Here is a 72089-nt window from a genome sequence, read left to right on the forward strand (position 1 = left end):
ACGGCTAAGGGTGAAAAGTAGCATAAACCTCTGCATTCCTCGTCTCGCGAGTTGATGTTGGTTGGTGGACTTGTGTTTAAATGTGACTAGAATGGTGATATTAGTGTTTTTAACAACTCAACAAGATGCAACTCAATGCCCAAGGCTTGACTTTAGGTGCCTATGTAAAATTTCCTCACACCACTATTCTTTGATGGATCCACATTGGTGCTTATACACTGAGCATTATTGACGAGCACTATATCAATTTTTGGACTTGGGTAATATAGAACAAAGTCCACTAGTAAAAGCACGGCTATAATTGCATCCCATTGCAATGCTAAGAGTATAAATACCATCAAAATTGTTGCTTGACCATGTCATCTAATTATTATGAGTGGGGGGGGGCAACAGTAAAAAGCAATCACACTCTAATCATCCTAAAACTAACAAATTCACACTAATCACACTCTAATCATCCTCAAACTGACAAATTCACTACTACCTAGAAGTAATCTCAAAAGCACCAGTCTCTCCTCCAACATACTTCCTTTTATTAGAATGACCAAAAAGACTCCTTCAACATCATGGGTTGATTTACATGTTAACTTTACTCTGTCTCTCTCTCTCTCTCTCTCTCTCTTCTATGCCTTATTTCTTCTATGCCTTCATCTAGTGATCCCTCATGGTAAACCTTTAAAAAAAATTCCAAGTGCTATACCATGAGTCTGCAGAGAGAACCCTTGTATGGTGAATTACACAAGGTCCATAAATGGTAGAAGAGGGCAACAACCCAAAGCCTCCTTACACGCTTAGCACAGGTCTAGCAAATCATGGTTAGCACAGGCTAAAAAACGCAATGGAAAAGCAGCATTCTACATTCAAAAGAAGAAGAAGAAGAAGAAGAAGAAGAAGGAGGAGGAGGAGGAGGAGAAAGAAAACAAATTTTGCTCACTCACCATTGCAGGATCTGAGAACTGAGTCAAGACACAATCTCTCTGAGCTTTTGCAAGCAAATTTTTATACAAAGGCCTGCATGGATGCATTGCATGGGCAAGCAGCTGCTGGGCGGTGTATTATATTAGGGTGTGACCAGTGCAAACCCATCATGAGCATGGGCGCATTGCCACTGTCATTTAGCAGCAAGCTCCCATAGATAACCCTCAACCTCCTTAACAGCCACAAAGGAGAAAGCCACTTCAAGCGCAATTTGGACACACGGAACCTTAGTGATCTCCTTCGCCTGCTCCCAAGCTTCAAAGTGGGCGTCCTGTGAGGCTTGCTTTCCTTGAATCTACTGTCAGAAGGCAAGCTTTCATAGCCCAATTTGGCTCTCAAACTAGGCAGAAATACTACTGGTCTCCTTCTAGACATGATAATAATACTGAATCAATCTGAGAAGAAGGTGCAGTACTCAATTCAATTTATCAACAGAAGGTTTAATAATTGGACTACATCATCGTCAGCATTATGATTATTATTATTATTGTAATGGCCCAATTCTTTATTGACTTATGGGCTCTATATTGCCTGTCACACATTCGCTGTAAAGCTCCACGTCCATCTACATGCAACACACAAGGAAGGGAGACACGTGTAGGGCTAGGATGGGAAAGCTCCTCGTCCATCTACTTGCAACCCACAAGGAAGGGAGACACGTGTAGGGCTAGCATGGAGAGAGAATTTGGATCCCCAAAAAGTTTTATATATGGGAATTGGCAAAAGGTAGAGAGTCAACGCCTTATCTTGTCCCCCACTTCAAGTTAGGAATTTTATTAAACTATTCACAATGCAATGTACCATGTGACTCATGAGCACTGAGGAGATGCCTAATTACCCAAGTAATGTTTCAGAAGCTCCTTTTTTTTTTCATTAGGTCTTATTCCATTCCTAGTCGCACACGGGAATTTCACCCAGCTACACACACACACACCCCATACTAACCACACACACATGAGTACCACAAGGGGGTACCACCCTTTCAAAATATTGGCCACTTTATAGGCAGTGGACAAGCCACGTGCCCATGGTTGAGGAGGAAATTATCATCTTGAGTAGGCATTCTCTTTATATTTTCTCCAAAATTTACCTAAAGTTTGAAAATTTTTAAGAGGTTTTTTCTTTCGCCCATAATTTTGAAAAAGGTTATTCCTAAAGTTGAACAAGTTCTAGGCTAAGTCTAACCTACCTTTTCCTAAACCATATACCCAAGGCACTTAGGGCTTGTTTTCTTGTGCTCTCATTGTTTTCATGTGCCTAATGGCCCTAGGGCTTGTTTCCATGTGTTTTCATGTGCCTAATTACCTAAGGCACTTAGGGCTTGTTTTCATGTGCCTAATTACATAAGGCACTTAGGGTTTGTTTTCATGTGCTCTCATTGTTCAACAATCACATGGCATCTAGAACCACATGGCATTGGTAATGACCTGGGACATTTGACCTTGGACACTTAGGGCTGTATTCATGCACCATCTTAGTTCCACAACCTATGGCCACAACCTATGGCATCTAATGGGGATAATAAGTCCCCCCTTAATGACCAAGCTTAAACCACAATCTTCATGAGATAATTGCAATACCTTTTTGTACCCATTTATAATATTATTGCATGATCCAAACTTGTTTGTCCATTTTTATCAATCTACAAATCAATTTCCCAGATTGCACTCATGCATGAACATGCCATCCAGAATGCTTTAACATAGTATGCTATCAAGAATCCTAGGAGAGGAGGACTCCATTACTTACGTTCTTTTTTTAAATGCACCTCTACACACATGAACATTTTAATAAGTATGTTGGCGTGGGAACCAAAGCTACCATTCTTAGTTGGTACACCCAGATGCCACAACTAATTGAGCAAAGGTGTCACAATAACATGCTGACCCATGATTCAAGAACGATTATATATGATCCATCATACATGTGTGAAGTGAAGATACCTTGATATCAAGATCCAAGTGTGTACTTTTTTAAAGGATTGGAACCTATCATGAACATGATCCACAAAAATCATTTCTCTTCTTGAAGATACCTTGATAACGAGTGTGTACCTTTTTAAAGGATAGGAACTTATCATGAACATGATCCAAGGTAATGCAATAATCATTTCTGTTCTTAGTGCGCACAATAAATATGCAATAAATATCACCTCATTGCTTTTGTGCATCATAAAAAACATCTATCATATCATGATCAAACATGTTGTGCTCAAACAAATACATGTGAATTTGTTTTTATATGTGTGTGCATGTACAATCGCACTTAATTGCATTTAATGGACTTTTACACTAAAATGGGGTAGACCATATGAAAATGCATGTGGTATGTTTGTGTTTGAGGACACTGGCAGCACCCTTTGCCCGCTTCTCTCCCTTTGCTGTACTCTCAGCTTCTGCTTCAGTCTCTTCAACGTCTCCCTCTCAGTATGCTATGATGAGGCTACTGTGTCGCCTCTTTGTTGACAATGAGGACTTGTTGGCACCTCTCCCTACTATGTAGCTTGTTTTACTACAAAAGGCCTCTTTCACTCACTCCTTCTCCATTGCTCATTGCCTTGGTGGTGGTGGTGGTTCTCTTTGACCTCCTTAGATGATGGTTGCCTTCTTCCTAACATTGGCATTCAATTTCTGAATCGTTGCTACTTCACTGAGGCATTTCTTGCAAGCCTAAATTTGCATAATCTCCCACTCATTTATCTACTCATAATTAGGCTTCTCAACATGCTCCTGCCACACTCTCTTTTCCTACCATTAAGCACACATAGATTTGTTTCAAAGCTTTTTTTAAAAATCTTCCTTGTCACTTATCAATGCATAAATATCTCCAAGAACTCAACAAAAATTGCCCACTCTTAAGGCATCCAAAGCATAACAAGAAACTACAAGTAATGGCTTACTAAACTGAAAAATGCTTAGTAAAAATTGCATTCTCAAACCATATTTACAAAATGTTGAATTTGTTGTAGACTCCTCTAAACTTTTTGTTGTAGAAACGACCATCAATTCTTCTTAATGAAGTCGCTACACTCCTTATAGCATAGAAAATTATAAGCTACAAAATTTCAGCAGCAAAACTAAGACTAAACACTAATAGGCTATTCCTTACACTCATGTGTATATATGGAGGGATTGTCCATAGCTCCCATAGGCCTCTAGGAAGACCGCTCTACCAAGTAGAAAATTTGGTGAAGAGGAAAAACTAGAGCTCATAAGATCTTGCACACACACATAATACTCAATGAATTGACATGACACACTGGAGTGAGGAGGGAGAGAGTAGACACAATGTGTGGCACCCAATAAACTTGATAGCATTACTATATAGAGGACAAACTAGAGCTCATTAGATCTTGCACACACACACACACACACACACACACACACATAATACTCAATGAATTTACACGACACAATGGAGTGAGGAGGGAGGAAGTAGACACAATGTGTGGCACCCAACAAACTCGATAGCATTACTAGATAACTCTCACCCAAGCGATGAGCTCTCTCTCACCATACAATAATAGATAGCATACCTATATATAAAGATTAGGCTCATACATATGTGCCATATGAGCAGCCATGTGTTGGAATGCTAGACACTCCTCTCTACCTTAGAATATAAAAAATAAAATCCACATGCTTTTAATACTTGGATTTCCAATACTTTAATATTTACAATAACACAAGTGATTGTGTATGTATCTATCAGTAGACAAAATATTGGAGATCACAGGATTGCTGTCAGTGCATACTTTAATGCAAGGTTATTTCGGTAGTGGAACACCATTTCTATTACATGAAAAACTTACTACGTATAAAGATGGCTGACAAGCTATCCAACATTGCGTTGGACAAGAATAACTTCCTAAGTATAGAAGTGTAGGATAACAAATTCCCTCATGGGAAAAGGATATTGCATAATAGGTACATGTTTTTAAAGCATGGCATGAGATGACTAATAATGCCATGTACTCGCTCTCTATTAGTGTGTTGGAATCTATGATTGGTTGAATACAAGATGTCATGACACTACAAGTACCAAGGGTAGAAAAATGTTATTGAAGCTATATATACCACAAGTACCAAGGTTAGAAAGATACAATCAAAGTAGGAGCTGCATAATGTGACAAAGGGAAATCTATGTACCAATAATAATTCATTGAAGATTGAAGGGCTTGTTGATGTGACAAAGGAAAAGCTATGTACCAATGATTATTCATTGAAGGTTAAAGGGCTTGCTCTGATGCCCTCTTCTCTATTGGAGCACTGGTTGATGATGCTGACTTTGTGTTACACATTAAATGGGCTATGAATAGATTATGAGTAGTTTTGAGACATATCCAAACTCAAGAAAATTTTCCTAACTTTCAAGACCTTATAGCCCTTTTGATTATAGCGAGGTGATGAACGTTGGGAGAAAATCATCTTCCAAGAATATGAAGAAGGAGTAGCACTTGGACACAAGTAGAGGTAGAGGCAGGTCCTCAAGCGCAAGTTAGTAGTCATGGTGGATAATAACAATAGGACTCTCAATCATAAATAAGTGATAGAGGCCCACTCTAGAGGCAGGTCCTCAGGTGCAAGTCGGTTGTCATGGATAATAACTACAAGACTCTCAATCATAAATAAGTGAAAGAGGCCCACTCTAGAGGCAAGCGGAGCTAGAGAGGCTAAGATAGATGGTAAAAGAAATAAAAGTGAAAATAGCATATAATGTAATTATTATAAAAAGTGAGGTTATTATTGGTCAAATGATTGAGTAGGGTCTACAAGTGAGGATTAACCTACATAGAAGACTTCAATAACCATACTGCTTAGTTGTAAAGTAAAATAGAGTTGGTAGGATATTTACATTGGATGTAAGCATGCTTGAAGTGAAGGTTGAAATGTTTGCATATGATACATGTGTGATTGTAGATGTTGATATTTGGCATAAATGTTGGAGTAGAGATAAAGGTAGCAACACACACACACACACATATTCAGCGAGAGGATAAAAAATATACAAGCCTAATATATTGTTTCAGGTTTTCTAGAATTGAAGGTGGATGGAGTGCACAAAGTATGTGAAGTATGCCAATTGGGCACGCATGCTGAAAATGATAAGAATGTAATTCAAAGACCTTTGGATCTAGTACACTCATTAGATGTTTAGGGATCAACTAAGTCTACATCAACCAAAGGATGCCAATATTATGTGAGTTTTAGATCACACTACGAAGGTATGGGTGTACTTTATAAAAGAGAAAAGGTAAGTCTTTACTCAACTTTTAGAGCTTTAAGCTATGGTAGAGAAAGACAACACAAAATGCCCCTAAGGCCTAATGATGGGGGAGAATAATATTGCTTGAAAGCGTGAGCCATCAAGTAAGTGGGGGGAGATTGTACCCAATGTGTGTGTTGTGCATCTTCTCTTCTTTCATGTTGATGAAAGTTTATTTCTCAATAAGCGATGGTGTTTTGAGAGAGGTAGAGTGAGATTTTTCCATTATTTTTATTGAATTTGTGCATGAGAACCACAACCCTCCTGCAACAACAATGGTATCAAAGCTAGACCCACATCTAGAAGTGCTGTAGCGACCAATCCTTTAATCGTGTCACGTGTCGGGCAAAAAAAAAACATCCTCCAGTAAGCGTGCCACCTGCTATGCATAGAAGCATCCCAGAGACACGCTACATGAATGTGCCAGCCCAACGATCTGCAAAATCGGGGATACTCATGAGACGGTAGCGAGGTACATCTAGCACAGGCCCACAAAGGCCCAAGGCCCTATAGAGGATCAAGGTCATTAGTAGGAGCAAGTGAGTAAAGCCCACAAGCTCTCTCTTCTTTTTCATCTCTTGGATACATGTAAATGAAACCAACACAGTATATATACCCCTCTTCCCACTCCCCATGTTTTGGCTTATGGGATTTGTCCTTTTCCTTCTCCCCTCTCCTCATTCACCCTCCCAGTTTTTCATAAATCCACCTCCCCCCAAAATTTCTCCCCAAATTATACTATTTTACTTCTAAAATCCACATTGCACCTCCAAATTCACCTTTGTAAATTTCTCCCTCTTCACCTCATCAACCCCGTCGTTTTGAGCCACTACACCCCTATTTTATTTTAAATAGCAAAAAAATTCATTGTTAATTCATGTGCAAAGTGATTTGCAAGCTTCATAAGCAATGTGCTTGTGAATGCCGGCCTCTCCATCAACAATTTCCCTCTTAAATAAACCCTCTTGCTTCATCAACAATGCCTTAAAATCTTTATTTTGTGGTGCAAAAGCAACAAATTGAAGCAGATTGGTCGTGGAAGTATTACCTCTCATCCTTGATCTATTCAAAGCAAGGTGATCCTTTTCCCACATTCAACACTCGGCATCTTTTTCTCAACCTGGTCATGATTTGCATTGTGCAAATGAGGTAACCAATTTTCTAAATTCAAAATGAATTCTTATTCAAGTGATGATTTGCATATGGAAAATGCTCATGGCTTCACCAATTCTCCACTTCCTAATCCCACACTCGATCAAAGACTTTCTTTGATCCAAGCTCAACTCCAAGAAGAGCAACAACGCTGCATGCACACGGAATCCTTATTGGAGCATGAGAAGCGTGCGTAGGCCAAGGATTCTCTAGAAGATGATCGTCTCACCAAGATTCTCAAAGAAGTTTTTGAATCCCAAAGCACATGCAAGGAATCAAAGATAAGTCATCGCTCTTTCACTTTTATAAATTTTGATGGTAGAAAGGATGGCCGCGTTGTTCTTTCATCGTTAAATCAATTTGATGATGAAAACTTCTCTAAAGGAGACAAAATTAAATGTGCCACTAATCACATGGTTGATAAAACATCTCTATGGTGGAAAGTACCCCGTAATGCTGATGACAAGCCAACCGCTTGGCTTGAGTTCCAAGAAAAAGTCCAAGAGTCTTTCCTTCCACCTCAGTTTCATTTACCAGGCACGCTGTGCATGGAGAAAATTCTCTTGGAATGATCTTGAAAATGTGTCACAATACATGGAGCATTTTTGGCAAACATTATCACATCTTTTGCGAGGTCTTCACATGCTAGAAGAAGTGCATGATGACACTTTGCAACAAAAGTATGAGGATGGTCTTGAAGAAGGCTTACAAATGGAGGTGAATATGTTCCAACCTTCTTCTCTCTACTATGAAGCTATTTCCCTTGCTCATGATGTAGAGAAGAAGCTTTGCTCCATCATGGGCAAGTTTGTTAGGCCTATGCGAGGACATAGTCCAACAAATTGACAATCGTATTTTGTTGGTAATAATCATCCATTTAGACGATTTGTTTAATCTAATTCTTTCATTTTACATCGCACTAGCAATGTTTAACACTCACGTGCATTTCCTCTAAAAAATGTATTTAATGAGGAAACTTCAAAGCCAAATTTTGTAAATTCAAACCCCAAGCCAATTCATACAAAGCATTCCAGACCAAACCCAATTGAATTAATAAAGGGATCGCAAACCCTTAACAATTCCCATAATTTCTTATCAAAAGCACCTAGGCCTACTCCTACTTGTCATCGTTGCCTAAAGCCGGGCCATATTGCAACAAATTCCAAATTACCACCTCCAAATAAAGCCAACCACCATGGTCCACTACATCGAAGAATAAGCTCGTTGAGGTCGATGATGATGCCATTCCAGAATGGACGGAGGACACTCTTCATGGATGAAGTTAATAAAGAATCAAACAATCCTCCAGGTATTCCTCAATGGACGGAGGACACTCTTCATGGATGAAGTTAATAAAGAATCAAACAATCCTCCAGGTATTCCTCAATCTCTCCATTCATTATTATGCATGCTAGGCTCTATCGATGGTCATCAAGTTTGTGTTTTGCATGATGACGGGAGTTTGCATGATTTTATTTAAAAAAATCTTACAATTGTACACATCTCCCTCTACATATAAAGTAAAATCTACATTCTAAGGAAATTGTTTACAATGGCACTCGTGAAATTAAAAATCTTGAGATTCAAATTGGGTCATATAAAGAGCACTGTGATTTCTTGATTGCACCTTTACATTCCATGGACATCATTTTAGGAATGCCATTCCCTCATCAACACAATTCTAACATTGATTACAACACTCATAATGCAATTCACACATAATGGCACATTCATATCTCTTTCTAGTGACTGTTCACTTGAACTTTTTCCACCATTGATTACACATACACAAGCAAAAAAGAGCACTTAGAAAAGAGCACAATGTATACATGATTTATTTGACGACTGAGGTAGAGAAAGTAAATCAAACACTCACCCCACATCAATAACACTTTCTTGATTCTTTTCATGATTGCTTTGTTAATGACTATCCCCTTCACTTACCTCCTTCTCGCCCTCAAGGACCATAAAATAGAGCTCTTTCTAGGAAGCCAACCACCACATCGTGCACCTTATAGATAAAACCCTTTGCAAAAAATAAGAAATTCAATGCCAAATTAAGGAATTACTAGATAAAGGATTGCTACGACCTAGTAGTTCACCATTTGGACTGCCAATCTTGTTAGTTCAAAAGAAGAATAAGACTTATCACATGTGTGTTGATTACCATACATTAAATAAAGTGAATGTAAAAAATCATTATCCTATTCCTAGAGTAGACAATTTGCTTGACAAATTGAAAGGTGTTTTTGTTTTTAGCAAGATAGATTTGAAATCAAGTTATCATCAAGTGCATATGGACCCCATTGATATTTATAAAACTGCATTTCGCACTCAATTTGGTCACTATGAATTTCTAATACATTGGCCACATTTTTTTGCATGATGCATAGAATCTTTTTGAACCATCAAGATTTTGTGATTGTCTTTTTTGTTGACATTCTTATTTTAGTAACTTTGAAAAAGAACATGAAAACCATTTGAGAATTGTTTTTAAAATTCTTAAAGAGAACCATTCGTATGCAAATCCTCACAAAAGCTCTTTCTTTCAAAGTGAAATTGAATATCTTGGGCACACTCTCCCATCAATGCTCGCGCAATCTCAGCAATGTGCCTGTTTTTCTACTCAGCAACTCCATTTTGCTATGGAGTGTATCTGCATGTAAACTATCTCTGAATACCATTCTTTTGTAAAGATTCAGAGAACTCATTGGAGAAGTACTCTCCCCCTCCATCTGACCTTAGGCACTTTACATGTTTCCCTGTTTGCTTTTCAACCATAACTCTGAAATTCTGAAAATGAGTGAACACCTCACTCTTCTCCTTCATGAAGTATACCCACACTTTCCTTGTGTGGTCATCAATAAATGTCACATAATACCTGTAGCCTCCGATAGAGATGGTCTTCGTAGGACTCCATACATCTGAATGCACAACATCTAGTGCATTTCTGCTCACATTTCTGTCACGTGAAAATACATGCTTTGTTTGCTTTCCAAATTGGCATGCTTCACATATTTTCTGCATACCTTCAACTTTAAACTTTGGCAGCCCTGTCACAATTCCTTTAGTCTGCATAGACTTCATTCTCTGCACATTCACATGTCCAATTCTTTTATGCCAAATGTTTGTGTCTGCAACAATTCCTGAACCATTTGCAAACATTGCAGCACTCACTTCAGGCATGTTTACATTCAATGTAAACCGTCTGCCCACTCTGTTGCCTTTTGCAAACCAACCTGCACTTGTCTTTAAAGTCTTCAACATAACAACTATCAAGGTTAAACCGAACCTGCAAACCCTGCTCAATCATCTGGCCAATTGAAACCAGATTATTTGTTATGTTTGGAACATGAAGTACATCTGCAAGGTACTTCACTTTGCCATCCTGCATAGACAATGGCACATCTCCAACATGGGCACTTGGATGAGCAGTGTCATCCCCCCTGTTTCCACAAGACCTGGTCTTTCAAGTTTTTTCATCTCCTTAAACCACTCCCCATGACTTGTCATGTGGTTCTAAGCACCTGAATCAATGTACCATACATCATCTTTATGTGCTGCTTCAACATTTTCAGACATGGCATTAACGACATGATGCATAACAAACAACCTTTCATTATCCTCATTGTTTTTGCTCGCGGATGCATAGTTGTTTTGCTGCAATTTCCCATTTTGCATGTCAGCCTGCTTCTTATAACAATCTGCCTACACATGTCCAGGCTTACCACAATAAAAGCATCCACATGTATCATTATACTGCCTTTGCCAATTTTCACGACCTCTTTGACTCCCCCTGCCTCTAAATTGGCCTCTTCCACCTGCGTGTTGTTGTTATTGTGAATTCTGGGACTGTTATTGTTGCTGCTATACTGGCCATAATTCTGATTACCTGTTCGGCCACCTCCTTGGCTATGTCCACAGCCTCCTCTACCTCGTCCTCTTCCTGAACTTGTGTAGAAGGCCTGTTGCTCTGAACTGTTTTTGTTTTGTGAAGACTGTTGGTCTTCTCTTCTATAATCAACAGACACCAAATCTGTGAAATTGGGAATGTTTTCCCAAGTCTGAATAGACATCTTGAACGCCTTGTATTGTGGCCCGAGATCACATAGATAGACTTCCACCTTATCATCATCATCTACTGAAATGCTAATAGATGCAAGGGATTCCACAATACCCTTGATCTTCAATGCATAGTCATTCACAGACATACTCTTTTTCTCCACAGTATGAAGTTCATTCTTCAACTGTATCTTTCGTGCCTTGGTATTCGTTTCATAGAGTTTTACCAAGGTGTCCCACGTCTCCTTGGGGGACTTAGCATCCTGTATATGCCCAATCATGGTGTCTTGTACCTGATAGAGAACTAATACATAACTTTTCTGGCTCCTTGGTTCCAATCCTTGAACTCTTTCACATTTGTAGCAGTAGGATTGATCTCCGGTATCTTTGGTGCCTCTTCATGCTCACCTTCTATGTAGTCCCAGTAACCCTTTCCCATCAGGAAATTTGTCAACCTGAACCTCCAAGCATGGAAATTGTTCTTGTCAAGCTTCTCAGCAACAATCTGGTTCATGCCATCATTTGACATCTTGCCAAACACACAAATTTACCAGAAACAACACTCTGGTTTATCCTGCACAAACTGTTGTATTTTCTATAGCGGTACTATACTACACTCAAATGTCACAACCAGTGGCCTCAATGTGCATACATACACCCAATGGCAACTATTTGACCTTCTTACAACACACACAATGTCTGCACAACCAATCTGTCTTCCTACAGTTCTTAAAACAGAGTTCTACATAGAATCGATGACTTACGCCGCAGTGCTCGAAATCGCCTGCTTTCCAAAAAACGGAGGCCCTAACGCGCCCGAATCGCGTTTTCGGCCTGAAAAAGATCGTTCGCCAATAGGACAAAATAGTTGCCCTATAGCTTTACTCCTGCGAAGAAAGCTCCTCAATCAGGGATTGTTTGCCGGTGCCTCTCCCATAGTCGAGCTCTTGAGACAAGGGTGTAGTGGCCAACACAAATAGGGAAGAGTAGATGAAGCTCTTACCCTTGTACCGCTTCATATAGGCCATGCCACCGACCATGGTGAGTGGCTGCTGGGGCATGCACGCCGCGTAGCACACGCCATCCGTATCATGGATGTGTCCCACACGGCCACGCCACGCATGGCTACCACGTGTAATGCCCAAGGCGGGCATTACACGTGGTTGCCATGTGTAGTGCATAGTGCACGTGGTGCCACATGCACTGCGCACTACACGTGGTTGCCATGTGTAGTGCATAGTGCACGTGGTGCCACATGCACTGCGCACTACACGTGGTGCCCACATGGATTGCACCACCATGCAGTCCACGTGGGTGCCACGTGAATTACACATCATGCCAATTGTTTCATAGCCACGTGTGTCACCATCGATGACACACGTGGCTCAATGTGGCACACCACGTGGAATAGACAATCCACGTGGACTCCACGTGGACTATTCAGTCCATGTGGTCTTGTGGTTAGCCAGGTGGACTATTGAGTCCACATGGCATTGCCACATGTAAGGCACATGTATGGGCATTACACGTGGCAAGGCCACATGGACTCAATAGTCCACGTGGCCACGCAGGCCACATGTAAAAGCCATTGCACAGCCAACGTCGAGGGCTCACAAAGAGCCCTCAACAGAGTCGCCTTTCTCTCTCTCTCAACCCCTCAACAATCGCCCTCTCTCTCTCCCACAAAGAGCCGCCCTCTCTCTCTCTCGCTCTCTCTCTCTCTCAAGCTCTCTCAACACTCGCGGCCTCAACGGTTTCAAGGCCCTCAAGTGGTATAGCGGTCCTCACTTGCCCTCAACACTGAAGAGTTCTCAATCATCCAAATTCTCGAGGTAAACTTGTTTTGATTAATATAAATAGCATAATAATTTATAAAATTTTAGAGATAGTGCATCACATGTAATTGGAATAAAAAATTAATGATAATTAAAGACTAATTTAACATAATTACATCACATCTTAACGAGACAAAAGACTAATTTAAGAACTATTCTTAAATTTTGATGCTTATTCAAGATAAAATGCCTCCACGCACTCATTTTCAATCAAATGGGTTCACCGAATCGCAAGATGAGATCGCTCTCTCACAAGATGTGGGCATATCACAAGTGGCCACATCAAGCGAGGTAACAAACACCTCACAATTGCAGTTAACTATAGAAGTTAGTTCTTCAACGCCCGCTAACAATCATATGGCTAGCAATAGTGCCACGTTGTAGAAGAAGAGGAGTCTATGAAAGAGAGTTTCGGGTTGATCGACACATCTCTACAAATTGGGTGGAGGACCACTCGGTCGACAACCAAAACCGCCTTCCTAGAGTGCCACTTTGTCATCTCCTTGCAAACCCAATAATCCACACAAACGGGAATTCTATCGAGGGGTTGATCAGAAGCATCGGGGAGTGCAAATATCAATAGACAATGGTAGCATTCATTGTCTCAGAGGGATTCCCAAGCAAAGCACCTATCCCATTCGACTGTCAAAGTGTAGCCAGCCATGACCTATCATTGTCAGGTGAATTTGACACGATCTTAGAGGAGACCGAAGGATGGCAACACATGGTTGGGAAGATGTTTGTTGTTTGGGATGGAAACCATTGACTCAAAGCTTGGTAAGAATGGGTGAATACCAATCAAGTCGAAAAAGAGAGGATTCCCAAGGTGAATTGCATAGTGGTCCGATTCCTTAAGGAAGAGGAGGCGGAGTTCTTGTTATTGGTGCTACGCATGATCAATAAGTAATTGCATTGTACAATGTTTTTTTTGTTTATGAAATGAACAAAAATTGTGTATGTCATCATTTACCTTGTTTAAAATGCATGTAAACTTTTCAGGGTTACTACCATTCATGTGTCGAACACAACGGCACATGATATATTTATGATGCAGCGTGTGGGTGTTTCCGATCCACAATCATTGTTGTCAAGGTTTAGTGATGATGATCATGCATGGACCTAGAAAGCGCTTACTCATCGGGGACCCAACAGATCCAAGTGGTTGAAGCTTCCCATGGCACTCTTGTCACAATTAGTTTTCAAGGTGTGTGCGCATTGCAATATATTTTGATTTCCAATTATGTTTCTTAATGTTTTGATTTCAAAGTATGTTTCTTAAATAAATATAAGCGCTTCTTAAATAAATATAAACGTATTGCAGTCAAACTTCGATGCCACATTCCAGGCCAAGATCAGTGGCTTGCCTGAGCAAGGGAGTAGAGAATATATGACAAATGTAGAAATGTTTGACAAGAACTATAAGAATGCCCTAAAGGAGACGGAGGCACTTTTCGCTAAAAGGGGCATGAGATGGCACAAATTGTCAACCCCGACTGTGGGAAAGAGTTCTTTAAAAAAGTGATCTCATACCAAGGCTGGGGTGAAAAGGCTATCAAATTCACTACTCCGAAGCTAGCAGAGATTGCTCGAGCACATGTTTCAAATGACGAGTAAGATCTCCAGCTCTCTTAATGCATTACATTTTTTATAAAAAGTAATTAGAAACCTAATGCGTGCTTACAATGCAAGAAATGTAGGCTACTTAACATATTGGCTGGTATAGCGAGTTTGCTATGAGGGATGCACAGATTCCACCATCCGATAGAGCCTTCTTCATGTGGATCCATCGTCATATGTACTGGTTCCAATTGACCGAGTACACACTAAAATTGTACGTGAAGCTAGAGGCGGCTCACCTACAGTAGCCGGCATGCACAAAAGAGCCACAGTAGACTCTGGAGTAGGTATCACAGATGCCCTGAAATCTTACAAGAACTCTCATTTTGAGAAGGCATTCATTAGGTGGAAAGGACAAATGCGTGCCACCTTGGATTCTGACCAGTAACCACACCTGCCGTGCACAGCATGACACCTCTTGTACAGGTATAAAGTACCACAACTCTTTTTTTTCCTACCTTGCATGGTGGAGTTGTCATGCCTCTTGTATTGGTTTCTTAAACTTCTTTAATGGTTGTGTATTAGGTGGTGGAGAAGTAGTGTACGTGATTGGGTTTACATTCCCGAGCACCCTTCAAACGCATGGGTGCTGTCTAAGGTAGAGGAGACAGGATTGAACCCCGAAGAGTGGATCGACGAGCTTCGGGCAAGGACACATGGATACTTTGCCCATGGTGGTTAGACTACCTAGAGGGGGAGTTTCCTCTAGAGGAGACAAACCAGTTTCAGAGTACATTTCCTTGTGTATAGTATTTAATTGGACAAAGTATGAAACCTATTTTTTAAGAATTTGAAGTTCTAATGTTGGTTGGATGCAGTGGCCAGAAAGGGCAAGAAGCCTACCACCGAGCAGGAATTGACCCCCGACGAGAAGAAAAAGGGTAAGAAATCCATGCCTTCGTCACTCCAAAAAAGGTCACGTCCAGAGTGGGAAGGGGATGACTTAGATGAGGAATCTGAGGACAGCCATTCCAAGGATGATGAGCATGAAGAAGAGTGGTAGTCCCATGCACAGGGCGAAGAGTAAGTGACCCCTTCGCATGGTCAGACCTAAGAGCAGGGGTTGGACAGTTTAAAATATGACAAGGCGGACCTCTTGGGATCTAGTAAGTAAACTTAACATGTTTGAGCATTCATTAGATCATTTATTCATCAAATGCTCATAACATATATTTGGTGTTGTGTAAGTGAAGACTATCGTCCCATTGTGGTGGACTCCCTACACTTAGTTTAAGCTCCAACATTGATCACCTCTGTCTCATGCTTTTGGGAAAGCGAAAACACATGTACGATCTCTCACGCGTGTGAGTCACTCTCACCATTCATCATCATTATAGCATTTGCAATCCCCTTACATGCTTTATTGTTCTAGGAATCTTGTAGTATTGCAACATTTCATGGGATCTCTGACGAGGTGGGGAAGCATGGACGCCTTCGATAGCCTTGGAAGCATGCGCTTAGTGTGGGTTGATTTTCCTACACATATGTGTCTCCATAAGGGCAATTTAATGGTTCCTCAATGGAATGTTTTTTGGGAGATACTTGTGGAGTCGGATTTTGTGCTTGCTGTGCAGAGTTTCTACAGGCCGATGGCACTATGATGTGCACTCTACATGCGAAGCACCTGGGGATTATTGTGTAGGAGGCAGGAACTTGGAACTTCACATTGTGAAGGACTTTGTTCTTACGCATCCTGCGATTATCTGTATACGTCATGGCAGAAGATGGCCAAGAAGAGTTGAGTGCAGGATTCTTTGGTTTTTATCAACATGAAGCTTAATGATTTCCCTCCCTAACGTACTTACTAGTGTGTGCAAGTAGGTCTCTGCTTTGGTCATCGCTATCTTCATGCACCCCAGTGAGAGTACGTCCAGTCGTCCAAAGTATGACAGGCATTCCAGTGTTAAAAAAAGTAAATTTTTATTCCTTTTAAAGTTATAAAAACAGTAGAGATTGCCATGTTCTAATACTCTTCTTCTAGACACATCCCAAACCACTCTCCCCTTATATCTTCATATTGCAATAGAGTTATTGTGAACTCTATAGTTATGGCTTCATCTAGTAATCCCTCTAATACTAGTACGTTTGCAACCATCTTTAGTAAAACTGTTCAATATTTCATGCAACTCAAAGAAAAGGAAACCAGATCGGATGCCATTTTAGAAGCATGGACAACAACGTTTGAAGTACATGAGCTCAACAAGAAGCTCAAAACATGCCAAGCGATAGACCTTGTAGACAAGAACATGCTAGAGGTGAAAGCAGCTTCAGCCATTTGGATATGGAGAGCTTTCGGCATCATTGAAGAGACAAAGGAGGATCATCTTAGAGTTGAAGTTTCCACCTTCATTCGCAAGTTAGGGTAGATGGAAAAGGAGAAGATGATAGTTGAGGCCCAAAATGCTTTCATATGGTGTCATTGTAAAGAAGTACAAATGATCATGTCATATCGTAGGTGTTTGTAATGCTGTGGCCTTGTAATAAGTTTGCTAGGGAATATAATGGAAGTTTAAGATCATAATATTGTGACTTTGTAAATGAGTTGCAATGGTAGTTGTAAAAAACAAGTTGATTGATAGTTTATAAATGAGTTGCAATGTGTATAGTGCTCTTGTATCCATCTACTCCTCTGCTGTCACCATGAGTCGCAATGTGCAAGACAGTAGAGGGAAGGAAGTGAAGAGAGAGAAGCCACTCACCTAAACACCAAAAAGCGCTCGCTCAAAAATGCTCGCCAAAAAAATATACCTGTAGTGTAATAACCTCTTCAAAACCTTTATCATGATGATCTTGGAGAAGAATCTATAAACTAAGTTCATGTTCACCTCTTTGGATGGTAGGAATTTGCAAACATGTTAGTGTTTCTTCAGTTGGAGACGTTGGCTTTGTTAAAAAGTAAGGAGACGCCATTTTTGAGTTTCAATGGATCAAGAGTTTCTACATGTATACATTTGATTTCTTTTTTAGAGATTGTGTAATTTTCTTTGTATAGAATCCTCAGGATGATTCTTCACAGTATTAGCATAAGGGATATGAGCATTGATTTATTGTGAGATCAAGTTAATATCTTGTTCATCAATCCAAAGCACTATATGTGCATGTGCAAACCCATGGTTCTGAATTTTATATCTTATCAACTAATGTTTCACTCTCCCTAAAAAACCTTTGTCATAAGAAGCATATCCAGACAAGAACTATTTTAGTTTTATATGCAATATTCTACATGGCATTCTACATGACAATCCTTTCAAGTGAATTTGAAATTAAATGCCTTTGTGATTGCTTCTATGTGTTCAATTTTAATCCATTGTTGAGAGCCCAAGTATTGACGATGCCAAGAAGGTGATAGTGGAATGATGGAATATCAAACTTGATCAAATGTCTCATTATTTGTTCTTTTGAGATACTAGGATCTTGATATTTAAAATAAACAATCTCTTTACAGAAACCCAACTTCAGATTAATATGCAATGATTAATGCTTATCAAACTTGATACATCATTAGCAAATATGGTTTGTAAAATGTGAAAATATAGAGCAATGCATCAATGCACTTATTTACATAGTACATATTGAAGTAAAGTTTACTATTATATGCAGCATGTCCAAAAGAAAATAGAAATGGAAAAAATATTTTCTATACTTAAGCCTGTTTTCCTTGACAAGTGATGTTTCTATGTTACATTCTCTATGACTCATCTTGAGTCGTAAAATGATTGTTCTAACTTCACAAAATGCATCTCCTCGATATTGATTTGCTATGCAAAATCATATTAAGTGGTTCTAGCAAAGCTAAATAACTATTCTCAAATGCAACAAACCCTATGAAGAATTTGTGGAATACTTCTCTAAGAGTTTAGAGACAGTACTTGAGAATAAAATAGGATCACTTAATTTGCTCACCTTACTTTGATATAATCATTTTGCACATTGTAAGAATATCTTCAATTGTCAAGGACATGACATTCGAGTTCTTGTAAACTTGATATTTTCATCGAATGAATATACATTTGCATTCAAGTTTACCTATTTCTATAGAACTAAATGTTAAGAGATATCAATAATTGAGAACATATGAAGTTCAAAAACGCTTCCTTGCAAGATTTTATATAAGTAGAAAGGGTCATATGGAACTGAGTACATGCTTCTAAAAGTCGAATCAATGCATGGTTTACAAATCCAATACACATGTTGTTCTTCGAAATTATACAAAAACAATGAGAAATAAGAATTTGATGGTTCATATGCTCGCAAATGGAAGATATTATTTCACATCTACTAATAGGAAGAAAATTTATTTTGTTTCCAACGGGGATAGATCTATTATCCTACAACTCAAATGTATTGCATCTATTTATTAAGCACACATCATTTCATTAAGTAAGAGTGTCAGTTACTAGTTTGCTAAGAAGGTAGCTTCCATCTTTTTCTCTTTGCTATGTTTGCAAAGCATGTATATGCTCTTCTTTATGAGCATTTAATAGTATTTGGCCATAATGAAAATGTAAATTATGTGGCCTTTTAACATATTTGTGTATCATGGGTGTGTGCTCTTCTCTTCGATCATGAACATTTCATGATATACTTAATTGCAGATGAGGTTAGAATTAGTTATGTGTACATGGAAAGAGTAGTCATTCAAAATATTGAACTCAATTGCAATGAATTTATTTCTTCTCTATAAATCTGCAAAATAAATGAACGTATTTCTTCTCTATGAATCTACAAAAGAAACATGATTAAGTGGACTAGTTAGGTGATTAATAAGTGAGGTTTTCTTTATTTAGGTGTGCACAAGACTTAAAAGTAAGTGCTAAAGAAAATGAATAATGATGTTTCTTCTTCTTCTTCTTCTTCTCTCTCTCTCTCTCTCTCTCTCTCTCTCTCTCTCTCTCTCTCTCTCTCTCTCTGGTTGTATCTCTCTTTCTCTTTCTTTGTTTTCCTCTTTATAGCTCTCTTTCTCTCTTTTCCTTTCTTTATATCTTCTGCATGCAAAACTAATCCGTATACTCTTTACAAATGATACTAATCCATACACTCTTTCTTTAGACCTTATGTATATGAACTAATTCATATACTCTTTATAAATGATACTAAAATATATACCAAAATAAATTTAATGTCTATAGCATATTAAATGAATTAAATAAATATTTAAATAAATTATGGGCTCGGGGGGTTCACTATATGTAAACTCTCTATATCACGTGCGTTCAAGGCCTAATTTAAAACTCCCTTATCTGTAAATTTTTCATGAATAAAACACACCCTTTTCCTATTCAATATGTAAATACCCCCTTTAAATGGTACCCTTCTATATGTAAAAAATGTGTAAAAAGGGGATTTAAAAAAACCCTTCTATTGAACCCACGTGCTATGCTTACATATTTATGAGTGAACCCCCGATATTATGGGTTTAAATATAATTAAAAAAATTAATACATTATGGGTATTCATATAAACAAATCTATATTCCTCCATTGTAGAATGTTAGGAGTTCTCTAGGTAGATAACGACTTATTTTATTTATGCTTGTTATTATTGAAGCTCCAATGCTCAACATTGAGGTTCTAATTTTGTGTGCAAGTTATAAAGCAATAATTACCTAATATACAAAGGATATTCTTCTCTACTACTATATTCATTTCCAATGAAGCTCTACCAGATTGGCCTCCTCATGTATTGGCTCCATTGGTAGTGGTGGGGGGCTACTGCGACAAGTACATTGCCTTAATGACTTTGTTGACATATGCATAAGCCTTCTCCAAGACACTTTCCTCTTGTAGGCCATTGTATCCTTGTGGCTTTGAGGTGTTGCCTAACTTCTAGTTTTTGTGGGGAGATGACTTGAAGATCTCGTAGATGAGCCAAGTCAAAGGTAGGCAATAGAGGTCATGTTCCTCTTATTTATTTCCATGGTTGTGTTGAGTGTATCCTTGCTCACATCTTGTGTGAGATCACAAGTTGCAAAAGCTATTTGCAACTTGTGAAACACAACAATATTATTTAAAGATCGTAAAGATTAGTGTGGCTATGAGGAGAGATCGTTGTACTAGTAGCTTCTTAATATCTTTAGCTATCTGCTTACTCTCTTCTAGCATCTACTAGCAATTGTCTTCTAACATCTCGTCAAGGATTCTTGTAACCTCTTTTCTATTAGGAGAATCTCACATTGGGGGATATGCCATGCCAAATTATGCTATAGATCTTTGTGAGGATTTGGAGATTTTGAATCTTGATTTTGTGAGTCTTGTGTTGAAAATAGCAAGTCATGTTGGGTGAATGCTAGGAGCAAGGGGAAGTGCTATGTGACCCTAAAATGAAGTAAGAGTTGCACTAGTCATAGTGATAAGGTTTAAAGGCTCAAAAGAGGGTCGAATGTGAAGGAGTGTGTTGAATGTCCAGCCCAAAGGGTGGGCAAAAGAAGGCACCTAGAAATAGGTAAGAAAAGACCTTCAAACTTTAGGCATGATTAGGGGATAGCTCAATCAAGCTTATGAGTCACAGTTGTAGTGGGTACTTAAGCCTATATAAAGGCCTCCATTTAATGGAATAAGTGTGGATTTGAAATGATAATTAGACTATGGTTTATGCTTATTTTGTGTGTTTCTTTAAAAATCTCTATTTGTGCTAATTATCCTTCTTAATCAAATATGGCCATGTTGACTTGCTATGAGCCTTCCTAGCTTAACAATTGTACAAGTAATATTTAACCCAATTTACCATCTGGTCATGGACCATATTTTTGTTACATCGATTGTAATAGTCCATGGGCTTAACTTTTGTAATGAGCCTACAAGGCTCTCGATAGGACTACCAACTGAGGCTTTAAATGTTCATGTCCTTAAACCCCTTTTGTGTGGGTTGTTGTGTCACACAAGGCCAGTTTATCTTCCTTGGTCAGCTTTCTTAAAGGAAAAAGTGTAAGCTATACATTCTCAATGGAAGCCAAACATTCACCTAGTTGCTACCACTCAATTATAGAATCCCCTTTTTTTTTAAAAAGAATTTTCACTTTTTATAAGTTTCATAATATAATTTTCAAACGTTCAAGAATATGTATAGGAAGAGACTAATTTTTGTAATCATATGTTATGTAAGATAAATATATTTTGTTATTTCATTAACTATAAATCTTTCAAATATAAAACACAATTATATTCTTGTATTATATTCTAAAGAAATAAATATGAATCTTTGTTATTCCATTAATTATAAATCTTTCAAATATAAATTAGAATGATATACTTGTATTATATTTGAAAAAAATAAAAATAAATTAAATATTAAAAAGTTATATGCAAACTAATTGTAAATGAGTCAAAGTATAATTCCATGTAATAATGTAAACTAATTCGTAAATGAGTCAAAGTATAATTGCACGTAATAATGTCATAAGCTATACAAGAAGTCAAAATTTTGCATACAAATTAATACAATATTGGCTATCATGAACTTTATTATATAGTCTCATAAGCTAAATATGAATTCAAGGGTTTACATGTAAATGACAAATTAATACAATATTGGCTGGCTATCATGAACTTTATTATATAGTCTCATAAGCTAAATATGAATTCAAGGGTTTACATGTAAATGAACCCAAGACTGAACATCATGAAATCTAAATAAATCTCTTCGCGAAAAATGAGCCAAGAGATTGACTCGCATGGCATCAACTCCATTAAACCATCCATAATTCATAACTCTAATAACTCAAATTAGCCCCAATTCTACTCAAGTGCATAAAAAAAGTAAGCACTTTTCACTACTACGAATATATTTTAATTCTATTAGAATCAATAGCCATAATACGACTGGTCACATTTCACTCTAAGTGAAAATTCCATGTTATCAATTCATATGGTTTTTCCACATGGTCATTTATCTCTATGGAAATATCATTAGGAAAATTATTGACAACTCCTAGAACAATAGAAAACTACCATTCATATTGATTTGCAAATCAACATGGAATTCACAATGAATTTCATTCTACCTGCATGAAATTTACAATGAATTTTGTTCTACCAACACACCTCATGCTTCATGCTAGTAAACTACACATAATCATTTTTTGTAAAGATCCTTTTTGGTAAAATATTAATTTAATCAATCTCACAAAAACTAATGTAGATGGACCTAAACGCGAGGAACACAATATGACATATAAAAGTTACAAAACAATTATCAATAATTTTAAACATATCTAATCTATCATATCACAAGGTAAGCTCCTCACAAATACTTATAAACCATTTTCATATAAAAGATTAACAAAATCAATACCATAAAAGCTAATGTCGATAAACCTAATGTGCAAAGAACATAGATTCAATATGAGCCAAAGCATAGGTTTCAACATACCAAAATTTTATAACTTTAACTTGAATATCCCTTATGATTGATCCTTTATTCCTTCCTTTGTAATCTCAAAAATGCACATGCATATGTGTGCCTATTAACCACTTCGATTTTAACGTGGCCTCGCTTGTCCTACTTTTGTAAGCACTTCACCATCTTACCTTTTTTTAAAAGTGGGAGCTTATCTTTTATAAGACATAGTTGGATCATGTATGCTTATACACTTTCTTAGGCTAGAAAGAGAGTGCCATCATGGACTATTTTTTAGTGGTGAGACTGACCAAGTGTGAACATTATAGCCACTTGTATATAAGATAATTTTGACATTAAGTAATACACAATATTTTCCCTTGTAATAGAATACTTGTAAGCTTTCCTCCTTCTCCTCTCTCTACTCTCTTGCTTGTGTTCTCTTGCTCCTTGCTTGCTTGACGGATGCATGATTGGATAAGAATGGTAGTGGATTCTTTCTCTCATGAGATTTCCCTCTCATATTGTCTCTTGTGAGTCAGATCCATAGCATAGGAATCCTTCTTCTCACCTCCATCAAGGTGGTTCAATTTGTTTCTCTACACCCCATAGCTATGGAGCTCTCTAGTGTGACAACAAAGTGAACAAACGAGCAAGCACACCCACATCATGAAGTCATGTTTGTTGCGGCTCTTTGACAAAGTTCCCAATGACGCATGTTTCAAAAGAGGCTAGGAAAACAAATGAATGTGTGTGTACATGTGTGCGTGTATGCATGTTTGTTGTCTGGTAGCTTCATAATAATATAGAAAAAGTCCATTATGATCCCTACAATGTATTAATAAATTAAAAAGTTTCATAGAGGAAAGGTTAAAAATGCATTTTTTTCCCTCAACAAGAAGCATCAACTATTTTTGGAAGGCTCTTGAGCCATTTGCAAGAGAATGGAGAAGGACATCATCTATAGTTATGCCCATTATAGACATTATTGTACATTTGAAAGCATCCATGGAGGTATTATGTTTCTAATGGAGGCAAAAGTTTCATATCTTTATTAGGTATTGGTTTATTGGTGTAGCTTTATATCAAACGTGTACCTACCCTAGTGTTCAACATCACGAAGACCTTTAGATGATGTACAATGGACTTGAAAACAAAAAATAGAGGGGTTTTAGTTATAATTCATCTTAAAAGTTTACAATTTCCTAAAATAATCCTACAAAGTTTATAGTTATAAGCTTCATGGAATGTTAAGAGAAATATTTTCTATGAACATTCATCTTAGAAGTCTATAATTTCTTAAAAGAAATCTACAATTTCCTAAAATAATCCTACAAAAGTTTATGGTTATAAGCTTCATGTAATGTCAAGATATTTTTTTTCTATGAACACTCTTAATCAATTGATATATGAATGAACGTTAATAAAATAGATGTAGTTCAAAATAAGGGAGAATGTGGAATATACCAAATGTAATATTATCTAATGTCTTGTAAACTAAACCCTCCACTAAGCATAAGCAAGCTATCCCCAATGAGTAATGCTTTGCAAGGATATGGCATGGTACCATTTTGGTGAATTCAAATGTGAAACATATGTCATAATTCGTTCACTTTCAAAGTAGATTTTGTACTAAAACTTGCATTTATGTCTAAATATTCATTTCAGAAGGAAATCTCTTTGAAAATTGGGATATTAAAATGCACTTGTCTTTGCATGAAGCTCTTTCTTGTAAAAATTCAAATTTATGAGAGATGTCTAGGCTAGATTTAAACCCAAATTTGCTTACTTGGAATCTCCAACTAGGCATAAGTTTACGTGGCCCTTTTTGGGACCTCCGAGTATATTAGTAAGTGTGGCTTGTTTGCCTTGTGCTTTCTTGTGGTAGCATATGAGCCAGAGACAAGGGCCATGACATACATGTTGGGGATTGATAGAAAGAGAGTATCGAGGTCACCATGTATATGGTTATTATGCTAAAGCACAAGAAATATTTGATAAGTTTCAATTTGTAACTTAGTCTGGTGGAATGTTCTTACTTTCAAGGTATGCATAGCATGGCTGTAGTGAGGATGAACTAACATGAAAGTTAAGGGTTACTATCACATTTATTTGTAGCTTGAAAGCTTGTGGCCACATAGGAGCCATGGACAAGGGTTAATATATACATGTTGAGATTGTTGGAAAAGGTTTTGAGAAAAGCATTGTTGTTGGTGGCAACATCTTGGTCAATATGTATGCCAAATGTGGATCCCTTGCCAAAGCACAAGAAGTGTTTAACAAACTTTCAAATAAAGACACAATCTCATGGAATGCACTTATTGCATGATATGCCAAAGTGTGTGCATGGTGAGAAAACACTTGAGTGTTTTGAACAGATGTAATTCAAGGGTGTCTTTCAATTCCAAATGCTATCACATGGTAGCCAGAATCTGCAAACAAGGATAAAGAAACACATAACAAGGGTTGGCAACACAAGAAGTTTAGCATCAATAAATATAAGCTTTAGTGCAGGTGGAAATTATGAATAAGAATATTCTTCAAAGTTGTGTGTGCTTGAAAAAAATGTTTTTTTTCAACCCTTAAAATTACAGGCAAATGCTCAGGCTTAACCGTGATGTAGACTTGAAAATCACGAGAAATCATAGAAATGTTGGGATTTATAACTAAAATGTACAAATTTCATCCCTTAAAAGTAAAGGCAACGTCGAATTCCAACCGAGATTCTGAGTTTCAACTGGGAAAATTACACTACAAATGAGCACTGGTTGTGTAAATAACTTGGTATAGTTAAAAATCATGCACATCATGTGTGCATAACAAAGAGTGCTTGTATTCGATTAGATTTGTTTGTACTTTTTATCAATTAATTTTGCATTATATTGTCGACATAATTATAGCAATTTTATGTTCGTTTTTAGAGAAGTCAAAATAATATTCATCTTCTCGAGGGAACTTTGGTTTGGGAAGTAAACATTTTTAATGTTTTTTTGGAACATAATTATAAATATATTTATAATGTTTGGGAGGAGAGGTGGGATCAAATTTGTAGCCTACTTAATAGTGGACTTCTTTTTTCGGATTGGACTTGAAATGATAGGAAATTGCGTATTTACATATGGCTTGTATATAACAAACACACACACCATCGCAGGCTCGCTAGCGTGCAGGTAAAAAGTGGACTTCTATATATGGCTTTGCAGAGCTTATAAATATAAACATTTTTTATGTTATAAAAATTAGGGGATGACATGGCCTTAAGTAAGATTATTATTATTTAAACCTTGAGGTAGCTAGGAAACCACAAAGAGTTTTTATTTTTCTTTTTGGGGGAGGGTTTTACGCTTAAGCTTTGCAAATCAGCTCATTAATAGAAAACTATGCGCTTGTACTACGTAGCACTACTAGAGGGTGTTTCTATGCAAAGGTCTTGTGTGACATCAATCAATGGAAGCATTATGGTTTTGAAGGGGTTTGATGCGCTTGTGCGTTGCTAACGGTGACAGTGGCACTACTATTCAGCCTACCTAGCTTACCTAGAGGCGATGATGTGATAATATTTATGAAGGGCGTCACTCCTCATGTTCATTGTTTGAGGTTGGTACAATAGGATACACTCGTGCAAGGCCACGCTATGATGTACACAGGTACGATTCCCTAGCTCAGTTTGCGTGCCCCCATCGAGTAGAGCCAAGGTGATGCGATGTACACGTACAATTGCAAGATATTGTGAATCTACAAGGACTAAGGTACACACCCAAATGAACCATCTATGATGACATACACGACCATGTGAACGGACGACTAAACACCCAATCGCATCATTAAGACGCTAATGAAAACGGAATTACACCCACACTCGCTCATGGAACAAGGATTAACACACAAATCGCATCATTAAGAGGCAACGACATGCCCAAATTAGCAAACTTGTTTTGTGGGAAAATGGGTTGGTGTTGTGGGGTTAGCCAAGCTCCTTTAGGATCATCACTAAGAGATTAATAACCACATGCCCATATGAGCAAACTTGTTTTGTGGGAAATGGGTTGGTGTTGTGGGGTTAGCCAAGCTCTTTTAGGATCATCACTAAGAGATAGGATCATCACTAAGAGATTAATAACCACTGATCTACCAAATTAACATCATGAAGACAACGCTTTGGGTGATTGAAGGTACGCTCTTAGGAAAAGTCCAATAAGTACCAAAACAACATTAGTTAGGCAACGCTTTGGGTGATTGAAAGTTGAGTTGTTGAGGGTTCATGGCAAAGTAACTACTAACAAGTGGCCCATTGTTATGACTAACTAGTTGACCCATACTCCCACGTCTCCAATCTCTAAATTCAAATTTTACCTCAACTTCCTCCTCTTCTTCCCGAACCTCCAAATTCGTGTCATGTCCTCCTCCTCTTCCTCCCGAGCCTCCAAATTTGTGCCACATGATAGCTTTGTGAAACTCTTTCTTAAGATAATATATAGAGAATATAGAGAAGAGAGAGTGGTGGAAGAACTAGGGGTCATGCCCCTCACGCTCGAGTGAAGGAGTTAGGGAACTACCATGTGGCTAGCTGAGCCCTCACTTGACCACATCAATGTTGGTGGGTGGGTGGGTAGGTTGGGACCTCAAAACAAGTTTTAGAAAGGGGATTGTTGTTATAGTTTGGGAAGCAAAAGCAAAAGGCGAGAAGTTATGGCAAAAGTTCAAATTCATCGGTACTTTTGCAACAACTACCTACAAATAAAGGCAAAAGGTAAAGTGTAAAGTGTGCCTCTGTGATTATTGGGCGGCGGCCGTTTCTTAAGCGGACACACGAGTGTGAACGCAAACTAAATTTTATACTACGAACGTTAGATTTTGTGACAGCGTGTGATTTGAAGTGGGACAAAAATATCGAGGGCCCCACGAGTGGGTCGGAGCTTTTATCCGTTTCACATGACCTGGCCCGCCGTTACCAAAAGCCAGGGCAAAAAGCCAGCACCGCCTCAATAAAACCGCTCACCCCTCGCCACCGGTTCCCGAAACCGCCTTTAGAAACGTCAGGGTCACATGTATGACATACATGCAAGTTGCTGAATTTTTATGATATCACATGCATGCATGCATATGTATGCATACGTGGCGCTTGTTTTGGCCTACGTGGCCCCTTTTCGTATCATATGACCATCCTACGTGGTGGCCTAGACGGGACCCGCCCTTCATCATGTGCCTTTTGGATCTGTCCATTTAATGCCAGCGGCCTTCCCACGTGGCGTGCTGGCCCAATCAAGAAACAATGATTTATAGGTATTCCAAAAATATTGCAAAAAACTTACATCACGTACTGAGTACAGAAAAAGAAATGTCATATTAAGTACATAAATAAATAACTTGGGGCTATATAATATATATATATATATTGTGCCTAAATAGGATAATAAATACATAAAGTTTTTAATTTTATTAATTTGAACGTTGCATATTTACAGATTTATAAAATAATTATATTATTGTATTTGTTAGTGGGCTCCCATCTGGACAAAGAAATCATGTTGACAAATCATTTCTGTTTGGGGGAGGGTCCCTTGGACAATGGGGCAGTTTTATCCCCAAAACCTTCTTCTTCCCAACATTATCATGAAATCATGGGCCCACTCATTTTTGGATAAAGAAACCTAGCTAACCAAAATTTATTATTTTATGAACTGTCTTTTGAGTTTCCCCTAGGGCAGTTTAAATAAAAATTGCCTAAATTTGTCGTCAAACTTTCTTCTTTGTTGGTAGCCAATTTCCTTTTTATTTATTGAGCTTAATAATAAGTAGATTATTCTTGAATTTTACTTATTTGTTGTCAGCCTATTACGGTAATGGGTCCAGTTGTTATTGAATTTCACTTTTTTGATCCCATTTTTTTAATAAAAGGAAAGGTACTTTAAAATGGCCCATTGGCCACTGCCAACAGCTTTATAGTATGGTTTTGTGCAACACAGGGCTCCAAATTCCAAGGGATCAATTAGATTAAAAAATAAAAAATCAAAATTGTAACCCTTTTTCTTTTCTTCTTTCTTTGATTTTCCCTAAAAAATCAAAATCAAAATCGTAACCCCTTTTCTTTTCATTTTCCCGTTGCTCAAGACACCCCACCATCCATCTAATCCCAGAGTTGTTATTTTTTACCGACTTGTTGCACTGCACGAAGTCAGCTTGCAAACACTCGTGCACAAGATGGTGATACAGGGGCGGCAGGAGAAGGTAAACAGCGCATTTAAATAAAAGAGTAGTTAATTATCTAACTAATTTTACTGAATTCTTATTTCACCGCACCTCTTTGACCTCTATGTTCAGCATCGCCACCACTGTCAAAGCTTGTCTCATTAAGCAGAAGAAAGCAGCAAACAGTGACAAGTTACAACAACACAGAGGAGAGGCCTTCTCCATTGCCCCCATTGTTAGGGCAAGCACCAAGGAGATATTTTTTTTTTCCTTTTATTGTCCCATCCTGAGAATAGCCTGGTTACCTGGGAGCCTTCTTTATTCCTCTCTGTTGTGTTGTGTGGGTGTGCAACAACTACTACTACTACTATTACAGGGTTGGGAGGAATTTTAAGGGCAAATATAGTTAACTTGCTTGAATGAGTTTAAGAGGCCCACGATGTCCCAAGCACCCATCTCACCTCCTTGTGGGTGTCTGCGCCTGCTGCCTCAGAGAACGCCTTGCTGTGCTTGTGGATGTAGAATGCATCGCAGATGTCGCTCACAACAACATCATAAACAACATCAATTTGGTGAATTCGTCGCCACGGCCATCTCTTGCCCTTCATGGTGTTCAACACATCATCAACAATGGCCCTGAAGCCATCATCAACCATGGCTCCAAACCCTTCATCAACAATAGCCATGAACCCAAGCATGGCTTTAAACCCATCACCAACAAGGGTTTTGATGAACCCAACATCAACAGTGAACAGGATGGCTTGCAATCCATCATCAATAAGAGTTTTGATGAACCCACCCACAGCTATGGCTCTGCAACGGAGAATTCAGCCGGTAGACACAGCTTCTCCTCTGCTAGAAGGTCAAGTCTGGCCCCATTTGAGAGCAACATGCATGCCCCAGTCGATACTGACATGCCCATCTTGGCAATTGAGAGTAAAATGTCCCTTTCGGCCCCAGTTGAGCTCATTAAGGTTGCACCAGGTGAGACCAAAGTACTCCCTTCGGCTTCAATTGATAGTAATAGGAGTAGTTCTAGCTCTTTCCGAGGGGCCAGAAGAAGTCTTCCCTTCCCTGAACCCAGAGTTGATGCAGCAAATCGTAGAGAAGATGCAGAAATCCAGCTCTCTGATGCTTCTTCAAACCCTAGACACAGGAAGAAGACCCTCTCCTCTCTTTTCAGCCTAGATGATGGAGAAATCCCTGCTGCAAATGAAAAGACAGAAGAGTTGAAGAAGTCACAGAGTGTGGGTATTGTTAAAGGAGATGCTCTCTCCAGTGGGTCATCTAGTGCTCCTCTTCAGAATACTCTGCAGGTCAAAATGAGGCCGAGAAGATGCAGGCATGGCTCCTTCTCAGAGAGAGTTGAGCCCAGCAATTACCTGTTTCCTGTCCCAGAGACCAGCAAGCCCTTGTCTTGGTTTTCTTCACTTTTTCGCCGGCGCAAGAAGAAATCTCGGCCAAAATTTGTGGAAACTATGGCGAGTTTCAGTGAGCACAACAATGGGTGGGAGGATGCTAGGCAATCATGGGAAGCACCAAGACCATCTTCATGGGAACAGCTCAGGTTTTCATCGTTGGAAGGACCCAGATCATCATGGGATCCTGCTAGGCCTTCTTGGGACGGCTTCATCAGGACCTCAGATGGGGATTCTGTTTTCAATGGCTTCGATTTCTTCACTGAAAGCTTGACAGAGGTGAGGGAGGATGCAGAACTTGGTTTGCAGGAACTGGGTGGGGATGCTAGAAGGATTGGAGAAAGCAAGGGAATTGGATCAAAGTCCAAGTCTTTGGTGCCCAAAATACCACACTTGGATGATAAAGATAGGGAAAGGACTTTTCTCTCTGCTAAGGCAATGCAAATGCAGAGAGATGTGTCCACACAAACCACGCCTCCAAGGTCGTCTGATGCAACAGAGATCTTCTTACAGGAGAAACTTCATTATGATCATCATCGTCATTGGCATTATGCAAGAGCTTCCCATGCTGTATGGAGTAAAGTCTGGACCAAGACCTTTTCCAATTCTAAGTGGGCATTCAAGCACAAGCATCACAAGGGACGAGGATCAAAGGAGCCAGGAGATATTGCAATGCCAGATGAAGCACATGATCAGGGTAACACAACATCAGGGAGGTCATCTTTCCATGAGTCAACCACTGCGGAGAGCACCCATCATCATAGCCACTTGACCCACTTCGACAACATTAAGGAGAATGAAGCATGGGTTGCGTGCCACAGTCCTTTACAGAAGAGCGGTGGTGGCAGCCGTGTGATCAATGATTTCAAGGTTGTGCAGCAGCAGAAGAGGTTGCCTTTGAAAAGTGACACTTGTACTCAGAAAGAGGAGAATGTCGATAAAAACAGGAGCCCTAGCTTTACTTTGGAGAATGGGCTGCTCAGATTCTATCTCACTCCTGTGAGGGGCCATGGCTTCAGAGGTAGAAGCAAGCAAGAGATTCATGTGCTATGATGACACAGGATGACTATTTCCATGTATCATTACAGTACCACCATGACATCAAGCTACTTATTTATGGCTTTTGGTTATGAATCAGATCAACCATGGGCCTTGGCTGCGCTTAGAAAGAATGGTCATAACATATGCCATGTTGCCCTAAGATACAAATTGTTGATGTTCAACTTTATTGCTTCTGGGCTATGTCCCTTGGTTATAATCAAATCAAGGTTTAATTTTTTTGTAACCCTCATCAAAGTCTTCAAGTTGGTGATGGCTTGGAGATGCATGTTGTCCAAAAGTCTATTGTAGTGTTGCAGCGGTGTACTTTTCATGGCTTCCCAAATGCTACATGCTAAATGGTAAGGTCAGTGCTCTTGCCGTTTTACATGGGTCTACGTATTGTGTTTTAAAGAGGTTTCTTCTCCACTGTTGTGGGCTCTTTCAATTGCAGCAAGAGGCTGGGCTACCTGTGTTTCAGCAAGTTTGTGCTAAGCCCAATTAAAGCACTAATCTGGAAATCGAAAGGTCTGGTTTCTATTCTGGTCCAAATCTTGCGGTTTTTCCTAGAATGAGCAGAAGTGTGTAGTAAAGTCAAGCTTTGCAGGGATTTTGGCAATGCATTTGTGAACACTGTATGTGTTGGGGATGAGAATGAAACACAGTCTGCTCTTTTGTGTTAGATTGCCAGAAGACATAACCACAGAGCAGCAATACTGACTATTTTTAGACTAATGCTAATCAGTGGCGTAATTGTGAGATACTTAGTACTGATTGCATATCATGGAAGTGAGGTTTAGGCGCATTGGGCACTCGTATGCAGGAGGAGACCCAGGGAGTCAAGAAATGGATTAGGTCTTGATCTGGCTCAAACCTTACACTTGAATGGTGGGGCGTGGTGGTATGGAGCATGAGGGCTTGCCTGAGGGGTTAGGCATGGTGATGGTCTAGCCTCAGGCCCAAGAGTGCTCCTGCAGGGAGCTACTGCTGAGTGGTGACCTAGCCAGTCCCTTTGTAATGGTCCACTGATTGAGTTTTGAAGGCTGGTCAAGAGAGCCTTGTTAATATACCCTTTGTACATGTCAGGACTCGGAAACCCTAAGCCCTTAGTGCATGTCTAAATTTGGCACATAGGTGTGTTAACCAATTGGTGTTTTCGAAGTGAAAGGCCACTCCAATTCTGTCTTTGCTCCTAAAACTGTTATGCCTAGAGAATGAAGAGGCACTAGGGTAAGGGTGCATATACAAGAACACCATAGCAGACAACCCTTTTACTGGTTCAGATGAGTTTTTCAAAACCCTTCCAAAATGATTCTAATGATTGCATTCAAACATACATAACGAACTTCTTGGATCTTGGCATGTCTTTACATTTGTAAAGTGCGTTTTGTAGGTGGTTGTGCCAGGTACTGGTGGCCTAAAACTGAACAGCACGGTAGAAGATCTAAGAGGAGTCAGGTCTTGACAGAGGATAAGGTGTTTTTCCAATCTATGAAAACCACCTCATTTCCTCCTCTTTTTTTTTTTTGGAGATTTGATATGTTTGATGTTCCTGAACTTCACTACAGCTTATATAATAAGTATTTCTACGTAGTATTCTCCTGGCTCCATGTATGTCCATTATGAATATTTTTGCTTCTGAAGTAGAATGCAGCTGGCTGGTTCTCAAATTCCATGTAGTGTCATCACCAACCATAAGCTACCTGAAGAAATAGAGAGGTCTCTTTGGTATGTGAACACATGGCTGAAATACATTGTGTACACCAAATCAAGTAAGGGGTCTTCACGAGCAACAGTTGCTGGCTCAACCTGCTCAAGGGCTTGGCAGCTCCTTGAAGCCAAGGAAGTGATCACTGGCAGGTGCCATGCAAGTCTCTTCTGATGGCCTCTTCTGATGATGGCCCACCAGACAGCCACCTTGCAATGCTGGCAGCTTTGGTGGCAAGGCTGGAGTTGCAGGATTGTGCCTTTTGAGGGTGGGGGCTGCAGGTATCAGTGGAGGTCCTAACAAACGAAAGAGTAAAGGGTTGCTTACTTGGCACCCCACAGCAAACAAGGGTTGTTTGTGACTTGGCACACCACAGCAAATAAGTGGCAATCAGCTGAAAGCCATGTTAGCCTGTCCGTCTATTTGTATATTACCAGAAATACCTATAAGCTCTCTCTCTCTCTCTCTCTCTCTCTCTCACACACACACACACACACACGCACACACACACGCACACACACACAGAGTTATTACTACAGAGGGAACAAAATGAGCAGGAGACAAGATAGATGCCCAATGTGGAAAAACACTAGGTTTACAAGAGCTAGGAATCAAAAAGTCTCAGGGTGTGGGGAAAAAGCAACACCAAAGATAGATAACTTGGGCTGTTTTTTATATGTAACTGCCATAAGCAGGAGGATCAAACAAGTGCTGCTGTATACCGTTGCTAGTACAAAAGAGAAAAAGCAAGAAAACACGGAGGTCAAATATGGGTGCATGGTGGGGCTAGGAGTCCTCTCCCTCAGAACTATCTAACATGGTGTTGGAGTCATCGGATCAACGGTCGAGCTGGCGTGGTCATAACAAGAAGTTCTTCGGCCTGTTCGATGCTCTCGAGCATCACAAAAGTAAACTCGGACCAATGGTAAACTCGGACTGAAGATTCTGGGCATTGGCAAACTGTTGCAACGTTTGCACAGTCAGTCCCATTGCTCCTAAAAGTGACGAGATTTGGCGACGGGCGAAATATACACAATGTCAGTAGATCCGGACTTTTAAGATTTCCATAGGGGCATGGACTGACGTTAGATAATGTGAAAGGTTTGGTGAGAGCGGATAAACGCACAAAAAAAACTCAGACCAAAAGTAAGCTCGGGACACTTAGAGTGAAGGGTAGCATTTTTCTATTTCTCCAAAATCTATTCACTCCATCACTATTGGCCTTTTTTCTCGGTCGTCTCTCTCTGTGTGCATGGGATGCATGGGTTCAAATCAGAGTGTGTGTGAGAGGCGCATTATGTATGCTGTGTAATCCGTTGCATGCTTGTGACTAGGTCACCTTATTGTGTGCAGCAAATTCCTGAGAGTGTCTCAACAGTAAGAGCTAGCCGACTGGTCATGTAAATGCAACTTCCATTTTTATGTGCTGATTAATCGCCTTTATGCAGTGGGTTTATCATTTTGCTTGCCAAGTAAATCATTAGTTTTTCTTTTGTGTGTTTTGAATAGCTGGTATCAGAGCTTCCTCTCTGTTTGGATCAGTTGTGGGTATGTATCCCCACCTCTTTGTGTGTGTTAAGGTTTCCTTGTGTGAGCTTTTTGATTATCTTTGTGAAGTCAAGTTTGTCAGAAGCAAGGTATGGCATGTGGTCATCACCATTTTGATAAGGACGATAGGTTTGATGGGTCAAAATACTTTACTTTTGGAAGATTAAGATGCAAACGGGGTAATTAGTGGGGGGGAGATTTGTGGAAGAGAGTACTCCGATACTCAAAGGGAAACCTTTTGCCCAAGATTCAGATGCATTGACAAGATGGTCTAATATATATAGACCTTAAAGCATTATTATTCATCATCTCTGATTTAGCTAATTCTCGAATCCCTTAGGTGAGTTCTCATGCAAGCTTATCACATGAAGTGTGGCAGAGGTAATTGAGATTAGTGTTTGGACAAGACAACACTGTTGCAAGGGTACTTTTGAGGAAGAGCTTCTATGGGCTGCATATGGAAGAGGGGTTTCAAAGAACATTTGAGCAAGCTTATGTCATTTCTCTGTTGCCAACCAAAACAACCCTCACACCAAAATTTGTAACAAAACATCATTCATATAACACTCTTCACTTCCCTAGACATATTTATCTTACATAGCATCAAGATGACAAAATTTAAAACCACAAAAAACAAAAATGGTTGCAAAATGCATAAACATCAAAACACTGCCACCATGCATTAGTGAATTTACATTAACAAGATTACGAGGCACAAACAATCCAGCAACTTTAGGGCATCAAAACAGCTTGCACACCAAAATTTGTATCAGAACATCATTTGTGTTTGTGAAAATGGAAACTAGGTTGTATGAAATTCTCTCATGGAAAGGTGGACATCTACATAACAAAGTGAAATAATCAAGTGCATACAAGAGTTCAAAACTAGCATAGATCCTATATAGCTCTGAATCTAGATTTTTGTTGGCCTTGTGAACTCACAATACAATAGTGCGAGCTCTTGGGATGCCTAAATGTTTTCAATGCCACCACCATCAATGTACAAGTAAACTCGAAGTGTTAAGGTAAGCTCGAGTAGTCCAAGTTTACTTTCACAGTTCGAGAATTGGAAATGAAATAGCATCTAGTCAACAAAATAAACTTGGGTGTGATAGTAAACTCGAGTGATCCGAGTTTACTTATAAAGTCCAAATTTAATATTGCAGTTAAAGACCCTGGAAATGGAATAGCAAAGTACATCCAAATTGTGAAAGTAAACTCGGGTAGTCCAAGTTTACTTTAACTATTCGAGAATGACTAATGAAATAGCCTATGGTTAACAAGGTAAACTCGGGACTTTCACAATTAAAGACCATGATGGAATGGCCTCTGGTTGTCAAAGTAAATCCAAACTGTGAAAGTAAACTTGGACTACATACTACGAAAGTAAACTTGAACCAACTGAGTTAACTATGTTTGCAACTTAATCACGTGAGGTACAAAACATCAAGATAGACATTAAGATAATATGACCTCAAGATTTTGTAATATGGACTGAGTACACTTATGGAAATTACAAAAGTTGAATATAATTGGATTAGAAGAAGTTAACAAGAGATGGAGTACTGCTTGAGTACATAATCACTTGAGAAGCAAAAATATTTCTCCTCTCTTATCCATTTGGAAGTGTCAAAGAACAAGATTGTTCATCATCAATTGAGGTAGGATACTCACAAGAGGTGATTCTACAACATAACTCATAGTCCATGTCACAAATTTAGACCTCCTTATTGATGAGGGTGGTCTTAGCACCACTAGGGGCGCGTGATGGTTAAAGGCAATAATGCATGGCAAGTGTGACATGAAACGTTGGGGCATGCCTGATGGTTAAAGGCAATAATGCATGGCAAGTGTGACATGAAATGCTAACTAGTGGATCTACAATTAACACCACGAGGGGCGTGCCTCAATAATGCATGGCAAGCGTGACATAAAATGGTAGCTAGTGGATCTACAATCAAGGTTTTTGTGCAATAATGTGGGCATATTTCACAGCTGTAATACTCCATTGTCTCTATGAATTGAGTCAAAAAAACTGTAGAGTAAAACTCCATTGTCTCTATGAATCTTGTAAGGGCCGAGTGTTTGTGTTAGCCTCTTGCTCCACCAGCGTCAACACCTTAGAGTTGAGGCTTCTGGTTCGGAGGGTTCACAGCACACACGCACCATTCACTAATCTCCCTTCATTTATTCAGTTTGTTGGAGAGGGTGAGAATGGGCTGCTTGGGTACTGTAGAGAAGGTTAAGCATGAGTGATGCATGGAGAGTCCAATTCCTCCACTCACAAATACAAAGCTTACAAAGCACTTTGAGTAGTGTGCAACATGCACTAAATAATATTGTAGAGCTAGAGAAAAAATACAAAGAGAAAGAGGCTCGCGTTATGAAGCTACAAGACACAATCTCTTGCATGAAGAGCACCCTCGTGGGAGCAAGAGAGAGAAAGAGGACAATCAATAACATTCAAAAACTCGTAGTTGGTAGTGGTGCTTGCAAGCGAAGAATCCATGCGGCAAGGTTTGTTTTTTGTTCTTTGTCTATTATTGCTGCAAGTAATTTCGATTAAGGTATTTTTGGTTGTTGTGGTTGTTTTGTAAGCAATAGAGTAAGGTGTTTTTGGTAATCTTCATTGGTTTTTATGACATGAACTTTTTGAAAGAAGCACGTGGTGATAATGGTCCTCATGATTTTGGGGAGATATTACATAGTTGTGTGAACAGGCATGATATTCTTTCCATCATTTGAGACCCATGCTACAAGAAGATACATTAACCATTGGAGATTGGGGGAAAAAGCGAGGTACAAATGGTAAGATCATGTATTCCTACAATGAGTTCAACAATATATTTGTTGATCTACAATGTCTTCAGAGAGCTATGATCTTATTCTATGGACTGCCTAAATAATGTAAGTATTTTTTTACATTCCTAGATAATAGAAAAATAGTTTAAGTATCAAAACTTATCTACTTTTGTTTGTCATGCAAGGTGACAAAGTAAGTTTTGTGTTGAAAATGAATGAGTGTCAGATTGTGAAAGGTAAGAGGTTAGAACAAATGAGTATCACACACATGAATGAGGCAATGGCATATGCAAAGAGTGAGATCAACATAACTGAGGAGATTGAGTTTCCTTTGGAAGGTTCTAATGAAAACCTAGACAATCAAACGAGCAATAGGGAGAGGGTTTGCAAGTCAAATTTTCCCTCTTTTTAGAGTCCAATCTGAGAGGGAGATCTGAGAGGGAGATATGGTGGCTTGGGGTATTTGAAGTACCAAAAAGGAGACACATGAAGTGATGGCTTGGATGTTTGATAGGATACCCTGGATTACCAATGTCATCAAAGCACAGATTCAGGGAGAAAATTAGAAGTGGAGGGTAACGGCACTTATATAGTAGACTGGCATTTAGGAGGTGACTTGAAGACAATAAAGTGCCTGCTTGGGTGTCCACAAGGTGCTAACACCCTAAATCCTTATCCATGGTGCATGAGAATGGTGAGAGAAAAGAAACAGAAGGCAAGAAAGAAGAGGAAGCTAGAGAATCAAGATGATGAGAACAACACAGTGGATGAGGATGCTGACAATTAGGTTGGTGGTGTCTTGTTTTCTAACATGCTAGCTGAGCTAAACACGCATTTGAGAGACCTCGAATGGAATCTTATTATTTTCTTCGAACTCAAGAATGTCCACTTTTGTACTTTGCATGCATTCATGGGTGTGTTTGATCGTTTGCTCAAGTGTCATATTGATTGTGCATTTACCATGCAAGGCAAGGAAAGCAACATGAAGCTCTTCAAAAAGTAGAGGAGCTACTTAACTCAATTGGGTGCCATGGCGGCAATGTGCAGATTATTGTTAACAAGAAGACCTGAATCATGAAGTGGCACAACAGGTGTCCATGAGTGGATATAAGGCAAAACGTTTTTTAGAGAGGCCAAAAAAAGTAAAGGACTCATCAAAGTCCTGGGACTTGTGGAAGGATTTGTGTAAATATAATACGACGTTCAACTGTACCAACCCAAGCCTTGTAGTTCTATGTGAGAAGGTTTGGTCAGACTTCAATAAGATGGTTAAATTAATGACCAAAAGTAGGACGACTGCTACAGAGGAGCGCCAAAAATTTTAAGAAGAGCTTCAAAATTTTACAAAGGCAATGGTCGATACATGGGGTGATACCAACATTACGCATTACATGGTAAACATGTAGAGTTTCTTTCTGCTCATCAATTGGAAGACTCGTACAAATTACCTCAAGGAGATGTTTAATTGGTTTTACAGATATGATTTTGGGTGAAAACTATCCATGGAAAAGGCCCGTATGAGTGATTTAGCAAAGGAAACACAAAATCAAGCCAAAATGAGGAGATCACTGAAGTGGAAAGCTGGCACAGGACTAGCACGTCATGCGGCATGGAGATCTTCAAGAAGACAAGAAGAAAGAATTTGGATTTAGTGTAACGAAATTTTATATACCAAACAAATAAGAACACGCCATAACAAGTAGACAACATTTTGAAGAAAGTTGTAAACATTTTTGCTTAATACAGACTTGCAATTAGAACTTAATCGCATCATTTCATTACATAAAAGATATAACATAATATTTACAATGACAAAAGCTAATTAATTTCTCTAAAGTCTCTTTTCTACTTCTTGCTTCTCCTCTTCAGTAGGTATTTTTCCTCTATAGTGCAAAAACTTCTTGTTGCAACTATAACCCTTGAGTGCATTTACATCTTTTAGTCTGGCACCTAGAGCATAGCTAGCATAGCAGAGGAAGTATCTAGTTCTGGAAGGCCAAAATCCTGGACCATATCCAAAGATACGAATGGCAGCACACTTCTGTATAAGCATGACCTTATGTGTATTATAAGAGATAAAAGAATAGCCCATATATTTAGATAGTGCCTTGAGTGTGAGAAGTGGAATTTCAGCATCACTAGAATATTTGCTCTGGTAGACAATAAATATTTATTTGTCAATAGATGGGATGTAGTGTGCAAGAGCGACATTTTGCCCAACTCATGGGAAGAACCTCCACGTCCAAGGAAACCATCGGCATCATCAAGCTCTATCTACATTGACAACAAAGAACTTGGCTTTCACATAAAGTCAATCAATAACATAAACTCACTCAAGTAAGAGCAAATAAATTACCTATTGGTTCTCATCCTCTTCCAACTTTGATGCATCCCAAAGGTTGATCAGCCTTCTTCATTTCCTTGATCAAGCTCGGGCAAGGTCTCTCTTCCCATTTCAGTAATTCCTATCTCCTCTTGAAGACTTTGAAATTCTAGCTCTGTGGGAAGAGAAGATTCAGTCTCCTTGGCTTTGTCAAAGCACAATGACATGGCTCTAGGAGCTTCAATGAAGTTCTTTGTCACCTCGGTGTCCAACTTAAGAAACTCCTCTTTATGTTCATTCTCCACATCGAGTATACGTGTGGTGGCAGCTTCACAACCATATGCTATAATTGCGAGGCAATAATCCTCCCTTAAATTATAAAGCTTTTGTATGTGGTAGAGGATATAATTCTTCCCATTTATAAGGAAGGAGGGCAGCCCAGGGATGATGAAGTTTGATTTTAAACACTCTCCATGCACAAATGATCCCTCATCAATAATAGTGGATGTCTTAAACTCTGCCACATCGAACCCTGTGCTTAGAAGGCACTCCTCATCACTAGAAACCAGGTCCATAGCCTCCTCATCTTCAGATTCAATCTCTATGACAAATGATGCTTGTGAAACCTTTTGACCCTTTTGAACTTTCAGCTCATCCTTTGTGTAGTCCTCTTTGTCTGCATGAAGAAATAGATAAGCAACAAACCCAAAGTAGTACTCTATCGAGCCTTGCACTTTTTCTTATGCGTAGAGGGCAGTTGTCAAGACAAGTCTTTATCCTCTTATCTTCTGAATAGGTATCCCACCTTCCTGACATGCTTTTCTTTTCAGATGAGGGGAGGGCAAAGATTGACATGTGAAAATAATGTGATGATACCTCATTTATAATTTCCATACTTACCAATTTACTATTCTCCTTCCATTGTTTAATGTAGGACACATTGATGTAGAGAATTTGGGTACTCAAAGGAATGCTGAAGCTTAGTTCATACAAGTTAAAAATCAGCATGTTTTTCAACCCATAAATCAACCTATTGAGATGAGGCAAATCTGGATGATGCAGTTGATGAGGAAAGAAGGGAAGTTGAGTCGTCAAAAAGTATGCCAAAATGGCTGGTGCAAACACTACGTGACAACAAATCGACCACTCCTTTACCTAGCAAAACACGTACAGGTTCTCATCATGCATCTCATGTTGACGCATGTCATGCTCTTATTTCTAGTTTATGTAATGAAGAGGAACCTATCTCCATTGATGAAGCAAAGGAGACAGAACAATGGTTGAGTGCTATGCAATTTGAATATGATGCTTTATAAAAAAATGATACTTAGGAGTTATCTAATTTACCTCATGGCAAGAAGGCCATGAGGCACGAGATGGGTTTACAAGCTTAAACGTAAAGTTGATAGTAGTGTCAACGAGCGATATAAAGAAAGGCTTATTGGCAAAGGGTTATGCACAGGAAAAAGACTGACTATGGTGAGATCTTTACACCCACATGTCATATGACTACCATGTGGAGTATCATTGCATAGCAGCACATAAAATTTGGAATGTATGCCAATTGGACATCAAAACTAATTCTTTTGTAGATTGAAAAAAGCTTTGTATGGTCTTAAGCAGGCTGCTAGAGCATGGTATAAGAAGATACATGCATACTTGGTTGCACAAGGTTTTGGTAATAGTCCTATTGATAGTACCCTCTACAATAAGAGGACTAATGAATTTTTGGTAATTGTGCTATACGTTGATGACATGCTACTCACAAGCCCTGATGCTTTTATAGTTGATTTATAGAGGTCTTTTGAAATGTTAGATCTACATTGCACTATTATTTGGGCATTGTAGCATAATGATGGCATTGTTACACTGCATACACAATACATAGAGGCATTGTTGAAGAGGTTCAATCTTGAAGACTGCTAACATGTTTCTACATCTTTGGAACCTGGTTTGCAACATAGTCTTAAAGATGCAGGTAACCCTTTTGATGCTGATCTGTATCAAGAAGCTATTGGATTTCTTATCTTCTTATGTAACAACAGACTTGACATTTAGAATGGGGTCTCGGTATTGAGAAAATTTATGCATAGCCCAGGTACAAAACATTGGTAGTCTGACAAATGGATGTTCCATTATCTAAAGGGAATAAAACATTTTGGGTTATTTTATTCCAAGGTGGGTAAATCGTAGCTCCATGCATTTACAGACTCAGACTAGGTTGGATATTACGACACATGAGTGTCCACAAATGGTTTTTTCTTTTGCTTTGTGATTCATGTATATCATGGCTCCTCAGTAAGAAGCAACCAACTATGGCTACTTCTAGCTATGAAGCTAAGTACAGGGTAGCGTTTACAACTACAATTGTGTGTTTTTAGCTCAAACGCCTTATTACTTATTTGGGTACTATATCCATTACCATCTTTACTGTTGCTGACAATCAGGGTGCTATGGCAATTGCGAGGAATCCAATTTTTCATACTCGTACAAAGCACATTGAGGTGCATTATCATTATGTTAGAGAGAGAGAGAGAGAGATGCTTCGCACGGGAACTCAACTTGGCTTATGTGCCAACACAGGACAACATGGTAGATTTATTCATGAAGGCTCTCTCACAAGAAAAGTTTGAAGCTTTTTGCAAAGATTTGAACTTACTTCCCTTTAGGGACTAGTACAGGCTCATTCTTATAGTCTAAAGAGCCTGGCCCATCTCTATACTTTTAGTGCCAGCTCACCCTTTGTTCACATCATCACTCCTAGGGGGCATTTGTAGTCATATTTGTTGGTAGTGATATGTGTAAACACACTCAGGGAACTTTTTCCCTCTTTAGGAGGTTTTTTCCTTGTGCTAGTATACATCCATCTTGGGGGTATACTTATCATCTTTGTACATCACACATTTATTATCTATCTATCATCTCATTGTGTGCTCCCTTGAGCTTCTCTATACTCTATGTGTGTGTGTGCGCACATTCTTGCAACCCTATTTCCACAACAAAAAGGGCATTTGCTAAATAGTAATCTCTTCATTCCTTTCAAAAACTAAGTCAAGGTTGAACAAATGAGCATTAAGAAGATTGTGACTCCTAGAGGGAGATCCCTATTTGACATTTTAGATAGATAATCAGCATGAATATGAATTGATCCTTTTTTGAATGTGATCTAGAAGTAAAATTTCATCAAGATGAGCAACCATTGTGCAATGCATCCAATTGTGCATGATATTTTTACAAGGTAAGGTAAATCTTAAGAGTTGACAAAGAACACAAATTTGATGGCCAAATTGTGATCATAATATTTTAAGCAATATGTATCATGGCCAAGCCTTCTCTTTTTATTGTTGTTGTGTGTAATGGCACTCGTCATCATTCATTTGATATCTTGTCAAACTTCTTGCCTATCTAGGGTTAGCAAACTAGGGTTAAGTAGATATGATGGATCAAACATATCCATGGTACTACATGTACCTGACACTCTACACAGTGTCTGTACACCAAACACCCTACTCTGCATGTACCCGACACTCTACACAATGTCTGTACACCAACATGCCGTATCTGAAACTCTATGCAGGACTGTACCCGATGGCCCTCTGCACCCCTCTTCTAGCAAGCCATTTTTGCCCATCCCCAACAAGTAAGCCCTCTGCATAATATTTTTCCTCCTCTCACCATTGAGGGTGGAGTGTCCTTAGCTGCTCTCCCCTCCCCCCCGGTGTGAATAGACTTAAGGGAGGACTCCCCCTTTTCTCCCTCTAGTAGCTACAATCTTCTCCCCCTACAAATCCAATTTAAGGACACCTTCCCCTCCCCCTATTAGTGGTGACTTAAGGGCTTTTAGGCTCTTAGAGGTGGTTCACACCTAGGAGTTTTTTGCTCATAACTTGAGCAAACAAGCTCCGATTTGTGATCTGACTGAAGCGTTAGATTTGTGATGTCGTGGGATACAAGAAGGCAAGAAGAATGTATCCTTCATGAAAGCACCAAATTATCACCTCGAGAGACACGCACAACAATGAGTCTAGATAGGTTGCTCCAGGCGCCGTCCCATCTCTCCCCTTGGCAGCCCCACAAGGAATTAATACCCAGGTTAGCTTGGTCATCGTTTAAAAGGAGATTTTTGATTAATCTTTAATGTTAACTTTAAGAAATTAAGAAAGAAGATGCCACTTTTCTTTATACCAAAATTTCTGTGTGAAATTGTTGTTTTCTCAAGAAAAGTGATGAAATTTGTCATATTCTGTAGTTTAGTTTGTAAATTGTTATCTTTATTGAGTTAAGAAGTATAGGTATATCTTCTCCCCGCCTCGACGACGCTAACCCCATTTTTCGTGCTTGGTAGCTGGGTGGCAACATTAGCGAGGCGCGGATCATACCATTGGGAGAATGAGATTTCACCAATGGAGGTGAATATTGTGATGCTGCCTAGTTTTGCAGGCCCAGGCTAGTGCAGTGAATAAGCCCTCCCTAGCGCATAGACATCCCTCTTAGGGGAAGGAGGATCAAGCAACGCCTACTTGAGATTCTTAGTCTTCCAGTGCATCTTCCAGACAGCTTGTCACTCTTCAAATTTCGAGTTCTATGATACTATGGTGCAGATGCTTGAGAGTTGTCCCTCCATTATACCTCTCGTATCCAAAGAGAGTGGGGTAGAGATCACCTTTGGAATCGTGGGCTGAGGTATTTTTTCATCAGAGCAAACCAAACTAGTAACATCACCATCGATTTAAAATGGATTTGTTGGATCAAAAAGTTGAAGATGGTCCGTTTGTTTTGGTTCATGGGTGCTCCCAAGCCCGACAGTTCTGTGACCATAGATAGGAATCGTATACCACAGGACCACTAGGTATATGACCAAGTATTACAGGTCTTACCCCCGCCAACAGAGTAGCCGTTTTGGGACACAACCCAATCCAGAGTCTACCATCCTTACCATCAGTCTTCTGTGTCTTAGAAACTATGGCGAAACCCCCTTATTTCACCTATGTGGACCACTCTAGTCTCATGTTTAGTTGAGCCTAGAATTTTTCTTTTATGATGAATAAGACTAATTATATTAGTCTTATTTTTCTTTTATGATGAATAAGACTAATTATATTACAAAGGTTTGAGACTAATTATATTAGTCTCAAACCTTTGTAATAAAACTTGTCCTTGTAAATATTTGAGAAATAAGATGATTTCAAAAGTTGTACTTTTAAAAGCATGAGCGTAATGTAAAGTATGAGTCCTGTAATCCTAAAATGTAATCTTACGATGGTGACCAAGACGATCAGCCTCCACTCTCCAATGCACTATATACAGATGTCCAGGAGAAGAAGCTCCTACTCAAGCAAATGCAATCTCCCTCCTTTAAGGGGGAAGGTTCAAAGATTGAGAAGGATGCTGAGGTTTGGATCGAAGCAATGGATGATTATTTCTCAGAGCTACCGTACAGGAGCAAAAAACCAATCCATGCTTGCACGATTTCGACTCATCGGGGATGCTAAGCTCTGGTGGAAGTAATGGTGCCGTGACAAGGGAGTCTCACTGAACACTCCCAAACATGGGAGGATATCAAGCAAGCTATGAAGATACGATATCTTCTGCCATCTCATGAATCCATCAAGATGAATGAATTTTTTAGTCTCAAGCAGCTCAGTTTAACCTTGGAAGAATACTATTCTAAATTCATCACTCTTTGGAAGTATGCCCTAGCCATGACGACTTCCCAGCAAGTGGCTTGTTTTTGCCAAGGCTTGAATGAACCCTTGGATTCGTGCCTCGAAGCAATGAGGCCAAGCACATTGCAAGATGCTCTTATACGATCAAAGCCTCTTGTGAAAGAGTTGAAACTCTAGTAAAGCTAAGCCTCAAAAGAGATCTTACCCTGAAGCAAATCCTAAAGATCAATCTTAAAAGAAGCCCCAATAGAATGCTCCCTACTACAGGGCGGCAAACCAACTCTTTTATTCCCCGATCGTATGATGCTTCTTTTAGAGAGACCCCTCTTTATTTCGAATGCAATGAGCCGAGACACTTTTGGGACAACTGTCCTAAGCTAGCATCATCTTTTCCTCAAAGTGGTAGATCAAATCAAGGTCATGGAACCCCCATCCACCAAGGTGCAAGAGGTCATGTACATGGCAGAGGCCGCGGAGTAGTTGCTCGCAGCGCCTGTGCTATAAAGCAAAGAACCAACTATGGAGATAGCTGAAGAAGAACGTGCCACCATCCATGCGGTGGTAGAACATCAAGGTCCAAATCAATAATTTGGTGCTATTCAAACCCCAACCACTCACACGGCAAGCCATTCTAGCTTTTGATTGATTGTGGCAATACCCATTCATTTCTTTCTCCAAGGTATTTACAAAAATTAAACTTGAGTCAAAATGAGCTAGAAGAATGGTTGTAGAACTAGCTAGTGGTGGGAAGGAAGTAGTGTCTTAACATTCTGTAGAAAACCTTGATTTTGAATTGGGTAGTGAGCAAACTCATGGTCATTTTAGAGTCCTGCAATTAGGAATTTATAATGGGATCCTTTGAATGGGCTGGTTAATTGCAAACAATACTAGTACACTGTAACCAAGGGAGTATCACTTTTAAAAATGAGCATGACCAAGTAGTATCAGTTCCGGGAAAGGCAGGTAAACCTAAGTCTAGGGTAGTCAAGGCAAAGAATCTTCTCAAGGGAGCACATAGGGGACAACAAGTTTTCCTAGTTAAGCTCAACAAAGCTGCTAAACCTAGTAAAGAAACAGAACCCTCTTGGATCCAAGAATTCTTTGACATCTTTCTTGGCGAGCTCACACGGCTACCGCCTCCTCGAGAAGTTGATCATGAAATTGTGGTGCTCAACCTATCTCAAAAACACCCTGTAAAATGTCTCTTCTTGAAGCCATTGAGCTTAAGGAGCAACTTTTCCAACTCATTGAGCACGGATTTGTACGTCCCAGCAACTTTCCTTGGGGAGCACCCATTCTTTTCCAAAAAGACAAGAACAACACTCTTCATCTTTGCATAGATTATCGGGGGTTAAATCAAGTCACCGTCAAGAATAAGTATCCTATTCCTCGCATCGACAAGCTTCTTGATATGCTTCATGGGACCAAAGTTTTCTCAAAAATAGACTTAAGATCTGGTTACTACCAGATCAGAGTCAAGGAAGCAGATACACCCAAAATAGCTTTCAATACCCGTTATGGCCACTATGAGTTTACTGTGATGTCATTTGGGTTAACCAATGATCCTGCGACCTTCAACCACCTAATGCAAGATATATTCCGTTCCTACTTGGATGAATTTGTACTTGTCTTCTTTGATGACATCTTAGTATACTCCAAGTCAGTGGAAGAGCATGAGGAGCATGTGCGTAGAGTTCTACAATTGATGCACAGACATAAACTCAATGCCAAGAAGAGCAAATGTACCTTCTTTACTCATTAGATTGATTATCTTGGATTCATTATCTCCCAAGATGGTACCTCGGTAGATCCCACCAAGGTCAAGGATAGATTGGAATGGCCACCCCCTAAATCAGTCCACAAGTTCATGGATTTTTGGGAATCATGGGATAGTACAAGATTTTCATCAAAGATTATGCCCTGGTAGCTGCACCCCTGAAGGATCTTCTTTTAAGAGGGATTGCAAATAGTGTGGTTGCCAATCCATCAAGTTAGCTTTGATCAGCTCAAAGCCATCATTACCTCGACGCTTGTCCTAAAACTTTCTGATTTCACTAGAATTTGAGGTGGTTATTGATGGTAGTAGAGTCTAGCACTTGGTGGTGTCTTAGGACAAGAAGAAAGACCAGTGGCTTATACTTCTTGCAAGCTAAAGCAATCTGAAGCAAATTATGCCACCCATGATTTGGAGCTCTTAACAGTTGTTCATTGCCTCAAATTATGGAGACATTATCTCTTCGAGGGAAAATTCCAACTTGTAACTAACCACAAGAGTTTGAAGTGGATCTTCACCCAGCCTAACCTCAACATGAGGCAGAAAAGATGGATTGAAATCCTACAAGAATATGACTTCGACATCAAATTCTGTCTTGGGAAGGATAATGTGGTAGCGGATGCACTCAACCGTAAATCTTTCTTGAGTGCAATTTTGATGCCAAATGATCCCATACTGAACAAGGTCAAAGAAGTCTCATCTCATGATCCTGATTACCAGAGGATGGTGAAGTTAGTAGAAGAAGGGGGAACTTCAGAGAAAGAGAAAAATCTAATCAAGGGGTACTTCGTCCATGATGGGAGTCTTTATTTCCTAAGGATCTTGCTCTAAAGAATCTAATCCTCCATGAATCTCAATCACAGGCTATGTATTCCTAAGGATCTTGCTCTAAAGAAGCTAATCCTCCATGAATCTCATGATAGCCCTGCTGCAAGGCATCCAGGCTATGCAAAAACATTGAATGCTGTAAGCAGGAGCTATCATTGGGCGGGCTTGAAAAATGATGTCCTTCGGTACTTGAAGTAATGTCTCTCATGTCAAAGCTGAAAGAGTCAAGATGCCTAGGAAGCTTTAACCCTTGGATATCCCCCAGATGAAGTGGGAATTCATTAGCATGGATTTTGTCACAAGTCTCCCCACTGTACAAGGAGGATATGATTCCATTTTAGTGGTGGTGGACTTGCTTACCAAAGTAGCTCATCTTATACCAGCAAAGAAAACCTTTAAAGCTTCTGATGTTGCCCGGCTATTTGTTAAGGAGGTCTTCAAGCTTCATGGTCTCCCGAAGAGGATAGTCAGTAATCAAGATTCGGATTTCACTTCAAAGTTCTAGCAGTCCTTATTTCAGGCCTTGGGAACTCAACTTTGCTTTTGTACAGCTTATCATTCCAGAGACCGATGGCCAGGCTGAGAGAGTCAACCAAGTAATTGAAGACATTCTCATAGATATTGTGGACGTAAACCAAGAAGATGGATTCAATACCTTCCTCTTGTAGAATTATCTAATAATATGTCTTATCATCAGAGCATAGGAATGCCACCATTCAAAGCACTCTATGGGCAAGAATGTTTATCTCCTCTAAATTTCTCTGATCCAACCATAAGAGCTGAGGCATCTAGAAAAATGCTTGAAGAGATGGAGGAATAGACCAAGGCGATCCAAAAAGATATTAAAGCTGCTCAAGATCGACAAAAACATTATGCTGACACAAGGAGGTCTGAAAGGATCTTCAAGGAAGGAGACAAAGTTCTTCTATGAGTGCGACCCAAGCATAGTTCTCTGTCACTTGGGAAATATAAGAAACTTATCCCAAGATATTGTGGGCCCTATATAGTTATCACGTGTTTGGGTAAAAGTGCCTATAAGTTCCAGCTTCCAGCCCATATCAAGGTCCACAATGTATTTCATGTAAGTTTGTTAAAGCCTTATGTACCTAGTCTCAATCAAATTCTTGATGATGAACAAGTTGTAATCCCAACTCAGGGAGTCCTTGAGTTGTAGCCTAGTAGGATCATAAATTCTAGAGAAAGACAACTCCATAGTAGAACTCTTGTAGAACATCTAGTACAGTGGAAAGATTACCCTGAAGAAGATGCGACTTGGGAAGATGAAGCGACACTCTTAAAGGATTACCCCAAATTCATGAATGAGATGACATCTCGATTTCTTTAAGGGGGGGAAGGATGTAACATGCCCATCTGAATTTATGGTCTTTTGTGGTATAAAAAATCAACAATTTTAATAAACGAGCTATTCCACTTAGAATTTTAAAATTTTGAGTCCAAATTTAGAATCTGCATGCGATTTTACCTTATTATATGATTTTACAGCATCCAAAACCGACACCGGATCAAGTCTATACATAATTTTTTAGTTATTTTCAATTAAAATACGGTAAACTTAAACCTTAATAAATGCACGATCAAGTGTCCTATTGAAAAACGGTCTGCACCCTTATGACCAAGGAGACATCCCAAACATTTTCGCGCTGAAAAAATAATTTTGCACCACTGGGCTCTCCAGCACACATATCGAGGCCGACACCCCAAATTAGGGGTCCCCGCCCTAAAAAGATGTTATACACACACTTGGGCGCTCGCACAATGCTCGTGCAAGGACCAAAGGCCGACCACCCTAGTGTACGGTCCACACATACCACCACGTGGACGCCCATCTGCCTCTGACCCGGAAGATACATGCGTACCATAGCTTTTACCCACGCACAGGTATCATTCCTTTCCCTAGGCCCATGTAAGGCACAGGTCGGTGTACTTTCACCATACACCGTCCTTTGCACCCACACTTTGCTCTTCCTTTCCTTGCACCCGTACCCATACCTGCACCTATATAAACCCCCTAGTACCTCGTGGTGGTCAAGACACCCAACACCTTGCTTTGCCCGTATACCTGACACTCTGCACAACATATGTACCCGATAAGCCGTACCTAAAACTTTGTGCGGAACTGAACCCGACGACCCTCTGCACCCCTCTTTTACACTAATCTTCTTGTTTTTTTAACTCTCTGTGCTAAGTCTTAAAGGCAATGAAGCTCATTTTTGTGATAGTTTTTTAAACTATTGCTACTACTGTCAGCCAGCCTCCCAAAGGCAACGATGCTGACAACGCTTGCATGTCTGTTGTTGTGAGTGCCGGAACAACGAGTCCTTAGTCTCCTTTGCAATCTACCAATGCTTGATGTTTGTGTTGGGATCAAGGTCTTGCTTGTGTGTGTGTGTGTGTGTGAACACGTTCTTAAAAAGGTGTGAACACTTTATGTGTGTAGTTGTGGGTGAACTGAGATGGAATGGATAAGCATGAATTAAATAAGGTCAAATGGTTTGGTATTGGGAAAGGCCTTTATATACATGGGCTTGAACTTCATTTAAAATCAATCAATCAATACAATGTATGATTGAGTTCATGCATCTACTTGGTTGTCATCTTTTGCATTATTTTACTCTCTCTCCCTTTACACTACACACAGTCAGCCATGTCTTTCATCTGTGAGCCCCTATAGGCTTACACATAAACCCTAACCCTAGTAGTAGGCTTGAACCAACAATTGGTATGAGAGCTTGAGCATAAGCAGCAAGCATCAATTCCTCCGGCTTTAAGGGGCGGAAGCACCGGATATCAGAGGAGACAGCCTGGACGGTGAACTGATTGGAGAGGCAGCCTGGACGCAACTACTGCTGCTGCTCGCGTGCCCCAGCTTGCCTCGATGACCTACCAACGCACGCCTCTACAGTCATTGATTGCTCTCCAGTTGCCCAATATAGTTGGTGCCCAATAATGTCGGCTGTGCACCATGCTTTCCATAGCATTTTGCCTGACGACTCAGCATTCACACAATCATTTCCACTCACCACGTGGTCGCCATCCATCTAGAAGATAAGGTTTTATCTTTGAAAACCTTGTGGCTAAGGTCTTTCCAATAAATTAAGTAAAGCTCTACATTAGATAAATACTAGAGGACTAGGTCAACGAGGCGGATGTGCCTTACACAGATGAGGAAAAAAGCGTTGTTTCTAGAAGTCAAGAATAGAGGTTCCCTGAGTTAAGGTCGATCACTCTATGAGTGGTTTGATTTTAGAAATCCTTTAGAAAGACCACGCTCCCGCTCTGCGGAACAGAACTAGGTCATACCTACTAATCGTATCCTTGTATCTTACATGGTCAAGGTGTCAACAAGTAGGAAATTATCGCAAGTTAGACTTAGTAGACTATCTTAAAGATTTTCCCTATTTAGGAAGGGGGGACTTTCCACTAGATGTACTATTTAGTATTTCATCTAGTAGCACTATTGAATACTTTATGAAATTTGTTATGTTGTGGGCAATACTGAATGGGCAGTACTATTCAATACTGCTTCTTAATTTGGTTTTTTCCTAAATGTACTATTTATTACTTACTCTGGTAGTACTATTGATAACTTCTTACAATTTTATTATTACCTAGGCAGTACTGATTAGTATTGCTTCTTAATTTGGTTTCTTCCTAGGTGTATTATTTAGTACTTATTCTTATAGTACTATTGAATACTATTTAGTACTTATTTTAGTGAAGATGTTAAATACTTCACACAATTTTGTTATATTGTGGGAAGTAGTATTGTTTAATATTTTTTTGAATTTGGTACCTTTTGGGTAGTACTTTTTAGTACTTCTAGTGAATTAAGATACTCTGCATATGTTCATATTATTACTATACATACTTGGTAAATATGTTTGATACTTTTGGGATAAATATTATACTAATAACTATGTGGCTTACTAAGCATCATGAAGTAGGGCTTAATGTATGCTCTCTGTACTGTTATAGTACCATGTGTTTTAACTACTTCAAATTCTTTATTCACTCTTCATCACTATAGCTTGCTTTGTGTTTTTATTGTATTATTTTGTACGTTTCTACTACCTTGTGATTTCTTGCTTTTATATAATGCTTTTGCCTCACCCCAATAGAGGAGTAGTACTGTGCAAGTCCAATATCATCCAATGAAAAACCAAAGAGTGTGCTTGGAAAAGGTGCGTCTTGCGATAGTGCAAGTCTACAAACCAAGCAGTGTTCATGTCCCAGATGTGAATAAGTAGGTGCGTGCATCAACAGAGGAGTCATCAGCGAAGGCATTTGATGAGGTTGGTAGAGATGATATTACATAATATGATATGTCCATCATACCCATTCCCATGCCCATGCCAGGTGTTTTCCTTGTTGTAGCTACACCACAAGTTAGGGGAAAGGACAAGGTCGCTCTACGACCAAGGTGGGGCGAGTTGAAATAAAGCGAAGGGTAGCTTTGAAGAAGAGTGTCATTGTCCGTTCACTATATAAAAGTAAGAAAGGTAGTGTAAGAAAAGCAAAGAACATCATGGAGAAGGTGCAAGGGATGGTATGTCTGCACTGTGTGCTACATATGCTTCTAAGATGTGTGTCCTCTATTTCCATGTTGTGATTTGTTTTTTTTGTAATAATTATTTATTATATCATTTATTTATTCTTTTATGTTAAGCTTCACATGTTGCCCACAAAGAACACCAAGAGAAACACCTATTTGATTTAGAGGATAGTGAGGAGATAGATCCTGTCGACGAGCAAGTTATTGAGTGCTCCATGAAGGTGGTGGATCCTCTCAACCAAGTTGTCATGTGCTCCATGAAGGTGGTGGGGATCATCTCGATCGCTCCATCAAGGTGGTGGATGTCTTGGTTACAGATTCCACTTTGGAAGACTTGAGTGCATAGGACAATAAAATGGTTAGAGAGGAAGACTTGGTTGTTGGCTTTATGGCATCTACTGGGGCAGAGCCCAAGCAGGAAACTCTCAAGATGGAGCATATTGAGACTTGGTGGGTGGTGTAAAGGATGTTGGTGGGGGTTTTGTGGACACCAAAATTCTCCCCCTAGATTTTTGAAACACCCCCTCTTAGGAGAAAATATCCGCTCCCACACAAAAACACACACATAAACTCAAGGAAAAAAAAATTAATCTTACCAGAAAAAAAAAGTTGGCTCACGTCACCACATCATCACTTAGGTTCACGTTACCATGTCATCCATAGGCTCGTTGCCATATCATCACCCAAAAAAGCTCACGGCACCATATCATCATGTATAGGCTCATGTCACCATGTCATCGCATAATAGGCTCACCTTGCCACATCAGCACTCAAAATGTAAAATAACAAACTTTAAAAAAATTGGCTCATCTTGCCACATTATCATGTAGGCTCACGTTGTCATGTTCTCATGCTAAAATCTTACAAGTCATGTTATAGCATCACGTAGGCTCACATCACCATGTCATCATGTAGGCTCACATTGCCACATCATAAAATTAAAAAAAGAATTGAAAAAAAATCTCAAACAAATACATTCTTATTATTATAATAATCATAATAATATGAGAGAGAGCAAGCAAAAAGAAGGGAAGAAGAGAGAAAGAGAGAGAGAAAGCGTGCAATAGAGTAGAAGAGAAGAAGAGAGAGAGAGAGAGAGAGAGAGAGAGAGAGAGAGGGCACATGAAAATCTCCCCTGAGAAGAGAATGGAGTAGAGCACCTTATTGGGGTGAAGAGCCAACAATGCAACCGAAGTTGGCAAAAGTGGTGATTCACTCAACCACACTCTATCTCTCCCTCCACAACACACAACACTTTCCTCCATCCATGCTACTATTGAGGCAAGGTACATATGTTTAAAAGATCATAGAAAAACCGCATGCCCAATATTGGCATTGTCCAGAACTCTAAATTTTACCCGAAGCCGAGTGAGCTTGGTAATGCTTCCCTTGTTTCTGTCGACATCACCATGCTTCAAGCAAGTGGGCAAATAGCCACAAACATTTCAAAAAGAGGCTCAAGAAGCACCCAGCTCCCTTCATCCATGTCTGACAAGCCACCCATATCTCATTGCTTACCCATGTACATACCTACCAAATTGGGTGTCTTAAGTTCTTCCATTCTCATGGACAACCCAATTTCATTCCCACTTGCCTTGTCTCTGTAGCCTAGTTACACCACCAATTTCCTATCTCTCAAACCATGTGTAAGAGTCAAACAAAGAAGATTAAAAAGTGTCAAAGAAAGCAGAGTGTTGGACCATTCACCAGAAGAATCTTCTACACAAGCCCACCTTTTGCCCAATGTTGCCCATGTACACCACCTATAATATATACATAGGTTATGCATGTTGTAGATACGTTGGCACTATCTTTCATGATCCTGCATTAAGCCTCATCAACCAACACACGTCTAGGTATAATTCTGGATAGGGGACCATGGAGGGCATGAACTTGGCCCATGGTACGACCCATCACCCGAACCTTCCTCAACTTAGTAGGAATCCGTCATCGCATTGTCCTCGAACACACCGCTATTTGACCCCCCACACTGCCTCTATTCCAAGTACTCATCGACATCGCCAAAACCTTCAAGCCTCAAAGGCTTCCTTGCTCCATTTCCAGAGGCCGCCCCGATCATCACTCGCAAGCACCTGCGGGAACAACCATACACAAGTCTGTTTCCATGCCTCAACCAATGTCATAATCTTGACTCCCTAAGAAAAGGAATGCCAAGTAAATATCAAAGAAAGTAGCAAAGAGAGTCGAAGAAAGTAGAGTGGAGTTACAGAAATTTTCATATTGGAGGTGTACACGCATGTGCACACCTTCTGCCCATTGCCCATGCATGTCACCTGCATATTTCATAAGGGGCATCACATTTGTCCATGCATGTCACCTACATATTCCATAAGGGGCATCACAATTGTTTTTCATTCTCACATATCATGACATACACAAACACATGCACTTGCAACTAACCTCATCAATGCCAACCCTCCAGGTATATTTCTAGATGGGGGCACTATGGTGGCCACAAGCCTAGCCCATGGTATGACCCATCGCCTAGAGTACTCTCAACCTTATAGGTACCTCCAATGAGCTTATATCCTCTACTTTTGACTCCAATTCAACACCAACAAAACCTCACCCTGGCTGTGATGTATTTATCCAAAAAAAGCCCAATCTCTAGGCATCATGTCTTGAGATCAATGCACAATACCCTATCACACCAAGACTTCTCAGACCTCCATCTAACCATGCCAGTCATTCCATGGGGTCGTGGCACTCATTATTATGACAATCACAGGGTGCAGACTACTTCCACCAAGACTTCTATCCTCTGCTTTCATCCAATTCAACACCGACAAAGACTTGCCTTGTGACATATTTATCAAGAAAAACCCTAATCTCTAGGCATCACGTCTTGAGATCTATGCATAATACCATGTCATACCAAGGCTTCTCACACCTCCATCTAACCATGCCAATCATTCCATGGGGTCCTGGCACTCATTCTACCAATCACAAGGTGCGAACTGCTTCTACCACACCTACCTTATGTTGAAGGGTCCACACCACTTCCACAACCATCAGAGGCTTGGCATGAAGAATCTCTACATCGTCTATCACTTTCTATGTCGTCTTGACAAGCTCAAGCTCCCTACCATTAGGGTTCCCCAAAGCTTTATATCCCTTTGCTTTGCATTTGGAATTTTAGTGTGACAACGGAGTGAAGACATGACATACGAGCTGCATATGCATCTTGAAGGAAAGACTGAACAACACATCTTGAAGGAAAGACTGAACAACACATGATTTGGCAAGGCTAAGGTAAGCTCTTGAATTGAACGTCACTGTTCTTTCATCACAAACCTACATTGAGCCTCATCAATGACAATCATCTAGATACATCTCTGGATTAGGGAAACATGGTTGTCCCATGGTACGACACATTTCCTGGAACTTCCTTAACTAACAAGAACCTCCCAATGTGGCCTCACCTAGGGAAGCATAGGCCACCAAATGAAGTCTCTGCCATGTAACCCCCAAGTGTGGCTTGGTTTCCCTGAGAGGATAAGGTCCCCTTTAACTGAGTTCCAGGTTGTCCATCAGGAGATGACCAAGGGGCTATCTACAGGGTTAATATGAAATTTTCTTACCATTACTGTAAGAGGTAGTAGGTTCTTCCACTTGGGGTGTCAAGGCATGTCCAAAAGCATCTAATACGCTATTCAATATTGGAAACCATTGCATTTGTGTCATCTGCAAACATTTGTGTACATAGTTGCTTACCATTGGGTAGGGAAACTCCTTGCATCTTCCCTTTATCCATATTGTCCTTGATTAGCCAGTTCAGTCCATATGCAGCAATAGCATAAAGTAAGGGTGTCAGGGGGAAACCTTGTTTAATGGACTTGGTCAATGAGAGTGCCTCAGAAAGCACCCCATTAACATTGATCCTTGTTGTGGCATTACCAAAAATGGTTCCCACCATATCAGAATGAATTGTTTGCCTGCATCCATGTGTTTGAGAGACTTCAATACATAATGCCAGCTTAGGGTATCATATGCTTTGTCAAAATCAATTTTGAAAAATATATAATCCTGATTAGATTCTTCAATAAATTCCATGCCCTCCCAGAGAGTAATTATAGCATCAAGGATGTATCTACCTTTTATGAAGCCCTTCTTCTCCTATCTAATCCAGCTTTTCATGTGGTAAGAGATGCTCATAGAAAGGGCTTTAGCAAAGATTTTATAGGCACATGTGAGCATAGTTTTAGGTCTCCAGTTGCCCAGGTTGTCGTTCTCCCCCTTCTTGTGAATAAGTTAGATCCACCCGTCATTAATTGTTGTGAGGGGGAGAGCTCCATATGACAAGGCCTCTTGCCATACATCTAGTAAGGGACCCACAAAGGTCTCCTTGAAGGTTTTGAAAAATTCTTAGGTCAAACCATCCAACCCTAGGATTTTCTTTCCCTTAAGATTGTCTATTGCGCTGCTAATTTCTTCCTTTGAAAGATTATTCTCCATAGTTTTTGATATGGCTTCTAGGATGGTGTGTTTTCTACCTTCCCCTATAACTGTTATGCAATGAATCTGGTCCTTTGTGAGTTCACCCCCCTTGTTGAATATATTGCTAAAGTGTTGAAAGGCCACTTTCCTATTGCCTTCCTCTGAGCTAAACCTAGAGCCATTATTATTTTTGAGGAAGGGAAGTTTCTCTTTACTTTGTTTCACTTTAAGCATCTTGAACATTTCAAGGGTGGGAAGATCACTTTCACCTTCCCACCAATCCCTAAAAAAGAGATTGGCATGCTGTAGGGAGATCTCTTCCTTCTTCCTGATCTAGGCTCTAAGCCTACACAATTCATCCTGTACTGTGGGATCCTTCTTGCTTGCAAGTTCTTCCATGTCCTTTAGTTTTAGGTATAGTTGTTCTTTTCTTAATTTCCTAATTCTTGTCACTCCCTTCCTAGTGCAGATCAGTAGGGATTGGGAAGATTTGATTGCCAAGCGCCAAGACTTACCTAGAGTAAGACCTCTTCCAAAGAAGTCTCCCTAATTTTTTTTATCTCCTCCTATACAATGGGCAGTTTGAACAATGCAGGGTCAGTATGAAACCCCTGGTTAAGAACCTTTTTGTCAGAGTTATCCATTAGTACTGTGATGGGGTAGTGGTCAGATAGGCATGTGGAGAAGTCAGTTCTACATTTAGTCCTCACAAAGGTGTTACATAAACTCTTGCTGACATACCCTCTGTTAGTCTAGCCTTTCTGGCAAGTTCCCCCACAACATAGTTCTGCCAGGTGAAGTCACCCAAGTTCCCCAAGTCATACAAATCAAAGTAATCTAAAGTACTCTGCCAGGACTGTAATTCAGCCCCTATGAGAATTTGACCAGCACCTTTGAACTTGTCCTCTTTGTTCTCAACCATGTTAAAGTCTCCCATGAGTATGATAGGAGTTGGAGCCTATCTTAATGTTCTCCAAGTTCTAACCCTATTGGCTTTAGGGCTTGTAGCATACATGCCTATATAGGAGAATGTGGACAGCTCTCAAAGGTAGCCCGGTCATATACATCCACTTGGACATCCTTAAGGTCTTCCTCGTGGTCATTATGCATTCCTACTTCTACTCCCCCTAATCCTTGAGAGTGGGCAGTGTATCCAAATATGATCTTTGGAGATGGCTTGTAGCCTATTTTCTAGCTCCTATCCATTGACTTTTACTTTAGTGAGAGCAATAAAATCAAGTTTTCCTTTCCTTTTAGCCATCATCTAACCTTCTTAGCCTTGGAAGGGTCTGTTAACCCCTTTGCATTCAAGGTAGAGCACTTCATTTACCTTTCTATGGGGATGTGACTTTTTAGAGCCATTCTCGGTGCTGATTGGGGGGTTAAAGTTCCAACCTGAGAATGCCCCCTTTTTAGTTCCTTTACCACTTCCATTTCACTCATATTCCCTACATCAGAGTCAGAGAGGTCAAGGCTTACCTTGTTTTGAGCATCGTCAAGCTGCTCATCATCTAGAGGATTATAGGCATTATTCAGGTCATGATCCATCTGGTTTTAAGTCTATTCCTATCCAATGGTGTAGGGAGGATGGTAGTTCCCTGAGTATCATCCAAATCATTAGAGTTAGATGGGTTATCCAAAAGGGAATATGAATTGACATATGACCTAGGTTGATTGGTCCTTTGTTGCTGCCTGAAGGTTCTCCTTCTACTAGGGACAACAAAACCTTCATTTTTCTCTTTTCTAGGAGCATGGGCTAGAGGGGTGGGTTCTGGGAGGAGGCACTGGCAACGTTAGGCTGATTTTTTCTTATAGGAGAAGGAGGTATTTGGGGGCTAGGGATTTTTAGGTTTGGGTATCACAGGACAATTTCTAATCACATGGCCTTGAGCCCCACAATGAAAACAGGCATTGGGGAGGTGTTTATACAGTATTTGTTGTTTTAACACATAGTCACCACAATTCACCTCTATTTCCTCAATTAGGGGCTTATCAAGGTCTACCTCAACCAAAATTTGAGGATGCCACTGAGCTGGATTATAGTCATTATTAGGCCTCAGACCAAGGATTTTTCATATAAGAGCTACAATTTTTTTTATCCATGGATAAAGATAGAAAGCCAGGTTTGGGAGTTCAACCCAAATAGGACAAGCAGAGGGTTTTGGACCATTGGGCCTAAAGTCCTTGGACCACCTAAAAAAATAGAAGGGGATATTTTTGTACATCCACTGGCCAGAGCCCATCACCTTCAAAGCCATAGAAGAGTCTTTAAACAGAAAGATGTAATAGCCATTGGGGAGGGCTTGAATCACCTCCACTTCAATCCGTATGCTAACCCAATTATCTCTTACCCAACCCCTCAAAAATTCCACAGGTGGCTTGGGGCCAAATAGAAGTCCAACCAGACATCTTTCTGAGTAATCTCTTTCTAGCTTATTCACTAACTCTATGGGGAGACAGACTTGGGGAACTTTGGAATAGGGATTACCTAGTGTAGCTATTGTTTTCTCCTTTGGTATGGTGTGGGTGTCCTCTTTAGTAGGTTGATCCCTTTGCTTCTGCCACCAGTAGCATGAGGTTGAGTTCCTCCAGTCTTGCTCTTGACTCCTCCAGCTGTTTTTTAGTTTCCATGAAGTCTTCGATAACACTGTCGTACCCTACTAGGGCAACTGATGGATGGGTGACCTATTCTGAGGGTTAGCTTTCCCTAGAAATAGCCCAAGGATGCATGACTCGGGCCTAATCAAAGATTGGGTTCCCCTAGACTTGGTGCCCATGCACCTAAGGGGGAAAACTTACAGGTCTAGGGAAAACCAAGAGTCAGACTACTAAACCTTGGATGGGAGAGAGCGGAGCTAAGCTGGGTTTTTCTAATCCCTAAAGCTCACCGATGTCGCTCTCTCTAATTTGCTGATTTCCTAAGAATACCCTCATGCTGAAAATAATATTTAGATGCAGACTTTATCACATATCTTTAAACCCAGTAAAATGTCAAATTTAAATTAAACATTGTATAACCTTGGAAATGACATTACAACGGACAAAAGAAAGATGCACTTAATCCTAGAATTGCTATAACCACCTAGAACTACAAAGGTGTGCAAAGATTCATATGGGACATGTTGGTAGAATATATATCTTTCTTACTCAACCATTGTATAAATTGATTTTAGTCATGGAATGGTTTGAGGAATGTTGTCAATAGGTAGAAGGTACATTATTAAGAGCACCTATTTCGAGACCACCTTGATGGGAGATCATCTTTCATGTCCACACCGATGCCTTATCCTTTACTATTGGATGTGTGCTATCATAACCAAGGGAAACAATTTGGAATTCCATGGGAGATATTAATTGAATGATGTTCAGTGCAATTACACCCAAAACAAAAAAGACAGAAGGCTTGGCCATGATATATGTTGTTCAAGAATATTATGATCACCTTTTCCTTTACTCTATTGGTGGATATGTGCTAGCATAACTAAGGGAAAAAAATCTAGAACTCCATTGAGTTTTTTTGGAGACAACATATGCTCCCCTGCCATTTATCATTATACAGGTTCCAAATTCAAAGGGTAAGCATTTAGCTGAAGTGTGTAATTGGGTGTGAATACTCACTTATGTGTAAGTGTGCTTATGTGTCTAAGAAAGACCACACATGCATGTGCGCATATAAACATGCAAAAAAGACTGAAGCGTCCTACTGTACTAGTAATCTCCCAATCCAGATCGACTATAACATGTCGCTGAGATGCCTGTACATCAACATTTTCTTCGACTTTATCAGAGTTTCCCTTCTACTTTAAACTTTTGTTAAATACAGCAAGAATTGAGCCATGTGAGAACCATTCTTTGATTGAAGAGTGAGCTAACGTGGAGGAATTCTGAGCTTGTTTTGAATGGCCAAAATCTCGAGCTAAATAATTGATGAGCAATGTGAGTATAGTCATGACTTGAGATCAATCTCAAGAAAGCTTGACTTTCTTGAAATCCAGATTCTCAAGTAGTGATGCATCAAATAATGTTATTTATTGGAATCTAGAGTCTTGTCTTTAAGTTACGGCAATTAATTCAGTACCCTCTCTGCCTAGGCCCCAATCATCTTTATTCTTCTTTTAATAAAATACAAATATCCATTTTTTTAATATGCTTAAAATTTCTCTTTTTGCATTTAAATGATTGAATTCCAAATGTCATGGGAATTCCTCTTTTATCATAAAATAAATTTATCTAAAATTTCTCTTTTTTAAATTAAATAAAAATATCCATTATTTCAAATATGCCAAAAATTTCTCTTTTTGTATTTAAATGATTGAATTCCAAATGTCATGGGAATTCCTCTTTTATCATTTAAAAATTTCTTATGCATAAAATAAATTTACAAAAAATTTATCTTTTCTTTTAATTAAATATTTATGCATAAATACTAAAAATATATTTCCCAGAAAAATGATGAAAATCATTTATTTTTCATAGGATATCCAATCCTAGAATATGGTAGGAAGTTCTCTTTTAGCATTATGCATAAAAATAAGATATGTATTATTTTCTAAAAAATTTTCTAAAAAATTTACCATAGCTTCGTTGCTATTACTGATAATTTTTAATTTTCTTAAAAGAATAAAATATTGTAATGCAAATATGATAGAAAATATATTCTTAAGCTTAAATCTAAACTATGAATTTAAATCATAATTTTAACCCATAATCATAAACTTAATTATGATTATTCCACTAGATTAAGCTATTTCCATTTTTCCTCTTTTCCTCCCAAATTGATAGGATTATCTCTTTCTCATTTAGAATCAACTAAAGTAGTTTTTAACTACTTATAAATAATCTAAAATAATTAACCATTATTTTACTAACATAAAAGCATAAAAATATCAATTTCTTATTCTCTAGCTTAACAAGCTTAGAGTTTGGTTTTGAATTAAGAATTTATCAATGAGAAGCATTCTTTTGCTAAAGAATTAGCCATAGGAATGACTATTCTTTTTGAGAGAGAGATATACATAAGAAAGCATTCTAAATAAGCATAAAGATTAACTTTTTCTTGATTACACATTAAAATTCTTAGGAAAAGCTTGATTTGAATTTAAAACAATCAATTAGAAAACTTCTCAAGCTTGAGAGGGGTTGACAAGAGAAGTCATTTGAGAAAATTTAACAAGAAACCATAAAATTTATTCTTACCTCAAGGATTAGCTTGCTTCTTTTTCTAGAAGTGAAGCCCCCAACCAATCAATTGGTTTAGCAAGTGGAGAAGAGAGCTCCAAGAGTTGTTGAAGAGAGAGAGAAGCTCCAAGCTCCCTAAAAGTAGAGGAAATTTACGGGATAATAGAAAATATGATTATTTTAATGTAATACTGGCATGGTATAGCTCATAGATGAGAATACAAAAGAATGAGGGTCTATTTATAGGTGAGGGAGGCCACTAACTGAGTCCAACTGAGTTCTAGAATTTTCCAGCTTCAGTTTGACTCAATTTGGACAAGATTTGGACCAGTTTGGGTCCCCTTTTGATCCAGTTTGATCCAAGAGAGAGGAGAGATAAAAATATCACAATTTTTTTAAATTAAGAACCCTTCCACACATGTGAAGGAGGCACCTACGTCAAAGGTCCCCTTCTCCTTACCAAGGTGTCAAAAATTCATCATTTCTCCAAAATATCTCATTTTTTTAGTAATATCTCTTAATTTTTAACTAATAAACCTTGTACTCAGTCAACTCTTCATCTTATGTGAGCATTTACTCATTTTTGGATTTTTTTTTTATTCTTTAGATTTATCTCATCCCAACACTTGGATTAATCCTATTAACCCATAGGAACCTTAATTAGACCATAATCCAAAAATTTCTGAAAATCTAGACCCTTAGGCTAAGGTCGCTTATATCATTTTTAATTGATTCCTAATGCACATTGGAGAATTTATTTATAACTTCTGTTTCAGGAAAATATATTTTAGATATTAGGAGAATTTTTATAACTAAAAATATGTCAATATTGAATTATCTCTCTCTAGAATTTTTCTTCTCTCTAGGCAAAAACAAGGAAAAATAATATTTTCTTACATTCTGAAATAGGGAATGATTACAGGAGATTGAGGTAAAATCTTTTTCATTATTCAGGCTGAGGAGGAATCTTACATCCTCTTTCACTTGAAAAATGTGAGATGTCCTCATCTTGCAAAGTGGGGTTAATCTTTTACCATCTCTTCTTCTTTCTCCCAGGTGGCGTCTTCTAGAGGGAAGAACTTCCACTTGACTAAAAACTCTCTGAGAACTCTGCTCCTAAGAACCTTCTCCTGAACGTCAAGGATTTCTTCAGGTTGGAGTACCATCTAGCCTTGAGTCGGAGAAATCAATTGTTCATCATCAAGCACGCGACTCGGGCTAGGTACATATTTCTTAAGCAAACTAACATGGAATACATTATGTACCTTGAGATGGGGAGGCAGAAGAAGTTTATAAGCTAGATCGCCTACTTTCTTTATAACAGCATACGGTCCACAGTATCTGGGAGAGAGCTTCTTGTACTTCCCTAAAGATAAGGAACTTCTTTTTGGTCGTACTCAAATGAAGACCATATCTGATTCTTCAGACTCTCTCTCTCTGATCTCTTTTTATCTGCATGCTACTTCTGCCTATCTTGGGCTGCCTTAATATCTTTACGGATTGATTGCATTTGCTGGTCCATGTCATCAAGCATTTGTCTAGACATTTCGACTCTGATTAATGGGTTGGACCAAGTCAATGGTGTAAGGCAATCTTGTCCATATACAGAGCTTTGAAAGGGCTCATCCCAATGCTTCGATGATAAGAAGCATTGTAAGCAAATTCAACCAGATGTAAATGGCTTAACCACTTCTTGGGTTCCTTGCCACAACATGATCGAAGGATATCTTCTATTACCTGATTCACTCTTTCAGTATGGCCATCTGTTTCGGGGTGATAGGCTGTACTGAGATCCAAGAAAGCTCCTACTGCTTCGAAGAATGCAGTCCAGGATTTCGACCTGAAAATGGGATCTCTGTCACTTACTATCCTCCTGGGTAAGACACCATTCATGTTATGAAGAGAAAGGGCATTATATTGTACACGAGTGAGGTCTATAGGACTAAAGTGAATTTAAAATTAGGATTCGAGGCCATTTCAAGCCCTGGTTTTGGCTTTGCAAGTTTTCCAAGCACTCTATACAAGTGTCAATTTTGACTGTGCCCAATTTGTGGTTTGGTTGCGAGACAAAAATTTGGTTATATGACTCTGTGTGTGCAAAGAATCTGAGATTTATAAGTTATTGGTGGATGTACGTTTGTGTGACTATTCCATGGCTCTGCACATTTTCTAGGCACTCTATGAAATTGTCGATTTTGACTATACCCAATTTGTGGTTGGTGTAAAAATTTGGTTATAGGATTATGTTTGTGTAGAGAATCTAAGCTTTGCAAGTTATTGGTGGATGTAGGTTTGTGTGACTGTTCCATACACAATTGAAGTAAAACAGGTTTATAATATTGTTGTGCAGAGAATTTGAGATTTGTAAATTATTGGTGGATGCACGTTTATGTGACTATTCCATATACAATTATAGTAAAATAGGTTTATAGTACCATTGTGTAGAGAATTTGAGATTTGAAAGTTATTAGTGGATGTACGTTTGTGTGACTGTTCCATATAAAATTATAGTAAAATAGGTTTATAGTACCATTATGTTAGAGATATATAGGTCTACCTATATATGTAGAAGCTTTTCCAAGCATTATTTGGCAAGTTAATGTAAGTAAAGATATCTAACAGCTTGTCACAAATTGAGTGAGAAGTTGGACAATAATAACTTCTAGGCTTGGAAATTCAAGATGGCGAATTTCCTTATGGGAGAAGGAAATTGGGAATTCAACACATGTGATGATAAGGAGCTAGAGATTGTTGAATAAATGCACATAAAGTTACATGGTCAGATCCAGGAAAAGACTTGCACTTGGATCGTAGAGACCAACGCTTTTTTCCTCATCGAGAGGCACAGCCGTTGATTCTTTTCCATAAAACAAGGACTGTTCGGGATTTACTTCATCTATCGTACCATAACAGAATTGAGTCTCATTTTAGGAATCCATCAGTCGAGCCTAACCCCATCCAGTCCCATGGGTTAGCCAACCGCCCAACCACCGTAGTGATAGAATCCGTTTAGGAATTTGGGTTATGTTTTGTCCCAGGTACCAGGGAAAAGAGTTCCCAGGTCCCCTAGCCGATGCTTCATGCAAACTTCAAGATAGTCACACCACTTACACACCTAATATGAAATTTCCTGTGTCACAGATTCAGCTAACTTTAAAATAATCTTTTAATGAAATCATAGTATCACTGATCATAATCCTCCAAAATATCCGGTTGATTTCTAGTTTCTGATCATTCCTTCATCGTGTACCTATGGCATCATTTGAAAGATCCCTGGTCCCTCCGCGCAACGGATTCGGAGGTGCTAGCAACGGAAGTAGCACTCCTTGCGCGGGGCAGGATCCCTCACTCGGGGCCTCGCCCACGGACTCAAAACCAATAATTTCTCATTAGGCCAATTCCTCAATTTATAGGTTTTATATCCACAAGATGCCAAGCATCTAATCCCACTGATTTCTCCTTGATTTGTGCCACCTCCCCTACATCTGGGGGCACCTTTTCCTAGAATCTTTCCACACCCCTATATTCACTCATGCTACCCAGGATTCTCTCATCAATAGATTCTTCTCACCATTTCATTGCTACCCACTCAATTACAGACTCTCTTTTATGATCTCTAGCTAAGGGTTTGTTCTCGCACACACCCATTTACTTGCATATTTCAACACTAACCCACAAGGCCATGCTATAGGAACACAACACAAGCGACAAGATTCCAAGAGACAAGGCTACAAGAGGAACAAGAGCACTTGCACTACTCCAAGAATACTGTTACATGTCCTTCACTATATCATGCACACTTAGCAGAGGTCATAGTGAAGAGGATGACACACAACTCAAGTTGATGAGTGACAAGTGAGTGTAGAACACATGATACAAAGTGGTATGAAGGATGAAGCATGAAGGATGTCCGATGATGGGTGAGGGATGAGGAATTTCCTTCAGGATGAGTCGAGGGTCTGTATATGCCTGAGGTCGAGTCAGTGGCATCCCCTATCTTTGAAAGATACCCTTGGAGTGGCAGCCTTTGGTAGAATCTCCTATCTTTGGGAGATGCCCGTTGGGAGTGTTAGTGTGGTGCCTTCAATGCATCGCGACTACTGAATGGTTCCTCTGGGGTTGACCCACTGTGTTATAGTGTTACGATGTGACACTGACGATGTTCCAGTGTGTCATGGTGTGACACCCAGAGATGGCACCCTTGGTGGCTCTACAGGTTGCTCACCACTAGAGTGCTCACCGTCCTCGTGTCGGTGAGGAGATAACAATAAATGGCCTTAAAGAAGAAGAGAGGCGAGCATGCTGGTGAAACAATAAATAAATAAATCAGGATTCTTTTCTTTTATTTTCTTGGTTTTTTTCTCTTTGTTTCTTTGTCTGCAAAGAGATAGAATTATTATTTTTTGGGACCAATAGTAGGTATTTATATAATTATGCTGAGAAAAACAAACAAGTACACTTTCAGGACATATACATATGAAACTAGGACACTACAGTCCTCTATTTTTCACCTTTTACTTTATTTAAAAGTTTAGAAAGCAAAGACCATCTCTCATTCTCTAATAGAAAGCTAGACTACTCCTAAGATATCTGATAGCCTAGCATAATGCATGCTTCCATCATGGCTTCTCTGGTGCAGCCTTTTGGAAATTGTTTTTCCAAACTGCCCTGCTTCTTTGACCAAACTTTGATTGTGGGTTTGGTTCCCACTAGGTTCTCTATGAATGCAACAAAGGTATAATCAATCACTTTTTCCTTGAGGTACCATCTCTTAGTTCTGGGCCCAAATCTAAGCAGTCTGCAATTCTAAGCTTCACACAAGCTCTCATGCAAAATATAAGTCAAGGGTTAGGAACCCCCCAGTATGCTTGAGGTCCCACCCAGAGTAAGATAAAAATCAAGTAATCCTCCTTTGTAGATTTAGTAGAAGTTGATCTAGCCCATCTCCTGTTAGCTTATTCAAATTACAAATAGACTAGCACATGCAAACACATTTATGTATGCTTGAGGTCCCACCTAGAGTAAGATAAAAATCAAGTAATGCTCCTTTGCAGATTTAGTAGAAGTTGATCTAGCCCATCTCCTCTTAGCTTATTCAAATTACAAATAGACTAGCACATGCAAACACATTTATGTATTACATCTGTCATATCAATGCCAACAAAGGAGACCTTTTGAAACACATTAGAATTCCTAGTGCTTCAAACTTCTCACAAACAACAAGCACTCTGATTATGTTAAACAGTGACCTTGCATTTTCATCATTGAAGGACCATTTCCCAAGAATCTAGTCCCCCCCAGAAAGCTTGAATTCCCAAACATTGCTCAACCCATTTAGCAATCTTGGCCTCCATACACCTCTGATGGTGGCTGGACACTCCCAAAAAGCATGTTTGCCATCCTTTATAGAGCAGACCTGCACCTAGGGCAACATCCACTAGAGATATTTTTTTGAAGCAGTTTGGAGCCAATAGGAAGGGTCCACATGCCAATCCTCTATAGAAACACTTGAAATCTCCTAGGGATCTGAATCTCCCACAGCATCCCTCATCTCTTCTTCCAAACATCAGAACTCCATCTCACTCTCCAGATCTTATTGCAATAGTCTAGATTGCCTTCACCACATCTCATTACAGCATAAAGGTCTTTGGATTTACCATTTACTAGCTTAACACCATTGAACCAAGACCAGTCCTTAATCCAACACGTCTCATCAACAGTAGTAGAACACCACCCACTCTGAATCTAATTAATGGCCTGTGTTAGCAAATCTCTCTCTCTCTACTACTAGACAGATGGAACTCCCAAATAATGTGGTCCAAGTCTACTAGGAATTCTACTGTGTTTCAAAAGGTCTCCTTTGTTGGCAAGAGACTAATCCCTCGGTTCTTCAAACCCAGAAAAACTTCCCTTGCCTAGAAAGCACGGGCGATTCCTCCATGGATATTTTTACTCTAACGTAGTCAGGGTCATTACTGACCAAACTGATCTGACCGAACCTGTGAGTCTCTTGGTCAGATCAAGGAAGAAACGTGCACTTGGATCATAGAAACCAACGCTTTTTCCCCATCGAGAGGCACAGCCGTTGATTCTTTTTCCATAGAACAATTACTATCTGGGATTTACTTCATCTATCGTACTATAACAGAATTGAGTACGAATTGAGTCTCATTTTACGGATCCATCCGTCCAGCCTAACCCCATCCAGTCCCATGGGTTAGCCAACCGCCCAACCACTGTAGTGATGGGATCCAATTAGGAATTTGGTTAGGTTTTATCCCGGGTACCAAGAAAAAGAGTTCCCAGGCCCCCTAGTCGGATATTCATGCAAATTTAATGCCAGTCACACCACTTACACACCCAATATGAAATTCCCTTTTTCACAGATTCAGCTATCTTTAAAACAATCATTTAATGAAACCATAGTGTCACTGATCATAATCCTCCAAAATATCTGGTTGAATCCTAATTTCTAATCATTCCTTCATCGGTGTACCTATGGCATCATTGGCAACCAGAACGCTCACCACCTGTCCCTCAGGGACCTTTTTGATATTTCCTAGCTCATAGTACCCGACAAGATAGAATCTCTGTTGAAGATCAGCAAGATCAACCAACAGCTCCATATAAAAAGCCATGGACTCATCCGTTTTGAGGACCAGCAAGGTCAATCAACCAGATCCATGCCCGGTTTTAGAAAACAACTCTTACTCTTTATTTCAATATCTTCCACGACGCACGTGTGGGTATCTTCGGCGACCCAGAGCCTGAGCACCGTATGGTCAGCACCCTCTAGGATCCTTCGCAAGTGACTAGCGCTTCACTCATAGGCCGCTTCCTTGGTCCCTCATCCACTGTACTGGAAGCTCACCATTTAAATCGAACCGAGGCTGATCAAGACCTCGGTCGACCTTGCTATGCGAGACATCCTCCATTGACTCTCCGTCAGCTATTGTAACTTTATCAGATTAGGTCTCCACGACCTCATTCACAAGACGGTCAAAATGCTTCTCCAGCATTCTTGACATAAAACAGTCATTTAAAAATAGGTCATAAATACAGTTCCTATAATGAACTCTCGTCTTTCACATTGTTCCACATCTGTCCACATTATTTAATCCATATCCAATTCATATGTATACCCATTCTCATCCAATCACATCATTTTCCATCTCATCCCATCTTTCCTCATTTATTCTCATCACATCTCATCCACTCGGATCAACCCATATTCACATCCCATCACACCTCATTCATTCACATCTATTTCAATTTACATTACACCTCATCACATTCATTTCACATCTCATCTCATTCATTCTTATCCCGATTCACATCTCATCCATTCACATCCCATACCATACATTTACATCCGATTCGCATGACATCACATCTCATTCATTCACATCCCGATTCACATCACATTACATCTCATCCATTCACTCACATCGACATCACATCCTTTCATATACACATCCACATCCATTCTTTCACATACACATCCATATCCATACATACACATCCACATCCATTCTTCCACATACATATCCACATTCATACTTCCACATACACATCCACATCCATTCTTCCACATACACATCCACATTCATAAAGTTCCACATACACATCCACATCCATTCTTCCACATACACATCCACATTCATACTTCCACATACACATCCCCATTCATACTTCCACATACACATCCACATCCATTCTTCCACATACATCTTTGAATTTAATTAAAATACTCATTAATTCCAATATACTAGGAATTTCTCTTCTCCCATCTCAATGATGGAATTCCAAATGTCATAGGAATTTCTCTTTTACCATTTAAATATTTCTCATAGATAAAATAAATTTATCTAAAATTCATCTTTGAATTTAGATAAAATATCCAATAATTTTAATATGCTAAAAAATACACTTTCCTCATTTAAATATTTGAAATTTAAATGATTGAATTCCAAATGTCATGGGAATTCCTCTTTTATCATTTAAAAATTTCTCATGCATAAAATAAATTTATCTAAAATTTCTCTTTAAATTTAAATAAAAATATCCATTAATTCAAATATGCCAAGAATTCCACTTTTACCATTTAAATGATAGAATTCCAAATGTCATGGGAATTCCTCTTTTATCATTTAAATTTTCTCATACATAAAATAAATTTATCTAAAATTTCTGTTTAAATAAAAATATTTATTATTTTAATATACCAAAATTTCTCTTTTTTCATTTAATTACATGGATCTCCATTATCATGGGAATTCCTCTTTTTGCATAAAAATAAAATTACCAAAATATCCTCTTTTCTTTAATTAATTATTTTTTTTATCCCTTCAGACACTCCTACTCCTATTCTCACTAACAGTGAGAGTGCAATGGCAGTTTGCAAAGAATCATGTCTTTCATACCAAGACCAAGCACATTAAAGTGCATTATCAGTATGTTAGAGAGAGGCTCCATGCAAGAAAGATCAATCTAATCTATCATAGCATATATGACAATATGGTAGATCTTTTCACTAAAGCCTTATCACGTGAAAAGTTTGAGGCCTTTCGCAAAGCTTTGGGCCTCTTCCCTTTCAGATATTGATCTATAATCTCTCTAAACCTCACATTTGTACTACAATGGGGTTTGTTAGAGAGATTGATCTATAATCTCTCTATACCTCACATTTGTAGTATAGGGGGTTTGCTAGATATGTAATAGTACTACATTGTGAGGTCCTTCACTTATGCCATGGGCACTTTTGTCCCACTGGATTTCTTCCCATAGACATCCAGGTGTGAATGGGCACCTTAGGGTTAGCTACTATATAAGCAACCTTATCCTTAGTTTAGGGTTGATGCTCAATTTGTACTTCATTATACCTCGAGCTCTTGTTCCTATAGTGAATAGGCCTTCTACACACACTCTATCTCTCTCCCTTGTGTTCTCTTTCATATGTGAAATTTGAGTGAGGGAGTGTCTACATCTTTGCTTCTATTCAAATCTAATAATATGATCTTCACCATTTCAACACCTTGCTATATTCATATTTATTACTTTGGTCTATATCTTTCGGTTAAGCATAGATGCTCATACAAGTTTTAAAAAAAATATCTCCTCACTTTGTGTGTGCTTGTGCATAGGAATCGTGATCAACGATTTACTCTATGATGTAAGAGTGTTTGGGAGGTAGAGAGAGAGGTTGAGTGAGAAGAAATACCTCTTATTGATGTGAATTTTATCTGGCTATCCACCATCGGGATACACTATACTACCATTTGATTGACTTTAACTCTTTTTCCCCCTCACTTGTTATATCCCTCTTGAGTGACTCTATACCATT

The 72089-nt window shown here is 39.2% G+C and overlaps 1 protein-coding gene across 1 annotated transcript; it reads left to right on the forward strand.

The window, feature by feature from the left end:
- Nucleotides 1-29251: 29251 nt before the first annotated feature.
- Nucleotides 29252-32274, forward strand: LOC147620803 (uncharacterized). The gene is made up of 2 exons (XM_086825072.1): nt 29252-29471; nt 29565-32274. Exon 2 carries the CDS (start codon nt 29852-29854, stop codon nt 31901-31903), a length of 2052 nt encoding a protein of 683 aa, XP_086681198.1. The 5' UTR covers nt 29252-29471; nt 29565-29851; the 3' UTR covers nt 31904-32274.
- The last annotated feature ends 39815 nt before the right edge of the window (nt 32275-72089 follow it).

This window comes from Cibotium barometz, chromosome 31, assembly GCF_041138505.1.
Source record: "Cibotium barometz isolate CiBa-2024 chromosome 31, ASM4113850v1, whole genome shotgun sequence".
In the NCBI taxonomy this organism is placed as follows: Eukaryota; Viridiplantae; Streptophyta; class Polypodiopsida; order Cyatheales; family Cibotiaceae; genus Cibotium; species Cibotium barometz.

Coding starts and splice junctions, on each gene's coding strand:
- LOC147620803 (XM_086825072.1), top strand. CDS start 29,852: ATGAGTTTAAGAGGCCCACGATGTCCCAAGCACCCATCTCACCTCCTT.